Below are 72,089 nucleotides of genomic sequence, written 5' to 3'. Positions count from 1 at the left end.
CCTTGACGATATTATTAAGGTGTCCAGTACCTTTAATAGACAATCGAATATATTAGTTACGTTTGTCTACTTGCAGATACTGCGAAGCGTGTACGTGACAATAGGGCAATTCAACTCACTGTGATAAAAAATACATACGTTTTTTGTTTCTTTTTCGAACAATATTGTTCAGCTAACCGTGAGCAGTTTTTTATTTCACTGGCTCCCTTTTAGTTTTAGTGACTTTGTCTTCAAAAGCTCTCGGCAAATATTTGTGGAGCGTTAACAAATATTCTCCGCTCATACGTAAATCGGTCAAACATCCGTCGAATTGTTTAACTTTGTAAAAAAAAAAAAAAAAAAGGCAATCTTGGGTAAAATGTGTCTACTTCACTCAACTGACACTAAAGAAATCTGTGAAGTAAATCAGGTCCCAGTATTGTTATAAGTATCATGGTCTGACAGCCCGTCTCAAAGAAATCGGTCAATATTGCTGTCACCCACTTTCAGCGATCATGTTATTCCATAAGCTGGTTTTGAATACTTTGACTCTTATTAGGTTATTTGAAAAATTGCTTTTATACAATTTCTGTAAAGCTCTCGATATTTAGAGCACTCGGAAATTAAATGCAATATTGACAGTGAAATGAATAGTTGCTCGGTAAGTGTGTTCAAGAAGATTATATTAAAGCCATTGGACCCTTTCGGTAAACAGTATTGTCCAAGGCCCACACTTCGTGTATCACAACTTCTATATAAAATAACAAACCTGTGAAAATATTTTAGGCTCAAACGGTCATCGGAGTCGGGAGAAAATAACGAGAAAACCCACCCTTGTATCCGCGCGTTTCGCCGTGTCATGACATGTGTTTAAAATAAATCCGTAATTCTCGTTAACGAGAATTGATATTGTTTTACTGTTTTCTCAAAAAGTAAAGCATTTCATGGAATAATATTTCAAGAGAAGTATTTCACCACTACCTTCTGTAAACCCTGTAAGTTATTTGTAAATTTGTGCCACGTCTTACAGTAAACTTATGTTATATCAAGAACAAAATACAAACAAGATACACGATCTCGCACTTCATCATTGACATGCCAGATGATATACAATTTAAATTTCTAAAAAATATAACTGTTGACAAGGTCACCATCAAACATTGGGGTCTTTGTTAAACAAAACGGAGTGTTAATAACTTGTTGCTAGATGCCATGAAGTGGCAGAAACGGTGGAAACTGTCTGAAATCAGAGAAAAGACAAACAAAAAGTAACAATAAATTTATTTTGCTTAGAAGTGACCTATCCTGTTTGAATTTCTTTTTCCAAGATTCCCATCCATGTCTTAACTATTAGTGAACAGTTTTAAAAAGAGTTGTGCAAATTGAGTATATGTTCCTCCTATGTAAACATTCTTACGTTGAAATTGCCACCATAAGTTTGGTTACATTATTGATACTGACAAAAGTATAACAATATTTACGTAATAGGACGTCAAAATGTCACTAACTTATGCCTACACAATTACGTTGGTGCATCAAATGTTGGTCTAAAATGTCAATTTTCACACCACATTTTGTGCAGTGTACCCAATGTAATCGTCCTGTCGCGTCATAATAACACAGTATCACAATAAATATCGTGCTAATAAGATTCGTAAAGGACTTTAGAATCCGATTTCTAGTATTAAACAATATATTTCCAGTTTTTAATCACTCACTCCTGCTTTCCGCCCACTGCGATATTAATATTCGATAAAATATACAAACCATGTGATGTATAGGGCCTAGTGTCGAAATGGCGCTTTATAACAGTCATGCACGCACATTGACGAATCGAATTAAATTGCTTCCCAAGTTATACAGGAGAATAATTTCCAACCTGGAATATATTTAGACGCCTACAATTTCACAAGAGTTCCTTTAAAAATGAATAAAGCTATATATACGTCAGATTTTTAATCGAAATCTACAATAAGTTTACGGGACTAATACCATCTTCGCCCCCGTGGCATTTCAAGTCTAGGATCATGACCTCAGATAACATTCTCCATGATACCCAAACTATACTCTCTCCCGCAGCCATGATTTCAAATTAAGCTGGACCAACACAATTTTCTCAATTTTTATTAGATGCGCGTGAGGTGAGGTTTAGGGATAACAACCCACACAAAATAATGCCAAGACGCAACTCAACACAAGGGACACGATGTCGTGCACTTTCACTGTTGATATTGAGGTATGTAAACTCGCGTTCAATGCTACCAAATGGAAATTAGAACGGGGATACCATAGCTAGGGTTAACGCGAGTCTAATTCACACAGAAAGACAAGACAAGAGACGTCGTAAAGGGAAGACAACACAACTTGGAACATGATCCTTGAAAAGATGACATTTGATCTGAGGGAGTAGTGGCACTAAAACACATTATAGTCGAGTCAGTCTTTTTTATGTTAGCTTGTTCGTATTACGGAGATTCATCCGGTCCGGATATAGAGAGGGAGGACATTAGGTTATATCCTGACAAACGAAGACGCCGTTTTTGTTAATCGTAGCATCAGTCACTGTCGCCAACTGTGACTGACTTCCAGTTTCCCATTGGCAAGATTTGTATTTTTACTCGATCTAAACCGCACTTGGCGTATTCTGAACTAAAACAAGAGAAATTTTAAAGAAAAAGGAAAACAAATAGGGGAAAACCACCAATTTCTGAATCGATTCTGGATCGACTACATCCACCTCTTGAAATAAATTTCTACGTACAAATCTAGATTTTAATAACTATGATCAAAGGCCAAGACCACAAAGTGTTGAACAGAACTGTTAGTACATCCTTACCGCTAAGGTGATGATATAGCACATACAATTCACTGTGGCGATATTAACGACTCATCATTAAAGGCATACCTTTGGTTTTATGTGTCAACGGCTAGTACAAGTATTCTCACTTTTGTGCATAACAAACCTGTGAAAATTTTGACGCAATGATTATTGAAGTTGCAAGAGATTAAACAAAAACACCCTTGTTGCACATGTTTGTGAGCTTTCAGATGCCTAAAATGGTTTCAGGCCTGAAGTATTTTAATATTAATATTGAGTGAGAAATGACCTCTTTTAAACTAAAATGCTCCAGAGGGAGCCGTTTCTCACAATGTTTTACATTATCAACAGCTCTCTCCATTATGCTAACATTTATTTTGAGTAATTACCGAAGGTGTCCAGTGCCTTTAATATTGAATCGTAACTGACCACATCGAGCAGGTGGTTCTTTATAAAGGTGGTGAGGTGAGCAGATCGGCAGGAGTTATAAACCTACTACAACTTAATATCAAGACAAATCAAAGTACTTTATTTCATCCATAAATGCAGTAAAGACTCCTTTCGGGAATTACACGTTTACCACGTGTCTTCATCCTCGTGGAATACTGTATCAAAATCACGCACAGTCCTTCTTTATAGCATCTTGCATTTAAACTTGATTTGCACTCTGTATCCACGGCCGATTTAACATTGAACCGATCATTATTTCATGGTCAATTTCTTGCCAGTGGAACGTTATATTGAGCGCAGGTTGTGTTTACTCTGAGCTCTACAAATCGAGCGATTATTGTAACATCAGTTAGATAAAATCTGTGAGCACCATGTAAACAGTGATGTTCGCCTTTTATTTCGCTATCGAAGTAAATGAGAAACTCCGTTGCATGTAGAGTGTTTTTATGAATAGTAAATTCGATACCCACTTCGTACATTATTGGAGGTATGGTGGCCACTATAGGAGTGCACTGTTTGGTTTGATACAACAAACGTATATCCAAACCAAAATGTGTGTAGAAATGTGTCAACCCAAAATGGCTTATTCATTGTCATTCCGTGTTCACTTAAACGGAACCATTTCTTTAAATACATGTAGGTTACACATTACCAATTGTTTTAAAGTTTCGTAGCCGAGGAGACTCGAGTATTAAGGGCAAGGCAAAATCCATTCGAACGAAACAATTTACGGTATCAGCTCAATTGCTTCACACGTAATTCTATCTCCATGCACGTATCAAACAAACTCAAAATTTGTTTTCCAAAAATGAAGTGGTACTGTGCAATCGAATCAAACTGTGGTCGATAGCGGGCGCTTTCGACAAAGGCTTGATGTAATTCCGTCTACCGTTATTGAAGCTGTACGAACAATTTACTCGGAATGACATGAGTTTCCGAGATGGGCTGCCTCAGCTGCGGTTGATGTAAATCGTAAAACTTCTATGATTTCCTGAGAGAGATGTACATAAAAATGGGCTTGAGAGACAAACACACTTTACTTGTTTGCCTTAAGGGAAAAAGGGGATTCTTTTTTTTTGTAATTGTGGCTTGAAGGTAGACAGTGTGAGTCTTGGAATTACACTAGGGCTTTGTTTTAGAATTGGCTGCTGCTGGTGCATGTTTTTTTTTTAAGTAAGTTAAAATGAAAGATCTGTTTGTGTTGTTGTTGAAAAATATATAAAGTAACTTTCAAGACGTTGATTTTTTAAAATACACGCATCTTATCAGATAGATAGGGCTTTCAGGAGGTACTTTGGCGTAACCGAAAGGGGGGGGGGGGGGGCACACCCAGGATGCATTAAATTACCCCCCAAGTAATACTGATAAAGACCAAAGAAGTAAACAAATAAATCAACAAAACAAAATTGTCTAAATATAAGTAAGAAAGCAAGTAATACGAAATTATTATAAACACAAAATAATACAAATAAGTTGGGTGCGTTCAGATGCCTAATAAAAGGATTCAAGCCTGAAGTCTTTTAATTTTTTTTAACTGAGAATTTACCTCTTTCTCAAAAACAACGTTTCTTCAGAGATAGTCGATTATCACAAAGTTTTCTCATCAATATGTCCCCATTTATCGTTACCAAGTAAGTTATTATGCTATTCTTTTTTCAGTAATTACAAATAGTGCCTGGTGCCTTTAAATACACTGGACACTATTGGTGATTATCAAAGACCAGTCTTCTTACTTGGTGTATCTCAACATATGCATAAAATAACAAACCTGTGAAAATTTGAACTTGATTGTTCCCTGGAGTTGCGAGATAACTATGAAAGAAAAAACACCCTTGTCACACTAAGTTGTGTGCTTTCAGATGCTTGATTTCGAGACCTCAAAGTTCTAAACTTGAGGTCTCGAAATCAAATTCGTGGAAAATTACTTCTTTCTCGAAAACTACGTCACTTCAGAGGGAGCCGTTTCTCACAATGTTTTATACTGACAACCTCTCCCCATTGCTTGTTACAAAGTGAGGTTTTATGCTGATAATTATTTTGAGTAATTACAAATAGTGTCCGATGCCTTTAAGCAGTTTACATTATAATAAGAAGAGCTATCTAGCGCAAACCAACAGTTGCAGTAAAGACCAGTCTGAAAACTGTAAACTGTTTTGTTTTTGTGAGGAGGAAAAAGCAACGCAAAGGTCCATTATCGGAAATGACGCGCGCTGAGATTCAAAACAACACAGATCACTTTGTATAGTCCCATCGTATTCAGTGTCGAGTGTCGCTTTCTTCATAAACACGAAAAACATTGCGTCGTTTGAAGAACCGCGCAGTAAGAATGAACAATTCATCCGGGAAGAAGCTTGCTACACAATAAGGAATCTTAAGAGTTGTATCGAAAAAAGAAAAAAAAACCTTGTTGTGGACAGTCCCGTAAGAATACAAAAGAGACACTAACGTCAGCCGTGGTTGTCTCGCGATTTTGCCACGGGAGAAAATTGAAAGAGTAAACGGCGGACTTGGATATAGAGAAAAGGGGGAAACTAAAGGAGTCATGTCGGGTTTATTTGTTTTCTTCTTCTGCATTGAACGTTTTGTGATCGCTTGAGGGTGGGTTGTAGTTTATTGTGTCCCGTACGTAACCAGTCCTTTATAAATAAGAAAATATCAAACCGGAAATAATAGGCAACACTGTTTTGCCCACCATTTCCGTCTAGTTTTTGAATTCGTAAAAAAACATATTTTTATTTAGAGATGGACTAAACTTTGGCAATCCATCTGTGGGTGGAAGCCTTGCGGGTGAAAGATGAAAACGTCAAAACTTTCTGCAAAAGGGTTTACTACCGTTTTCCCCCAAAAAGGGAGAAGAAAATAGGGCGTTTAGTAAAAGTTACGAGCATTTCTTCAGAAAAATAAGTGCTATCTTTAAGGGTTTTCCCCTAGAAGTATAAAGAGAGAGAGAGATAGAGAGCGGAAGGGTGGAATATGGCAAACCCATGGGACGCTTTTACATCTTGCTTCTCACATCATTACGTTAATATTCCAAACACATTTTCCCTTGTTTTTAGGTGGGAGCTTTTAATGGATTAGTAAACCAAAAGACCGGAAATGTACGTCCCCAGAAGATTTCTTCCCTTTTTCCCCACCTGGGAGAAAAAAAAACCAGGGCTTCTTGAAACTGACTTAACTTTGTTTAGTGCTAAACGCTTTTCCACTCCGTGATTCTTGCACTTAGCGGACGCGACTAGGCAGGGGCGACCGCGTGAAGTAGCTTTTGACCCCGAGTGTCATCAGCGGAACGGGGGAAAACGGGGGCCTGGAGTATGTATTTGGCGGTCCGTGTTTGGCATTAGAGACAAGTTCCGTGTATTACCAACTACATTAGGAATCACTTAGCGGGACAGTGTGTTGTGGCCGGATGCATTTAAAGATATCCGTAGTGCGTGCTCTATGGCTGTGTTGTCCCCGGTTTTTATTTTAATTTTTTATACATCGAGGCATTTATCAAAACGTTTTATAATCAGTGAAAAATTGTAAGTGAGTTAATAAAAAAAACAGTTGTCGTGAAAATTACTCTTTTAGGGACAAGTAGCATCTCCCATAAGGGAAGATTGACAAAAATTAATTATTGTTCTGAAGCCATTAAGTTCTTGTTACGGGAATTCTTTTTCGAAAATGGACGACCTTAATGGATGTGTTTGGTGTCACTTTCACTTTAAAACTCCTTACATTTAACTTGATAGCCACTGGAGCCAATGCGGGCAAAGGACGCACATGCGCAACATAATTAGGTGGATTGTCGAAATTATATGATAATGAAAATCTAATTGACAATTCAATAAATAAAAGACTAAACAAAACAAGTAGCAGAGCCATTTTCACTTAAACGATGGAAAACAAAATAATTTCTTTGAACAATGTTCTTTTTAATACAATAAAAAAGGATAAAAATAACGAGACGGCAAAAAAAAAGGTTTTCTCTGCCGCAAGCATTTCATTTTTTGTAAAACAATACTCACATCCACCTATTGAAGCCCATGACATTTATGATAAATAAACATTCATAAAGTGCTTGACTTGAAAACTAGTTAGTATTCGAAGTTAGAATGTAAACAAGAATTTGAACTCTATAACGTAGAACTTTACAAACAACTTCACATTGTAGTAAAACGCAGGTTAGCGCCTTTGCAACTGGCTCCATTTGAAACAAAAATGAAAAACCGCAGTAGAACGTGAATCCTTTGCCTCTCTTAAACTCGTATTTTCCCGCATTTGCACACCCCGTCAAGGGGACATCTTGAAACTTTAACTAAAAGCACTCGCTCTTGAACGATTGCTATTTCAATGCAAAAAACAGCGGATAAAGGGGAAGGTTGATGCCCCGCCCCCAATGTGGCGAGTGAGCACCACGGCACTTGTTATAGTGACACAGTAACGGTACATTTAACAACACCGGAGCACCAGTGAGGCGTCGAGGAGACACTGCTAGCGTGAAATGTCGAAGTCAGGATTGCAAAATCATTCAGTTAAAATATTTGATATACCGTCTGAAAGCCACTATAAATACATCTTGTGAACTGCTTGAACATTAATTCATTTGTTCTTCTTGTGAATTTATGACTGAAAAGTCTCCTGCATTTCGACAAATCTACTCCGCGGTGGTAGAATAAGACCCCTACCAAAAGAAGCAATGTCTACACATCAAGTATAGATGTACACCTGGTGTAACTGCAAACCCCCAAAAATATACAGTCCAAAGTTTGTCTTAAATAAAATATTACGATTTTTTTTTATTTGTTCCACCTTAAGACTGTCCTCAAAGAAGAATTTTGAAAACAAATGAGGCAAAATCCCTCCGTACGATTCTATGATGTTGTTCACACTTTATTTTTTACTTCGAATTAAGTTGGTAATAACTATTCGACACGCAAGCTTTATTCGCATTGGCGGGACATCTAGGAATAGAGAATATTTCTTACAAATGATCAAGCAAAACAAAGCCAACAGCAATTGGTACTGGGTTTTAAAAAAAATCAGATGTTACAATGAAGTTTACGCTTCATTTGACACTTTTTTCGTTGTAAATGTGTTGAAGCAAAACTGTCTTGAGAATCTGGAATAACATGTCAAGCACATCACAATCTACCAAACTTTCAAAGATGATTAAATTTGACACTGCTCCAGCATTGCAAAGGTCGATGGTTTGAATCCCAACCGAGTAACCAAAATTAATACTCTTATCCCCGATGAAGTTTTATCATCTATTGATTGTCAATGATTAAAATAATTGGCCTTAACTTGTCTAATTTATTTCTAGTTCACCCATGCAGGAATACACGCCGAATTGAGCAAAATAAAATAAAAATGTATGTGACGCGGAGAAAAAAATATCATACTTTGGCGAAGTAGACGTGCATTTCATTGGAGAATTCGGGTCGAGTCTGTCTCTCTTAACTTGATAACGCAACATCTTTCCAACAACGCAGAAACTGCACCATGGTTTCAAATTAACAATCAATACAACAACAAAATAAAATGCAAAACACAGTATACACATAAATAATAAAAAAATTGAAGACTTACCTACCGTAAAGGCCCTTGTGGTGAATGTAATGTCGTCCTGAACAAAATATGCAAAACTCTCCGATTGGTTTAAAAACCCAATTCGCCTTGCCCCTATACAAAGAATATTCTGACCCGATGCTCCGAAGAAAGTAAAACCATAAAAAATGATATCTCACGTGTTGTCAGAGTGTATGTCTCCTAAGCCAAACTGATGCCGGGCACACTTTGATTCTACTTTATATACAATCACCATACCCAATAAGCACAAGCCGTACTAGTAGGAGCGCAACGGGGTAGGGATTCCTCAAAGAAATTATCGCAGTGTAATCACCCACGTTTTTAGAAGAAAAAAAGTATAGTATTATAAAAAAACTCATTCAACACGCGGAGATATTGCGCCCACTGCGCAAGTCACTGCGGTAGCTGTAGACGAATTAAAAACCGAGGGCGTTCCTTGAATGGACAATGGCGCCTAGATAATTTTGTTTCCCTCTCCATTCGGGGGTTTGCTCCTTCTTCCTTTTTTCCGCGAAAGTCCTGGATGTATGCCCCGATGATGAAGGGTCCGGCGCGCTGTAACCAACCTGTTGAGGTTGTGAAGTACAATTATCGATGGATAAGAAGAGAGAGAGAAAAAAAAAACGGCCAGGACACGTCACAATTTCGCGTCTCTCCATGAGTTCACACTCTTGAACTCTTTTAGCTATCGTATTTCAAAAACGGCTCATGTTATGTGCGCTTGCTGTGAAACGGAGAACGATGGTGCAGCTGCGAGGATGGCGAGCGGGGTCTTGTTCTTCTGTTGTGATGTTTGTGAAGCTTGATATGCTACTTAGGATGTAGATCCGTTTTCTTCTCCATTTGTACTACTGTCTTCTTCGTCAAAAGGTCCCCTCACTTCCTCGTTTCTGTCTACTTGTGCGTACACTTTTGTCTGCTTGTTATGGCACAAACATCTCAATTTAAGCATCTCTATAATTCCCCATGTAGTATGTTTGGTTCTATTTGACTCCTTATCTTGACCTACATTTTCAAATCTGTGTGTTTGGCTACGGCTTCCGTATCCACTTTTCTCATACATTTGCTGTAGTCGTGACTCATAATCACTGACATGGCTTCGTTTCAATGTTGTTATTTTTTTTCTTTCAACATCAGAGCATACTGATCAAAACGTCGAGTTGAAACCAACGGTTCTTTTCAGAACCACCCCATCTCATAGAGATAGTCATTAACATGGTGTTACCGTAAACCTTTCTATATCGTATTTCCACCATGCAAAGTTTAAAATCCTACTTTTCTTTTAACTTCCTTTCCCCCCAATGGTTTAAGGTAAATCTGTTCAATTTGCAACCAGCAGCAGAATTACAGGATTAGTTACATAACTACAAATCTGGAGTAAAACATTACATTAATAATTAAAAGGGCCTTAAACGCAGTGGACATTATTGGTAATTACTCAAAATAATAATCATCATAAAACCTTTCTTGATTACAAGTAATGGGGAGAGGTTGATAGTATAAAACATTGTGAGAAACAGCTCCCTCTGAAGTGACGTTAAGTTTTCGAGAAAGACGTAATTTTCCATGAATTTGATTTCGAGACCTTAAGTTTAGAATTTGAGGTCTCGAAATCAAGCATCAGAAAGCACACAACTTTGTGTGCCAAGGGTGTTTTTTCCTTTCATTATTTATGCATAATTTTGAGATACACCAACTGTGAACACTAATCTTGGACAATTACCAATAGAGCCACTGTCTTTAAATCTAACACAAAAACGGAGATAAACTGTTTACTCTAAATGGGAGTGAACAACTCAAGTCAAGTCATTATGTACTCTTTTCAAGAAATAAAGTTTACACAATATTACAAGGATAACACAGTTTTAATTCTCTCTGCTAATAAAGGCGCACTATTTCCTTGGCACCAAATCTCATCCTTAATATTAGCAGTCGCAATCGTGATCCCATCCAAAATGTCATGGTGGAAGTGTTTAACCCTCATCATGGTCTTTATTTGCAATTAGTACAAATCTGACACCTTTACTATAATGCATATGACGTCATTTGAGTATAGGGTCGCCCTCGGTATACAGAGCTGCACATTCAGAAGGTACAACATTTGTGTACACATTTTGAGTCAATTGGTTTTTGAAGTTGCAAGAGATTAATGACAGAAAAACACACCCTTCTTCTCATAACCACCGCTTGTCACGAAACGGAGATCTAACCATTATGGTTTTCACCTGCTGGCGATTGTCTATTTTTTGCTGAGGCCAAAGTCTCCTAACAAATTTGACATAAGCTCAAATTATGCGATTTTTTAAACTTGTTTCTGGGTCATGTTACGCACACTTCAAATCACACTGACCCAGAAGTGGGTCAGGCCCCTTGAATCGGGAAACCAGGTCATGACATGGGAAAAGAGTGCATTTAAATATATTTTTATTATACTACTATACTATTAAGACATTTTCTTCAAATTATGCGTCCGTTTTGACCATTTTCTTGAACGCATTATTTTTTTTTGACTTATAATCCCAGGGATTCTCATTTATTTTCTACTGTCTCTTGTCTCAATATTCGTACAAACAGTTCTTACATGACAAATACAATATACAATACCATTAACAACAAAAGCAAGTTAACCTTGGCCTAAGATCAAAGATGAGTCCCATTTCTGATAAAACTTGAAGTTTACTCCATTAGTAAAAAACATAAATTTGTCCATTGAATAGTACTTTTTCACCTCTCGTTTTAAAACTAAAAGTGATGGGCGTTTATTACACACTATTTTGATCACACTGACTCTGATCACACCCCTTGAATAAGGGAACCAGTTCATGGCATGGGAACAGGGTGCATTCAAATCTATTTTATTATACTACTATACTATTAGGATATTTTCTTCAAACTATGCGTCCGTTTTGACCATTTTCTTTGTCATTTTTACACACATTTTTGGATCACACTGACTCATAAATGGGTCCGGCCACTGGGACAAGGAAACCAGGTCATGACTCGGGAAATGAAGAGTGCATTCAAGTTTCCTACAATAACTACTCTACCGTAAAGTGAAAATGTATCATTATAGGGATGCACTGTTATTCCTTCAAACCCCTGTTCAATTTGTTAGTTTGGAACACAACAAACGCAAGATGATCGTACTACGATTAGATCTACAGTGTCTGCCGTATGCGTTCTGATTCGGGTACAGCCCCCTCCCCTTATCACTTGATCTGTCTCGTGTCAGTCTTGTCCTATATCTTTCTCTGTGCTATGGCTGTTTGTTTTTACGTGTTCAAAATACCTCCTCTGATGTCATTGAAAAGTCCAACTAAATTAAGCTTGTTATTGCAACTTGATTTATTTCTGAGGTGTAGAGTCAGATGTAAATAGGTTGATTGAACGATATACTAATATGCAAATGTTTTTGCCTCGAGTAACTTTGACGGAGTCTGAGAATATTTCTATGTGTATCATGCAGGTTAAGGCAAGAGGGTTGAAAGAGAGTTTGCTCACATGTCCCCTAGTTAAATCTAAAATGGCCAAGAGGAGCCAAACAACCAACCAACCAAACAAACAAACAAACAACCAACCAAACAAACAAACAAACAAACAAACAAACAAACAAACAAACAAACAAACAAGTTATACCTAATGTGTATTACCCATAAACGAGCAAAGTGTTTCTAGCTACAATCCCGGCCAAAATGCTTGGGCCACCCTTTCCTGATACAACAGTTCCCTGTGCACTTCCCATTCACATTCACATTCAAGATATTTGCACCCCCCGCCCCGCTCAATGTTGATTGTAATTCGGAAGACAGTTTAGACATTCATTATGTTTTCGAAGCGTTCTTTGCATGTTCAAAAATTTCAAAAAATCACTCAGACAATCCCGGCCAAAATGCTTGGGCCACCCTTTCCTGATACAACAGTTCCCTGATATGCACTTCCCATTCACATTCACATTCAAGATATTTGCACCCCCCGCCCCCGCTCAATGTTGATTGTAATTCGGAAGACAGTCGGCAAATGGAACCAACATTGAAAGGGGGCAGGGGGGCCCAACGAGATATGGCCGGGATTGTAGGTTGGCTGCAATGTGCACCTCATCTTGTACACCTCAGCAAAAGTCTCATTACATTCGACCAGGTCCCAGGGCAATGTATGTTAATGGGGTTTCAAATTCATACACTTTAAAAATCACCGGTTATGATTGACCCGACTCTTAACATCATACCAGGGGCCCTGATCCATTTATGGGTCAAAAGATAAATGGTTTTAAGACTAGAACTTTCACTCTGACTCTGTGTCATAATGACCTTGAAATAGGACCACTGAATATTGTTTAGAGTGTACCTACTACTTGCAAAATATAAAACTTGTGTTTTCCTTCCACAACTTATACTCTGAACTTCTTTGTTGTCTCTTTAACAGGTACATCTTTAAGCCACATGAGTACTACACAATGCTACATATAGTTCAATGGGGATTTCTTGCTTTCCGTGACTTATTTCAGGTAAGCTTCCTTCAATTTTATGTTTGAGTCACAATAAAAAAAAAACCAATTTTGAATGTTACAACGATATACTGAATGTTAAATCAGGACAAAAACAGCCAACCAAACAAAAAAACAAAAAAACTAACAAGGAAAAAGAAAAACGAACCCCAAAACCTTCGAAAAAGGTGTGGTCCTCTCAAACTGCATATTGTCGTAAACACAAACGACAAACCAGCAAATCAAATTATTGAAAGCATGAAATTCAAACGGGTTTGGTGTCAAAGAAACTGGGTGTCACACGTAATAATACTACGCACGTGTTACGAGAGTACTAGAACAAAACGTGTAAGCTGGAGCCAGGAGCAACAGCTCCCCGTCTCAAAAATAAATCTCAAACTAGCATCATGTCAACTTCTTTGGCAAAACCAGGCAAAATTAAAGATCGTATGATAAGAGATGGTGCCTTTCGATTAAGGACTTCTGGCTCTTATGATTTTACGCAAATCATAATAACCATTTAAACGAATTTGTTTAAAGTTCTTAAGATGTATGTTGTTCTATCCGTAGACAGACATATTAAGCGCTTATATCTATGTTTGATTTGTGTTGCCATAAAAGGCACAGATTACCCTTGTTTTTTTTAGCGGTTTGATTGATTGAATCATTATATCAATGTGTGGATGGTAATTTGATAAAACTAACTTGTTAAAATTTAATTTTGGTGAGAATATGCAAAGCCTTGACATGAGATGTTTCAATATCCTTGTTGGGTATGACTTCATGATCGTTAGATTGTTGTTTCCTAGTTTCGCACCCGACAGCAACTGTTCATCTCCCACATAGGGAGAGTAATAAGTGTAAATACAGCTTATTATAAACACCTTAGGACATATGTTGATATAGACAGACTATATGTACAGAGTCGATCTGACCGCACTCTGACATCAATGATTATTCAAAAAACAAACTCAACAGTGAAAAAAAATATATAAAAAAATACACAAGTATTCAGGACTGTTCCTTCCTTCGTGGAAAAAAAGAAGAACCAAAATAAATCTCACCCACAACTCACTTTCTGCAACATGACATTTTAGAAGCGCATTGTTATTAATACTTGTGTTATCATTAAATTAAATCAGGAAAGTAAGGGGTGTGAAATTGAGGATAACAATTCCGTCTCGCCTAGGAATTACCCACGCCAGTTGCCGGCGGTGCCGCGGCGGTCGTTGGAGTTTTGTGTCTTCGTCTTTTTAAAGGCACTGGATACGTTTGGTAATTGTCAAATGCCAGTTTTCTCACTTATATCCCAAACATACGCATAAAATAGCAAACCTATGAAAATTTGGGCTCAATTGGTCATCAAAGTTGCAAGAGAGTAATGCAAAAGCAAATACCATTGTTGTATCAATATGGTGCTCTCAGATGCTTAAATCTGAAGTCTTTTATTTATGAGTGAGCAATAACTTCTTTCTCAAAAACTTCTTCAGAGGGTGCCTTTTCTCACAATGTTTTATACTATCAACAACTCTCCATTGCTCGTTACAAAGTAAGGTTTTAAACTTGTTTTGAGTAATTACCAATAGTGTCCAGTGCCTTTAAGTTGTCTGGGCTCCGCCTCTGTCGTTATCGCTCTCTCATTGGGGGCTCTTGGTCGTAAATTGATTCCGTAGGTTTTCTTTTTTTATAAAGGCGGGACAGTCAGCCCGCAGTGTTATTTTACGTGGATTAAACACAAATAGAGACGCGTGTGACATACTGCGTGGGGAATAGCCTTCTCAGTGTTCCATTCAGTCGTCAAAATTTTAATTGAGCTATTGAGTAAAAAATTGACAACAACGTTTCTCTTAAAGAAAATTCCATTTCAAATTTTGAATGCGTGGATTCTTGATTTTGATCTTCTTTGTTGGTTAACAAATCAATCAAGGACTTATAGTCTCTGTCAGAACTTGGGTGTTTTTATCGTTAGTCTGCAAATATTTCTCTACAAATCCCAAAGGGGCGGATCCATTATATCCTTATACGATGCGTAGGGGTGTATTCATAGCTTTACGGATCAGATTCACACAAACGAAGCAATAAATATTGTTTCTAATAACAAAACTGAGAACGTTTATATCAACAATACTTAGCTATAAGCGTCTAAAAAACCTGTTTTTTGTTATTATTATGTGTTTTTTCACATTTACAAAGCGCATCTACAAAGCGCACGGGTGTACTCAAATATTTATGAATGAAGTTCAAAAAAGAAAGAAAAAAAAACTAAAGACGATTTCTATCGTTAAAGGCACTAGTAAAATACTTAGCTAGGCGTCTTATGAAATAATCTGAGTTGTTTACATCTGCAATGTGTAGGGTGTATTCAAATATTTATGAATCAAATTCACACATTCAAGCAATAAACTATATTTTGTTCAATAACAAAACTGGAAATTACTTGTTTAAACAAAGAAGTGGAAACAATAGCTATAGGAGTCTAAGTAGTCGACGTTTTTTGCATTTTTGTGTCTTCAAACCTTAGAAAACAAATCTTAAATACTACCCTGAAAACGATTCCTTTCATTATGGAAGTCTTAGATAAGCGCCTTAGACAGTCTGAGTTTTTAAATTTACAGTGCGTATGGTGTATTTAAATCTTTATCAATCAATATCACACATAAAAAGCATTAAAATATATATATATATATTTTATATTTGTAAACGATACCTATGAACAAGGAAGTAGTAAAACACTTTCTAGACGCCTTCAAAGTCTGAGTTTGTACATTTTGGGTGAGCAAACGGGCTTGCTTTTGTGTAATCCGTCGCGCAGCGCTATCGAATAACCGACTCTCAATTAAACTACTGATTTACTTCTGAGAAATGAAATCCCCCTCCGTAAACTTGCCAATATTATTGTGATTGTTGACGACCCCCACGGGGGTTCCCATCACGATAAACAAGTTATTCAAGCTACCACTGAAATCAGTGGGTTGTCCTTTTAACGAAAATATTACACCCTTTATTTACCGGATGTTTTCTACATCTACGTCATTAAAGTAATGCGTAGATGCTTTTATAACGCCATCACCGGTGGAAGTTCTACAGTCGTTATTGCTTTATGCTGTACGTCATTACAGTGTTATGATTATATTTTATCAGTAGTTTAATATCATAAGCGCCAGTCGATTAAATACAAGTGATGAATGTCTCTACGGGGATGGCCCAGTGTCTCAAGTTACTCTCACTGTCTTAATTAAACAAGAAATAATGGTTCTTCGGATTGTATTATTTTTCTTGATGTGAAATATAAGACGCGGATTTTGAACTTAAAGAAAATAACGTTTGAGTTTTATTTTGCATCTTTTCGAGGTCAATTTGTCCTCCTTTCCAGTTGCCTCTGGGTTCCTTTGTGTTTGGCGTATTGACTCGCCTTCCACCTCTGGTACCCGTTTCGAATACCACTGTGGACATATGTGGATTTGGTTTGTAGTCCCTATACTTGGACTGTGTGGGTTTCCCTGGAATAATTCTCTGCGGTTTTCCTCCCACATTAAAAACTAGTATTTCTTCAATGCCTTCTTTGTTCACGCTTGGCTCTAACAAATGCGTTGAGAATATTGTACAACAAAATGATACATCTAATTATTGGACTCGTTGCTCTAAAATACAAACCTTACTCCGTCAGGTTTGACTCGGATCGGGGTCACGTAGGGCCTGACCCAAAAACTGGGTCAACATTCTATATCAACATATGACAAAAAATGAGTAAAATTTACACAAAATCTGATTCAAAATCATAGTTATTGATCAGTTTCCGGGGTCAGCCTAACCCATTATGAGGTGCTACATAATTGGGTCTCAAAATTCACAGCTCTAAAACCTATCTTGCTGTAAAAAAATGTATATACTAAGCGTCTTGAGAACCTTATTGGTAGATACAAACGCTAAACAAGACTTCTATAGTTTAGTTGGGTCAGGCAACTGGAAGCTGAAATTGGGCCTAAGTCGTAGAAGATGGAGGGTTGAAGCATTCTTTTGGGGGCCGTCGGCGGGGGCGCCCTACCTTGTCTGCTCGAGGATTTGATGAACGCCTTCTTTGGCTGATTCAACATTGTTGTTAGGATTCCTATTCAAACCACTCCTTTAGTTGTTATAGTTCAAGGTGTTTCTCTCATTTGCTAAAGTGAACCAAGATGGCCTAGACGCACACCGGTCTTTACATCAATCAAACTTTAATTAGATCATCTTGCCGGGCAATTTCAAGAAGAGTCAAATCAAACACAAGCCTCATTCAGAGGAGGTAGAATGTTCCAAAGCTTGAAATGGTATACGCGGGGAACAAATCAACACTGAAATGTGAAGGACAACAAAATATTTACCGGAAGGAAAAGGCACAATCAACTATTTCAGCGAAATAGATGGGTGTGATTCAATGGGTATCCGTATTACGTAAAAGGCGAGGCATATATTTGATTTCCCAATGGAGCGCCATTTTGAATTTCCACCTCGCTTCGCAAACAAACAAAATGCGAGAATCCGCAATGATTTTTTTTCCCCGATAGCAACCTTTTTGTTGTTGTTGCGACACAGTCCACTCAACGGAGTGGGGACTCTTGGTTTATATTATTTTATTCGACACTGAATTTTACCGGGCGCATTTATTTTTGTGTGTTTGTGCAGTTCCCTGTTGCATGATACCTTGTATAAAGGTCAAACGAAGTAAGTTCTGCGGTGTTTCGTTTTAAAAACATGTTTTATTTGTTGACGATATTCATTGAGCAATGCAATGTAACTTGATTTAACTATGTAAACATTGGTTAATGAACTTGCGTTTGGATTCTTTTATCGAGTGAAACAATGATGCATAGTTCATTTTATAATGAAGCTAAAAAAACAAAATTCCTCAAACTGGTAATTTGAGGAGTATGATCACGAGGAAAATCTCCGATCTTGGTATATAAAAAAAAAGGCATTTAGCCCTAATGGAAATCGCTGTTCTCAGTTATTTTGTGATCAATCAATACTTGTTGTTAAAAGTCGTTTTAAAAGCACCAACACTAACGGACTCCTTACGATGGTTCTCGTCATTATAAGCCCGGGTCCGCAGTGACCCTTTCACCCGTAGATATCACGTTCGTTGCCCGCTGGGGAGAAACCACTCTCGGTCAAAATTGTCCAATAAACTTCGCTGCCACTCAGCCGGGCCGCCAATTAGTCGACCACTATACCTTCTTTTTGCCATAATGTAGTATTGCAATACTCGGTCATTAGAGCTCGAACCGAGTGGGCAGTTTGTCCGTAGCGTGTGCAGGCATGAGAGAGGGGACAGTTTACGTGTTGGGTACTTGCGAAGACTTATAAACGCGTATAATTACGTCACCTTATTCCGTTAATGAGAATAACTGACTCAATAGTACGCCTTGCATTGAGTGTTATTAGGGTACAAGAGTATAGTGACGTATTTCTGGTTTCAAAACTTCCAGTGTTTACAAAATATCAAATAAAGCATAATTTTTATTTGAAAAGTATCATGGTGTTCATGCACCCTTTCTGTTATTTTTACTGGTGTACTTTTTCTTAAACTTCTTATGGCATTTCCTACTGTCATGCGCCCTGGAACAGGCTGGTCATTGAGATAGTGCAGTTCAAACTCATTACATTAATAATAAATTACTTCCACCCATTTGTAGTTTGCTAAGCAGAAAAGTTTTGTTTGAGATACAATGTTGAGTAACAGTCCACTAAAAAAAACTTAGCATCTATGACAAATTAATGGTGGCTACTACTATAGAAGTGCACTACTTTTACTTCTTTTGTATACTTGGTAGGGTCCGTAAGACAGGACGTGAAGCCGAGGGACTACTTGTCCATGAGCGGTGCAGGGGTGCGTTTGTACACGGTGCAAGTAAAAAGACTCGCTGCTTATAGGTGAGCAGTCACCACTCCCCTGAAACCTAAACTGAAGGGGAGGTGATGATGTTGCCGGGGAGTGAGTTCCACCAGATGACGGTTCTTTAGGAAAATTAGTTCGAGAGTGACTGTATCCTACCTGGGATGATCTGATATTTATTTAGGTGGTTTGATCTGGTTTTACATGGGATGCTGGGTAACGGTATAGGTCTGAATTGACTGCAGTAGTTTGGTTCTGGATTTTGTGGAGGAGGGTGAGGCTGGCTGCCTGGCGTCGCCTTTCTAAGGTGTCCCAGTCCGAGGTGTTCATCAACGTGGCCGACACGCTTTCAGTGCGGTGGTACAGCTGTAGAACGAACCTGGCAGCACGTTGACTGGCTTCAGTTTTGGTTTGGGTGCCTACATCACATTTTACCCAAACCTACGTTCACAGTGCTGTGTCAAACTTATCTCATAATAGCTTATTGATATGTGCCTCGCTAGATTAAGCTCGATCTGACAAAACACTGCAGTGTGGTGCGGTCGAAATTGGACACTTTGTAATGCTATACTTTTATTGTAGAGAGAGAGGAGAGCAAAACTTAGGCCTATCCCTTTTCAACACCAATTATCGCTTGCAATGGAGCTGTATCGCCAGAGCTGTGACGCTATAGCAATTATTCTTAAGACTTGGTCAATTACAATAGAATAATAATTCACATGAACTAACGAGTATAAATGACAACTTTTGGAAATCCTGACATTTATAAAACTGTCCAAAGTCAAGGAGTAGACCTTTGAAGGCGCCAGCTTATTTTCCAATCATATTACTTTTTTATACCGCAAAAAACACTTAACGAAGTCGGTATAAGTGCACCCAAATAATGGACAAGAAACTTTATTTGGAAGGATGATATTATAAAAGCAATAGGGGGAAATGCAATCTTTATGCCTTTTTTTGTAAGGCCGAAATGAAAAGCAAACACAATCCAAAATGTCATCTTAAAGGAACACGTTGCCTTGGATCGGTCGAGTTGGTCGTTGAAAGTGTTTGAAACCGTTCGTTATTAAATGCATATGGTTAGATAGATAATTTGAAAGTAGAATAGAATGATCCACACAAACATCCCTCGAAATTGCACGGCTTTCTTCCTCGTCGCGAACAAACGTGGTCGGCCATTTTTGTGGAGTCACTCCATAAAATGGCCCACTTCGTGTTGGTTCACAAGGTAGGTATACGGAAAACCATACAATTTACAGGCATGTTTGTGTGGATCATTATACTCTACTTCTAAGTTATCTATCTTATACATGCATATCAAAACAAACGGGTTTCAAACGCTTTTTAAAGACCAACTCGCCCGATGCAAGGCAACGTGTTCCTTTAATGTAAAAATACAAAATCCAATAAATGTACGTATCACGAAAGGAACGCAATCAACTCACGGAAGTTGCCTTGTCAAATACACAAATGTAATGACAAAAAAAAAAAAAACACAAAAGGGGATTATAATTGAAGAGGTTAAAACCCATGTCTTCTTACCTTAGATGTATGAGAATATCCTAAATCTCTAGAGACCGAATTGCGCTTGCAAAATGGACATTCTGACAAGCCACTTAACATCCACTGCTGGAGCTATTATTTCCCCTATGTATCGCTCAGTCCCTACCAATCATTTCGATCGAAGTGGTGTCCACATTTTGACGTGACGAAAGTGCAGTGGTTCGCAAAGAACCCAGTCTCTCTTGTGAATAAATAACATTTGCGTAAAACCCTCTGCAAACAAAAGTTATTTAAAAACATATGATGTTTTTCATAGCTTGCTCTTAAAAGCTATGATAAATAATGGTATTTACTTTTTTTTTTTTACAATTTGTTTCTAAGCACAAATTATGTCAGCTTCTTTGAGAAAAGTAGGATTTGAAACTTTGCATGGTGGAAATACGATATAGAAAGGTTTGCGGTAACACCATGTAATGACTATCTCTAATGAGTTGGGGGTGGTTCTGAAAAGAACCGTTGGTTTCAACTCGACGTTTCGATCAGTATGCTCTGATCGTCTTCTGGAGAAAAAATGAAATTCTCCCTTATTTATTAGGATGTCGGTTTCAGAACAGTTTTCACTGAAACTAACACATTTTCCCAGGGCTCTGACCAGCGCGCAGCCTTCAAACTCAGTTGATAATTACTCGAACCCAACATTAGCTCGGCACGATTTGAGAAACCTTATAATTTCAACCAGTGTGCAGATAACAAGATATTTAAAGGGGTAGAAAGAAAGAGGAAAACGAAGTACGGGAAAAAGGACAAACAAAAACCATTATGTTTGGATCTGCCCAATAATTTATTTTCATCCGCGAGATTTGGTTGGATAAATTGTTGGGAATGTTGGCAACAATAATTTGAGTTTGTTGCCAAGCAGGCCTTTGTTCCGAATACCTCGTCGAGATCACACACCCGGGCTAGAGTTAGGGCAAGGGTATTAATAATAATAATAATAATAAGACTTGTAATGCGCACATATCCACCCTGCTGGGTGTTCAAGGCGTATTGATAATGATTAGGACATAATTTGTATGGTTGGTGGAACATAGCGGTGTCGGAACATACGGATGTCGGAACATAGGTTTGGAATCAAATTGATGGCCCTTTTCGAATCCACCACTTCGTCTCCGGATTCGGCTCAGTCTAGCTTGGCCCCAATGTTGTTTTGACATCAATGCACTTACTTGTGCGTAATGCGCTCGAGGCTTCAGACGAGGGAACGCGTTACGGAGCCTGCAGCTGAATCCAAAGTCAAAGCCGTGGTTTCGATAAGGACTTATGGAGAAATCAAATGTATATATTACCTCCTAAATCGAAAAGTCTTTTTGCTGCACATGACAACTTCTTGGAAGTAAAAACCCCTATCAACCAGTAGTCATGAATTCTAGACACATACACTTAAGAGATAAGCCCACTTGTGTATATTCATTAATGGCTCGCGTCCTAAATGTATAGCCAGAATGATCCTCCTTGGATCGCAGACGTACACAATGCAAGTATAATGTGACGATTCTGTGTTTGTTTTCAATGGTTTGAATACAGGATGAGAAAGGGGTTTCAATTATTTATCCTTGCCGTACGAATGTTTTTTTTTTCTATTAATATTCCCGAGTCAGTGTGTTGATCGGACAATGATTCCTCATTTTGCAGGCAAGCTGGGGACAAGGACATAATTTCATTATCCATTGATCAAAATGATTTTATTTTATTAATTTACACTAAAAGCAGTGGACACTATTGGTAATTACTCAAAATAATTGTTAGCATAAAACTTTTCCTGATTACGATTAATGGGGAGAGGTTGATAGTATAAAACATTGTGAGAAACGGCCCCCTCTGAAGTGACGTTGTATATTCGAGAAAAAAATAATTTCCCAAGATCTTGATTTCGAGACCTTAGATTTAGAATTTGAGGCCTTAAAATCAAGCATCTGAAAGCGCACAACTTTGTTTGACAAGGGTGTTTTTTTCTTTCATTGATATCTCGCAACTTCGACGACCGGCTTAGCTCAATTTTTCACAAGTTTGTTATTTTATGCATAATGTATTGAGATACACCAACTGTGAAAACTAGTTTTTGACAATCGGTTTTGCTGGGAGGACATGTTGTTAGTACCACTTAATTATAACAAATAATCATTTCAAAAGTCCAATTACGATTTTTTTTAGTCAAACTTGCTCCGATGACGTACGGAAGAGTTTTGCTTTTCATGTAGAAAACAAACTATACAAAAAAAAATCAACAACAAGTAGGCCTAAATAATTAAACTGAAACCACACAAAAATACTAACCATACCCTATAAAAAAACATAATAAAGAAAATAACAAACAACAACAACAAACAAGACGACAAACAAAATACCATACAATAAATATCAATCATCCTTAACTCTAGTACATGCATATTAATATCCATGAACTCCATGAAAACCCTCACCAATGTGATCCGTGCATGACCGCTGAAATTAATGTTGATTTGTCCAGTAGTGTTATGACTGCATTACATAAGTCAAACAATACTGTATGTTTGTCTGTTTGTCTGTTTGTCTGTTTGTCTGTTTGTCTGTTTGTCTGTTTGTCTGTTTGTCTGTTGTTTGTGTTTATTTCCATTCATACAACACATAGTTTAAATTCATAGTACAAGGCGATAAACTAAACAAGTTAGACTAAACAAAATTAAACGCTATGTAAAAATTGGGGGGGGGGGGTCATCCGAGAGAATGACAAGGCCTTCTGTAGTGAAGCACCCTAGACTACTGTAAATGACAAACAAGTAGATAATATCAGTTGAAAGAGTATACAATTCATTTCAGTTGCACAAAATCGCAGTCGATTGAGTTCTTCCAGTGACCACGTAGATTAAAGGATTGCTCATGTTCATTCGACTACATGCTGTAATCAACCATCCTTCCCAGTTCTTGTTTTTTTTTTTTATCAAACAATCCTTGCGACATTCAATTACAGTTTCCCCCACCCTCCCAAATTATGATCTATGTATGTGGATTTTGTGTAGAGATTACAAACTGCATGTGGCATTGAACCATTCGCTGTCCATTCGTTGTCCATTCATTAGTTGTTGCGTTGAATTGGATTAGCCCCCCACCCTCGGGGGAAAATACTAATTTGAGATAGCGGAGTTAAAATCACTCTCCCTTCCGGAAGAAGGAACCGAGGTTGCCCACGAGAAGATGTGCACGTACAGTTGTTAACCCCCATCGTTTGTATGACGTCATTATCGGCTTTATTGAAGTATGATGAACTCATCATGAAAGTGGTTGTATGTTTGCGCCAGGTTTTTTTCCTGTCCAGAAATCAAGTAATTGAATAACACCTCTTCTATGTGGAATGAATGACCTCTCTTCATTCTGCTTGGATTGAACCATAAGGAGATAGATTAGACAAACAACACCAAATAGTGTTGTTCTTTGCTTGCCACGCGGTGACGTCATCGAGTCATCAAAACATATTGACCGCAGGGGTTAGACTGGGTTTACAATTAAACTTGTTAAGGCTCAGAGCATGGACCACTTTGTCTTTTTCACACGTAGGCCAAGGTTTGGGTTCGAGTGCCCGTTGGGGAGATCGGTAGTGTTTTTGTGGTTTGGGGAGGGGTGGATGACGTGAAATGAAACCGCACACAGTTCCGAAAATGGTGAAATTTGTAGGGGGAACTAGGTCGTAAGAGAAGGGTCATAACAGAAAGTATTTTGTGTTCATTCTAAACGCTAAATCTCTCGGATTGTGTAGCAGAGACTTGGCATTTTATTTAGACCTAGAGTGCAGACTAGGCAAAACACATTTTCTGTGACGTCACTCTATTGATGAAAGTGTAGTTTTGTGATTTGTTATGAAAGTGATTTGTTTTACACAATACGCATTGCTGTAGATTCGTTACGAATCTACTCCCAACTGAACATTTGTTACGAATCTACTTTCAACTATACATTCGTTTAATATTCGTACCGAATCTACACTTAACTGTACAATCGTAACGAATCTACACTTAACTGTAGTACCCATCTCCAAATGAATCCGGACAAGCACTATCCACCTATAGATCGCAAGATCCAGGCATTTCTTAATTGTTTCAGACATTTCTCTTTTGTTCTTACACTTGTTACAAGGGAAAATAAACCCTTTTGCGTTGAGATCACTTTACGACTCTCGCATCCCTGGTCTGCATCCAATATAAAGGGACACGACAAAGTAACCGGGAGAGGTGGGGGGGGGGGGGGGGGTTGACAGTGCGTGACACTGATTTGAAATCCCTGGTTTGTTTTCAGTTCATTTGAATGAGGTTCCCTTCTGCTGTGGTGAAGGCATCGTAAGTTGACACCTTTAATAATTTTCAAAGACCAGTTTTCAGACTTGGTGTATCCAAGCACAGCAAAAATAACAGCCCTGTAAAAATTTGGACTCATTTGGTCATCGAAATTGCAAGAGATTTCATGTAAGGAACAAAGTCTTATTGCATATGTTGTATGCTTTCTGATGCCTAATAAAATACATCAGCTGAAGTATTTTATTATTTGAGTGAGAAATTACCTACTTTTCAAAAACTACGTTACTTCAGAGGAGGCCGTTTCTCACAATGTTTTACATCACAAACCGCTTTCCATTGGTCACTACATAGTAACCTTTAATGCTAAACATTATTTTGAGTAATTACCAGAAGTGTTCACTGCCTTCAATTGGTAGTTCTTTGGCAAATAACTAGGTCGGATTAACAGGGCAATATGGCAAATATTAACATGATAAAATAACTCGCTTTAATCAACATTCCCAGGAGAGTAAACATAACGCAAGCGAAGTAAATTCTTTGGCCAGTTTCATTTCAACAACTCTGCCTCACACAATACTTGCTCCAGTTAACTGTGAGTTTCTCAGGACAGAGTTGAACGTCACAGACTAAGTATTGAGAAACAAAATAGACTTCAAAAACCCTGATTCGCTAGGAGTTATAAATCAACCGCAGCAGTTTAACGTACTTTGAACAACTTTCTGTCTACTGACGCATGCTTGGCCGTTTTGTTTTTTACAGTTTGTAGTCCGCAGCTCCTCACTGTGTAATGGCACTACGCGACATGTTGCCCCTCCAATCGACGAGTTAATACTTTCCAATTAAACGCGGATAACTAGTGGGTGAAACCTCGTCTGTTGCTCTGGCTTTTCTCAAGACACAGATATTGAGAAGACCGGGATTATAGGTACTTCTTATATGACATGTGGCACTGGAGACGCCTTAAGCTAGTCCTTTCGTTGGCTGTATTTTGTCTGAAAGAGTAGCTCGACATGGAAAGGTTACGCTCTTCAGCGCTTCATGCTGTTTGAAAGTACTGGCGATTGGGAAAAATGAAAGAGTACAACTGTGTCACAAGACTTGTTGTATGGTTCATTGCTTTGTACATAAATTGACAATTTGGTTTTCCAACACATCTAAAAGAGGCCAGACTTGTGTTCCTCTTGACAGCAATAAAGTTTGTATGTATATTTTGATTACGCAAGAAAACCAAGATGTCATGGCGGAGCGGTTAAAATCACCGGACTGAAGCTCTGGTGTTTCGGATAAGCAGAGTGTGGGCTCGAGTCCCACTTGCGCTATTGAGCGAGAAACGTTACCACAATTTATGTCCTTGAGCAAGATACTTAACCACAGTTGAGTTGACGTTCGGATGGAACATTGAGCGTAAACGAACACATAACGCTTAAAGGGAAAGTACAGGTTTGGTTATTGTCAAATACCAGTCTTCTCACTTGGTGTATCTCAACAGAAACACAAAATAACAAGCCTGTGAAAATTTGAGCTAAACTTGTCATGGAAGTTGCAAGAAAATGATGAGAGAAAAAAACACCCTTGTTGGACGAATTAGTGTGCTTGGACGAATTAGTGTGCTTACAGATAGGAATAAAAGACTTCTGGCAAGAAGTCTTTTATAGTAAGAAATTACCTCTTTCTCAAAATCTATGCTACTTCAGAGGGAGCCGTTTCTCACAATAAGTTATACTAACAACAGCTCTCCAATGCTCGTCACCAATTCAGTTTTATAATTTAATATGTGTGTTGAGCAATTACCAAACGTGTACCTTCCCTTTAATGTGGAAGAGTATGGATTAACCCTGTTCCGGGCCAATTTCATAGAGCTGCTTAAGCGTAAAATGTGCTTAAGCACGAAAATTACCGCTTAATTAACACATTTACTGGCCAAAATGTCATGCCATTATACATTGCTTGTGACTGGTATTTAGCTGTTGTTTACTTAGCATAACAATTGAGTGGAGTCTTGGCCGGTAATCTGATATTATTAAGCAATGATTTGTTTGCTTATGCACATTTTTGTGCTTAAGCAGCTCTATGAAACTGGGTCCTGGTTCACACGACAAGCACTCTTGTGTATAGATTTCATCGGGCTTGCGAGCTACAGTGATTGAATTCATTTATGACGAATCCTTGATTTCACTACAAGATGATATTGATAATGATGTGGTAGTGTGAGTATGTGAGCATTCATTCACCAATGCTTAACATCCAAACAATTATTATTTTACCACATTTTGTGCACACATGGTGCTATTCATAAGCACTGTACATCAATATAATGCATTTGTGCTAATAACCCGTTTCTGTTAAGTCACATCGTCTGTTGCTTTTTAATAGCTGTAGGAAATTGGAAAAAAAATCTTCCCTGGAAAAACCCCAAATGTAATATTCAGAGATGGACGGCACAACTCGTTCAAAATGATTGTGCGATGATAAAGCACCAAATGGATCTTTGGATTCCGAACAACTGTAAGCTTAGTGGCCGCGCATTAATGAAAACGACTGAACACAATGACAACAGTTTTGTATGTGGTTACACCTCCATCTCAAGTTACCCATATCACATCGCGGGGTAATTGTCCGAACTAATATTAATTATTGAATTTTCAATTGCCTTTTCTATGTGTGTGCAGGCCAGTGGGTGTGGATTGCGAAGCTGCATGACCGTGGATAATGCATATACGGAAAGCCAGCCCATTACAGCTTGGGTAAGTTGACCAGTTAAATTACTATGAAGATTGGTGCACCCTCAAGGGAAATCAAGCCGTCGTTAAATTCAGCAATATTTTGTTGGGAGAGATTCATTTTGAAATAATTATTTTTGTCGTGCCATCCATGAATAACCAATTAAAAAAGTATTTGTGTGTATGTAACTACTAATCAGTCATGGATGCAAATTAGAGGCCGTTTTGATTTTTGAAGTGGGTACATTCAGTCAACCTTCTATGTTTGTGTATCTATATTCCAAACTATATAAATTGCATAATAATGGAAGGAACTCTCTCACTGTCACTAAATGCAGTTAAAGTACTGTGCACGTCTGTGGTTTAAAATTGTCTTGCTTTTCACCTTACGCTTTCTCAGATCGTGTATATATGGGAGCCTATTCCTGTTATAGGTACAACAATCGTTCTGGATATTCGGCGATATTAAACAAAAAACGCCACCACACCTTTTAAAATGACACTGTTTTTTTAGATATAAGTTTTATTGTGTGGGGCAAACATCATCATATAATTATGTTAATGATTCAAACATTCCAACGGTCCCCCAAATCAAAGGTATACTTTGTCTTTATAAAGGCAAAAATGTATGCAGACGATACCTTTCATAACACACCTTTTATTTATTAGATATTTAAATGTCACACCAGCTCTCTGTCGCGAGTAAGGTAGGCCTATTCGTCACTTTATGGACGAGACAGTGGGTGGCTATCTGTGGATTGTGGGGGGGGGGGGGGTCATGGATGGGACATGCCCCTTTTTGATATCCGTTCCCCTCCCCTTTTGAAAACTGGACTTTTGAGATTAAAAAGTACCAGTGAAATAAACAATTGTAAGAAAATAGGCTTTTAAGGCATGGGACACGTTAAGTAATTGTCAAAGACCAGTTTTCTCACTTGGTGTATCCCAACATTAAGCATCATATAATATAACAAACCTGTGAATTGTTTGCGTCGGCCAGAAATGCCCAATAAAAAAACAGTGCCTTCTGTGCATCCCTAAAAATGTTCCATGATAGTTTTGGCACTTGGGCAGTATGTATAATAGTCAATGCAGTACGGTTCGAAAATTTGGCTTGGACGGACATTGAGTCAATGACTTTCCTTTTAGCCATAAACGTCAATGAGTTAGCTTGGGTGAGTCGAGGCCCTTTCGAAAAAAATCCCACTTTCGTTAGTCTGCAGTTTTCTGCAGCATTTTTTGTTTAATAAGTATGAACCCAAGTACCTCAGTCAGGAAGCGAACGTGAAAAACCATGTCACCATGTAATAAACTCCTCCTAATCAGAATTACCTAAACCTCATTGCGCGGTGGTATTGAGTAGCGCCCTCTACTGAATCTTCAATAAAATCAGTGTATATTCTAGAGGGCGGTGTGACATTTTGTTGAGAAGTACAACTGGATCTGGATCTGGATAATATTCCCAAAGCTCTATTAAGGGCAAAACAAGAAGAGTCTGTGCGCACGGTGTGGTTTTTACTTGCTAAGATGGATCATACTGATCGAAAAGTCGAGTTGAAGCCAACGGTTTTTTTCAGAACCACCCCAACGCATTAACAGATAGTCATTCCATGGTGTTACCGCAAACCTTTTCATATTGCTAAGGTAGGTTGTAAGGGCTCCTTCAAAGGTTTGTTCCGTGATGGATATTGCTGTTTTGTGGTACTGTTTCAGTCGTGAACTTTTTAAGGGTATAGGTTGCTTTTGATAATACAGAGGGCCCTGTTTGCCTTAGACTTTTTAACAATACCCCATTGTGCAACTGTTGAATGTGTCACATGCCATATGCATACATTAAGGACTAGCGCCCTCTAGAGTTCAACCCCTCACTCATGTAACTTTCCATCAACATGGCAGCCAAGTGTTAACGTGATTAAAATAACCAAAGTTCATGACATAAACTGAGTCTCTCTCTCTCTCTCTCTCTCTCTCTCTCTCTCTCTCTCTCTCTCTCTCTCTCTCTCTCTCTCTCTCTCTCTCTCTCTCTCTCTCTCTCTCTCTCTCTCTCTCTCTCTCTCACTCTCTCACTCTCTCACTCTCTCACTCTCTCACTCTCTCACTCTCTCACTCTCTCACTCTCTCACTCTCTCACTCTCTCACTCTCTCACTCTCTCACTCTCTCACTCTCTCACTCTCTCACTCTCTCACTCTCTCACTCTCTCACTCTCTCACTCTCTCACTCTCTCACTCTCTCACTCTCTCACTCTCTCACTCTCTCACTCTCTCACTCTCTCACTCTCTCACTCTCTCACTCTCTCACTCTCTCACTCTCTCACTCTCTCACTCTCTCACTCTCTCACTCTCTCACTCTCTCACTCTCTCACTCTCTCACTCTCTCACTCTCTCACTCTCTCACTCTCTCACTCTCTCACTCTCTCTCTCTCTCTCTCTCTCTCTCTCTCTCTCTCTCTCTCTCTCTCTCTCTCTCTCTCTCTCTCTCTCTCTCACTCTCTCACTCTCTCACAGAGCAGCAGCAGCAGCAGCAAGTACCTTGTAATGCATTCTGCTTGCATAGCTGCCGGTCAAGCTAGCAATCAAATTTGGTCGCTAGCTAGACCAGCATGCATCTCAGTCCATGCCTAAAGCACGCATAAATACTTAAAGATAACTAACAAATGAAACATTCAACAACAACGGTAAACAACACTTGGCAGATTGTGAATGCATTGGGTTGATTTTAATTTTGTGAACATAATTTCCTTAAATGAATAAAACAGCCAATACAAGATAAATAACATAATAATATTATAAAACATTCCACAACAGCATACGTTAGCAAAACATTTGCCAGAAGTTGATTGACTGGGTTACTATCAACTACTCATTATAAATGCCGTGCTTAATAGTTAACAGGGAACGTTGGTCAATGGTATGTTACGCGGATTGTTCATTTGGTGGTTAAAACCACCAAATAAACAATCCGTATTATACAGTGCACAATACTTGTTAACAAAAATAGCAGTTTATTTTGAATAAAACAAAAACTACAATATCTAACAGCGTTTACAGTGGGGTGAGGCGACAGTTTGGGGTCTCCGTTTTGTATAGTCGCTTTAAACAATATGAGCGCACATCTTTTTTGATGACAGTGTTGTTTGACTTTTGCCCTTCCCTGTGCGGCCTGTTCTTGTTGTAATGGTATTGTCCGAAAAATTAAAACAAAATAGTTAAGGATATAAATAGGTGTACCGCGATGTTGCAGCATGGATCAGATAGCAAAGCAAACTCCAAAACATGACGTCAAATGTGTTGTAATTTTGACGCACGCCGTCAACGACAGAAGTGTTTCTAGTTTGGCTTTGAGGCTTGAGGATTGGGCCTAATAAAACTATGTTAAATCCATACACATTAGAAGAGTCATAGAGTATCAATTTGATGTATAAATAGCATTTCCGGCCCGCTAGAAAAAAAAACTGCTCAAGTGCCTGTTTCATAGAAAGTAATTACTATTTTTAGGTAATTAAAATGTTGTATCCTGCGTATCGGTTGTAACGGAATAGTTCGTTGGCAACCAAACCAACGGACTCTCATAATTGTTAATCGATCTAAGGTCACAAGTGTGCAAATATCCCAATCTCAATTTATTATAAACAAATACAAAAGCAGATTTTATCAGCATTCCCGTTCAAAAATATAATTGGTAAATAAAATGTTGTATTCTGCCTATCGATTGCAACAGAATATTTCGATGGCAACTAACAGTCTCCTGATTGTTGTCCAATAAGAGGTGAAAATAGTTCAATTACGTTTATTATAAACAAATACAAGAGCGGCTATTATCAGAATTCCCGTTAGAAAACATTCGCGCTTTACAAAAATACCTTTGTATTTAATAACAAGTAAACAACATAATTGGTAAATAAAATGTTGTATCTGCCTATCTGTTGTAACAAAATATTCCGATGGTTACCAAACCAACGGAGTCTATATAAAAACATACGTTGAACCACCGGTTTGCTATCCCGAATAACTTCAACCCAGGTCCGCAAAAGTGTTAAAAAAAACAATGTGCATAGCGCATAAACATACCCAGAAGTTCACCCGGATTCCGGGTTCACGGTTCAAAATAGCAAGTCATCTCTGGTTCAGGCTGGCCCGGAAACGGATTAGAAAGTTGAATTTCATTGACTCAATTCGTGCGTCTGTGTAACATACATTCCAGAAATGGTTCAGTCCTCTTGGGAATCGGAAAATTATGGTTAAAATAAAGTCGTGTGTTTTTGGTATTATGGTGGTCACAAAACTATAACACAATGACAATATTATCTCACACGGATATTGGCAATTTTCTCAAAATGGCTAACATAAGTATACCAACATACACAATGCAGACAACCATGAATGGCTCAAGTACTGTGTTTAACTCGACACTCATTATTGTAACCGTTTGACAATATATGTTCTTTAGCAAACATTATGTTGTGTGAAAAACACTAGTAATAATGTAACAAATGTTTGTTGTGTTAACAAAAATGTTGTTGTGTGAAACACCTACACAACACATATGACCCATACATCTTTACATCTTAAAATGCACTGGTCGTATCAGTTGACGTGCTCAACTCAAAACAAAACAAAATCGTTTTTATAAACATTAATTTATTACATGATTGCATTCATAAAGACAGAAGTAGTTAGACAGGTACATTCGTATGTGCGATCTCAGGAAGCGATCCCTATGAACTTGGCTTTCGGCACTTCAATCTCGATCTCCTGATGAACAGCTCTGCATGTAGTTCTGTTGCTTAGATAATACCATATGATCGTCGCCGACTCCCTCAGTGACAGGTGACCCTTCCGACTTGCTCTTAACCAACTTGCGATTCCGCTGCTTGAGATTAGCCTGTAGAAAAAGAAATTCAAGCAACTGATGATACGGAACATAGTTGATTCTTGTCCAATGTCATGGATCAAGTTGTAAATGTCAATAGAGGGCGGAATACAATATACGTGATATAAGTGTTAGAGTACATTGGGTGCGTTCGATTAGCTTCCCCGGGTCGACCCCGATGTGTGGCGTATTTTTTTTCCCATGACGAACGTGTGCAGATAATTACCCACGTTTGTCCTGAAAAAAAAACAAAAAACCACACACCGGGGTCGACCCAGGGAAGCTAAACGAACGCACTTCTTATCATTACAATAAGAGCAGGCGATGCACGCAGTTTCCCCAATGTGCATGATCGACTTGCAAAGGATTATAGATTGTATCAGAGTTAACACACCACCGGCAGCCATCTCGGCGCACTGTCTTTTAAGTGCACAACTATAAAACCCGGCTTTAGCTACAATTACTACAGCATGGCGTCCATAATAATTTGAATAGGTTTTAGCAATGAGTTATTTTATTACATTATTTTACTCAGTTTCCAAAGATGCATTGCAATATAAAGGACGACATGATATGCATAAGGCCCATAGGCGAAGTATTCAGTTCACTAACATGATTGGAAATAATAATAGCCTCATAGTGTTCACTGGTGGTTAGAAGACATCAGTGAGAAACACCTCGAATGCCGTTCAAACTACCATTATTTTCTCAGCGTTGCCGTGTAGTGGGAACTTTTTCGGCAATTTGTGTTGTTTGGTTTTCAACGACTGATGTATTTTATTCATTCATTTCAGTTTGTTGTGTATAGTCTCGTTGAACTTGAAATCCGACACTACTATGTGAGTTGCCTGTCCATGCTTTGAGGGTAAACTTTATATTGGTACTTGACAACATTGAACAATTTTGGTTTACCGGACATGTGCAGTTTGTCTTCATCTGTAGAAGGTCCCGGCGAAGTTGCTGCATTTCTTTCTGGGAGTCCGTAAACGCAATGTTTTGGCTCATGACGGTTCTGACGTCACTCTGTGTCGGTCGCACGTCATTGCGCATTTTGATCTAGACAATGGAAATATATTTGTTTGGTTTTCTTATTTCTTCTTTTGTCTTTCATTATTGGTTTATAGCAGTATTTTCTCGCGTGACCAATGAACTGACCTATAGGCGGTAAACACTAAAGAGTACCATATTGGACTATGTCCTGCTCATTTGTACACTCGTATACTCTGTAATCAATCGAGGCTCCCTGAAACAGTTTGTGTGATAAATTAGTATCAACAGACTTTTCACTCATTTTGTTCCAGGGTGATTATTCAAACTTGGAAAAGCATTTGGATTTGCATGGAAATGTTAAAGAACAGATTATATTTAACAATGTCTAACTTACTCGAAAACGAAATGGACACTCTCAGACTAGTGGTGGCGCACTATATTGTAAAGATTATGTCGTATTCGAAATTAGCGGCTGCGGCTGCGACTGTTAATAGTGCTGTTTCTAAGGATGTCCTATAATTGAACATAAATGACGCAGTGATCCAGCCGTAACCATAGCAGCTAAGTTGGTCACGACTCTATTGTCATACCTTAGGGATAAATATCACACCAAGTGTTAGTGTTGTTGATATCCAGACTAGACTTGCTGTAAAGGCGTAATTAGGGTTCTGCTCCGCTACAACGCTTGATATTGTTGCACCAAGGAAGGATAGCAACATGACATTGTAGACACAAAAACCTATAAAAGTAAAACAGAATGGGTGTTACTTTGGTTAAGTCAACACACAATTTTACCTTTTTTACACATTAAAAATAAAATAAGAATGGGTATTCCATGCATCATATCGAGCACCAACATGCTTAACTTCATACTTGTCACGCCCAAAATAAGAAGCTATGCACGCCTGCCGTTTGCATCAGTTGAACAGTTCACTCGTCCCTATTATAAAGAGCGCCATCGTGCGACTGCCTTAAGAATGACAAGTGCAGATTAAGCATGCAGATGCGTAAAAAGACCTGAACTCTTCAACGAGTTGATTGAAATGCTATAAGGGACTTACTAGGAATGACCAGAAAATGAACTTCCCTAGTGATTTGTGCGCTTAAATTACTAGGGGAACTAATTGCACCGTGCTTAGCACATACTTAGATCAGCTATAATCTCATAGCGGGAATGTTATAGTCCTCTAAGGGATGTAAGACATTGCATTGTGAGGTATCAATTTAAACTCCATGTGTGTGTGTCTATTGCTAAGTAGTTTTTGTTTTCTAAGAGAGAACTGTCTTCTTTAGCTTTATTTTCGGATATTGGGAGACTTCTCGGTTTTGAAAAGAACTGTGCTTTGTTACTACTTCCCCGTTGTCAGTGTGCTCATTATTGGATGACATTAGAGGGATCGAGAAAACATAAAACCATATACCTATATATTTGGAGTCATTGAGTGCAGGGATGGATACTTTTCTGGTCTCCCAGGCTAAGAAAGCTCCACCTACTAGAAGTAGACCATTGATGATGTAGAAGGCTCCGATGTAGTAATCCTGATGGGCTGACTGGCAAACCAAGTGCTTTTCAATGTACACTATATCCTCGTTGTTCATGTTTTGCTACAATGAACAAAACACGGTGGAAAATTAACAATGAAACATTTACATTTAGTCAATGTTTGCATATATCTTGCTAAAAACTGTCTTGAAGATTTATTTTTTCCTTTTAACACCTTTTCGACGCACTCGGTGACAATGAAAACGCTTTGGTAGCTGGCAGCGGTCTTAAAAAAAAGGTTGATACCATTATTTTGTATAATTTACCTGTATACGTATATAAGGTTCAATAGTTGTCAAGTTTTTGAAAACACGGTGAAAATCACAAACTGAGCATTAATTTCAAGGAATCGCATGCATTGTACAATAGTTTCGCAACCAAATTGTACTCATTTCTAAAAAACTACAGCACCTCAGCAAGTATTTAAACAGAAGTTTTCTTGCATCATAAAATGTATACCGTGTGTATGTTTAAAGTTAATCTGTGGACATTGTGTTTTGTTTCCTACAAAAAGTACACAAATCCTAATAACATACCACTTTATCTTTCTGGATTGCCATCACCGGGTCGAATACTTCCCATAGAACCAGTATAATAACATCAAGTAAGACAAGCGAAGCAACCCAGCTCACCAACCTGTAATCTTTGATTACCTAAACAAACAAAGATAAATATTAAGAAGAAATCACTGACATCCTTTTAGGGAGTATATTAAACGTTTATAGGAATTTTTACGGCAGTGATGGAAACCAACGTGCGTTCTCTCTGTTCTCGCGTCGGATGTACTTTGTATCCTGATGGAAGAAAAGTTACTTTGATGTCGGGTATTGGACATTCACATGGTCTACAGCGAATATCAATGTTGCTTTTGCGAGAATGGATATTTGACATTTCTACAGATTTATCATAGATTGTCTACCCTGTTTATTTATATTGGATATTGGATATTGGACACTTCTATAGGTACGACAGCGAAAGTTTACCCTGTATATTTATATTGGGTATTGGAAATGTTGCCTTTTAGATATTGGATATTGGACATTTATATAGGTTTGTACAGCGAATGTTTACCCTGTATATTTATATTGGATATTGGAAATGTTACCTATTAAATAATGGATATTTGACATTTCTATAGGTTTGTACAGTGAATGTTTATCCTGTATATTTATGTTGGATATTGTAAATGTTGCCTTTAAGATATTGGATATTTGACATCTATTGGATATTGTTAATGTTGCCTTTAAGATATTGGATTTTTTGACATTTCTTATTGGATATTGTAAATGTTGCCTTAAATATATTGGATATTGGAAATTTCTACGGGTTTTTAGAGTAAATGTCCACCCTGTACATTATCGGATATTGGAAATAGGTTTGTCAAGTGAATATCTAAAAAGCAACATCGATTTTCGCTGTACAAACATTATGTGAATATCAAATATCCAATATAAAAGTTACTATACTATCATAGCTTTTGGTGTCAGGCGTCGTCTGTTGGAAACCATGTAAACATTGCTTTTGCGATTTAATTAAAAAAAAGATGTCCGACTCCCATTTCTGTACCTCTCAGACGACGGGACTGGATCATAAAAAACAAACACATGAGGGACAATGCAAAACATATCTGCACGTTTTTCTAGCTTTTAAAACTTATTGCTGGACAAGTTAAAAACGATGTGGCTCATTGTGCCATATAACTATACACTTTGGGAAAATATACACAAAATGTAACAATTTCTTACAAGTTAAACAAATATTTTAACTTTTAAACATTATCTATTGTGACAGGTATGGGAGAATTATAGAATGAGATAATACATGAACAAAGACAACAAATGAAACTTCGTATTATACCATAAACCATAACAAAAGTAAGTACACAAGTTATTTTCCTTTTCCAAATATATTCCAGTCCAATCTCCTGAGCGTGCCGACTCAACTCCTTACCATTCTTGTGACTTTTTTGTTGGTGAATATTTTATGCACTCTCCACGTCTTGCTGAACATTGAACCGAAAGCCAAGGAGAAACCAACGGAAAGTAACCACGTCTTGGCCTGGAAAAGTAAATTTGGAACAAAAGGAGAAAGAACACAAATCAAAACCAGGGGTGGATTTCACAAAGAGGTAGGACTAGTCTTATCTCAAGTGTCCTAACTTAGGACTAGCCATACGTTTTGTATATCTCCTAGGACTAGTCCTAAGTTGTGAAATCGACCCCTGGCCCTTTAAAGTTGTCTCGACAGACCAATGAAACCATGAATAGTTTTAAAGACACTGGACACTATTGGTAGTTGTCAACGACTAGCCTTCACAGTTGGTGTTTCTCAACATTTATGCATAAAATAACGGGCCTGTGTAAATTTGAGCTCAATTGGTTGTCGAAGTTGCGAGATAATAATGAAAGAAAAAAACACCCTTGTCACACAAAATTGTGTGCTTTCAGATGCTTGATTTCGAGACCTCAAAATTGTCAATATGAGGTCCGGAAATCAAATGTGTGGAAAATTTACTTCTTTTACCTAGTGTCCACTGACCTAAGCAATAGCAACCCATTTTTTCACTTTGAGAATAGCGATATTTGTTATGTCCCACTGATTGCAGGCAGACAAAAAACGGTTCTCGACTAACAAAGTTATTACGATGAAGCTATGCGGTAACATTGATTTTAATGACTTGCATATAGCGACACCATTTACAACAGTCGCAGCCCATTTAGTAATTTTACTGCAATTGTTTGCAATACTGATGAAATAACTAAACCATTAATAATAACTTATTAACAACGATAGAAAAAAAAAAATGTTTAACCTTGCACATGAAGACGAAGGTATCTGCGTTGTCTATTCCCAGGAAGATGATTGACAAATAGGCGAATATTCCACCAATCAGAATCAAGTTGTTGATGTTAGGGCTGGACATCTTGATCACTCTTGATAATAAGAAAAGGTCCACTATAAACAAGAATCATGTGTAAACTAAAAGCTGGTTTGGTAACCGTTAGTTATACCTTTTTGAATGAAATAAAAAATTTTGCTAAATTATCAATAAATATTATTGACAACTGAAAAAGGGTTCATAATAATCACTCTTTGAGTATAAGCAATAATCTTGATTTGGAACCAACATTTTTACCTTCTTGCAATACACCATTGCACTGCGTTTTCAATAACAATGGTTCCAAGATAAAGAATAATGTTGAGATTTAAAGCCATTATACACTTTCGGTAAACAGTATTGTCCAAAGGCCCACACTTCGTGTAGCACAACTTATATTTAAAAATTACAAACCTGTGAAAGTGAGCTCAATCGGTCATCGGAGTCGGGAGAAAATAACGGGAAAACCCACCCTTGTTTCCGCACGTTTTGCCGTGTCATGACATGTGTTTGCTATAATTCGTAATTCTCGTTGTCGAGAATTGATAATTGTTTTAATGTTTTCTCAAAAAGTAAAGCATTTCATGGAATAATATTTCAAGAAAAGTCTGTTACCGTTACCTTCTGTAAACCCTGTAAGTTATTTGTAAATCTGTCAACTTTTATTTGGTTTCTGTTCCGAAAGTGTATGATGGCTTTAAAACATAATGTGGACTTACACATGTCCAACATAGTTTTGTACAGTTGTTAGGATCATGTTTTATTTTAAGTTCACATTTCTTCAGCTACTTGATGCGTAAAACGGCTCATCATACGTTTAATTTACCTTTCCTAGCAAGGTAGATGTGAGCATTACAAGTCGTGATCAGCATAAGTTTTTTGTTTAATATAATGATTAATATTTATTACATTCATACCGTCGTTTTCTGAAGATAATATTGAAGACAAGGAAGCAACATGCAAGTATATCCCCATGATGGATAGAGTGGATCCAGCTATGAATAGTGGAAGGTAGATTCTCAACCTTAACTCTTTGTAGATGACAGAGTCAACAGGGGGCGCCCCATCTGTACAAAATAAAAAAGGAACGTATTATTATACACTGTAAACAAAACAAAATTACATGATTTTGCTAAGGAGAATGGTCGAGAAAGTGAAGATTCGTGGATAGAATGTGCGAGCTGAACCATTTTGAGTTGCCAGTTTGTATTGTCTCGACGAATGTTGTGTCTGTTAATTAAGGCCGTCTTCTACAAAGCCTTCGGCTTTATCCGGCAGCATCATTATTGCTCTCTGTTCCCGTTTTATTTTACTTGGACCTTTCCTCTCTATCGTCTGTGCTTACTATCATGTTTGGTTTCGAGACGAGTAGTATGAACCAAATTTAAATTAGATAAATTTAATTGAAACAAAAGGTTGTCTAAAATCATCACTGGTTTACCAAACCTTTCCATATTATGGGCGGGAATCCTTCGAAAATGATGTTCTCATCTGAACCATTCAAGGGGTTCACGATCCCCACAGTTACGCCCCTTCCTTCTGCAATGACAAAAGTGGACAATGCAGATGGAGTGAACGTGTCTTCTAGTGACTTGTAAGTTGGCGTAGGACAATTCTCTCCAGAACCTTGGAGATGGCAAGTTTGATACCGGTCGGTAATTGTTCAGTTGCTCAGGATCAAGGCTTTTTTTCTTCAGCAAAGGTGTAACAATCGATGTGACACCTTAAATTCTTCCGGTGCCTTGGTAGCTGCCAGGGTTTGGAATATGCAATATACAGGGGCATTTTCTTGACAATCTAGGTAGGTAGGAACTGGATCTAGACGACATGTCTGATTAATTTGGTGATGAAGCGATGATCTGAATACTTTCGGTATTGAATTTCCAATAAATTTGTTTATACACATCGTTTTTAAATTAATATCATGTAACGCGTCATCAATGACGTCATTATACCTAAACGTACACCCACCTTGTATTTGACGGATGTTCAGGAGTCCAACTCTGTCTCCAGTCAATGTAAACTTTATCGGACCCTTTGAAAAAAATAATTTTTTAATGTTAAACACACAGTTCAAAATGTCATGCATAATGTCTAGAGCATTGTTACGAAGCATTTTTGAAAGTGAAAGGTGGTTATGAATTTCTAGCATTACTAGAGCTGAATCATGGAAGGTGTAGCTTCTTTGTTCAAGTGGTCGGAAGTCATTTTAGGTTAAAATATAACACTACCTAGTTTTGCACTGTCCGTGTCGTGCTATTACTATGTATATACCAGCTGTCGCATGAGGGCGCTATTACAGTTTTCAACAGACTTTGTTTGTGCTCGGGTCCACAATTTCGTAGGTAACAACTTTACAACGACACAGACAAAACGAAAAAGAAAAACTTTTTACCGACATGCCCTCAAATGTTAGGTTGCTGATTATGTCGAACAATATTTGTGAAGTGGCTTTATCATAATTGAAATCCTGTAGCGATTTAGGAGGATCTGAAACGAGAAAAAAATAACAAAAAATCGTTGAACGCAAATTCAATTCAAACATTGTTACGAGATACAATTGATGCTAACCGTAAGTTTACCAGCTAAAATACAATGCAGCAATTGTAAGCGGTGTCCTATTGCTGCTTAGCAGATTGTGTTAGTAATATTTTATAAGCCTATAAGCAGCTCCCAGAATTTTGGCCATTTATAGTGTGCAATCAAGTAAGGTGTAATTGAGTTATTTGACTTTGGAAGAAACTATACATAAATTATAGTTAACTCTCGGGTACAACCATTTTGTTAATCTTATTAGAGAGTGTTACAGCTCTTGTGAAAAGAGCCGTTGGGGTCTCGACGTCTCAAACAGTATACTCTGCTCGTCGCCAGGAGAATGTTAAATTGGTTTGTTTCACAGCCTTTCTCCTGAGACGAGCAGAGTATACTGTTCGAAACATCGAGACCACATCGGCTCTTCTCAGAGCCAACACTCCCACAAAAGAGATAACACATGGTTGTTCCCACACGTTTACTATTTATTTAAAGACCCTGGACACTATTGATAATTGTCAAAGACCAGTCTTCTCACCTGGTGTATCCCAACATATGCATGAAATAACAACCTGTGAAAATTTGATCTCAATTGGTCGTCGAAGTTGCGAGATAGTATAAAAAAATATAAAAAAAACACCCTTGTCAGAAGAAGCTGTGTGCTTTCAGATGCTTGATTTCGAGACCTCAAAATCTAAATTTGAGGTCTCGAAATCAAATTTGTGGAAAATTACTTCTTTCTCGGAAACTACGTTTCTTCAGAGGGAGCAGTTTCTCACAATGTTTTATATTGTCAACCCCTCCCAATTACTCGCTAATAATTATTTTGAGAAATTACCACGTCCACTGCATTTAAAGCTTCTTCCTATTTTATCCACACCATGCAAGAATATTAAATTTGACTTTTGTTACATACTACCTTCAATACTTAGTTGCCTCTGTGCCTTATCAAGAGCGAGAGCAGCTGTCCAGACAGAGTCATAACCCAGAGAAATCCTTGAGTAGCCGGTAAGTGACTCAAAGTTTTCTGTCTTAGTATAATCTCTGTATTTGTCAAGGAATCCGCTTGTGTTCTGTAAAACAAACCATCAACAACTGTTCTTAAAGCTTGCTTAAGAAAATGTAAGTAATTTGGTGGGTATGGAAGAGTATCGGCTTTGGGAAGACTTGTTGTGGTCTTGCATTCCTAGGAGGCGCCCAGTAAAACAAGAATGTTGGTAAAACAACATTAACACATATTAAACACTCAAAATTGGTTAAAAAGGAAAGACACCATGGTCTCCTTATTAAAATGGCAACTATTCACACATAAATAACAATAAAAAGGAAGCAGAATATTCACAATAATTATTTGTCTGCGGTAACACCATTAGGTCTGTCTTCTTGCCAGGGGGTATTTTTTTTTTAGAGAACTGTCTTGCAATTCCCGTTTTTGGAAGTAATAAGATATGAATCTCACCAATCCAGAAACCGTGCGTCCTCGGTAACTGTCCAAGGGTAGACTGTCAATGTTTATGTCAAAATGGTTAGATGCGACATCATCCATTTCTTGCTGTGTGCAGTTAATAGAGTCGTCTGGTTGCCGCCACCATCCTGCTCCTAACCAACCTAGATAAGTGGTGAAAGCAAGGAATTGAGAAAACACCACAGCAAACGATCAAACCCAACATTTATATATAAAAATAAACAAAAAGGAAAACAGAAAGTGAACGGCAGAATTGGGCTCTAAAGATGTTTCTGTGTCCCAGTTGCTTGACCCATTTCGTTGGGTCAGGCTGACCGAAACATTTGTAAAAATAAAATAAAAAAATAGATTTAACATTGATTATGCCGCAGTCTGATCCATTTCTGAGTAGTTTTGACACAGGTTCTGGGTCACACTGACCCAGAAGATGGTCAGGCCCAACCCTACTTGGAATCAGTTCTAGTTCTGACCCGGAATATTTTAGAGTGTGCTTTTTATACTACATCCATGTCCTTCTTACTTCAGAGACAGGAGATAAACAACAACCAACTCGTTGTATTATTTTAACATGAGTTGTCGCAACGCCCTCTTTCTCGCCATAGACCTTATCGCAAATACCAATGCGCAAGCGCAGACTGTTGAATGAGGTGCATTGTGGGATAGATATGAATCAAATTTGGATACCAGCTAGACCACAATGCACCTAATTCCAAGCGTTACGCGCGCGCCCCGGTATTTGCGAAAAGGTCTATGGTATGACTTTGCTCTTGATGTTGCCATTACGCCCTCATGCGGCCAAACAGTATGATTATTGCGCTTAATCTCTGTCACATTCGCTTTTTTTCTTCGAACTTGAACATTTACAACCGATTACGCAAAATGTGTCTTCTGATGTAGATGCAATACACTACAAACAACACCAAATAAAAGGGAAATATTTTGTGGAAATTGTGACTTTGATGACACATGGACTTTGGCACGTGAAAATATCTCATGAGAAAGCTATTTGGCTAAAGGACCATCACAGATTTGCCATTGGAAAAAGTACAGACGGAATAACAATCACTTTGAAACAATCAATAACAACTGTATTTCGATTTGGTGACGAACCTGGTACTATCCAGACGTATTTGTCTCCATACAGCTTCTGTCTGTATGCCTCGCAAAACACCGTCCTTGCCATGTCACCGTAAAACCCACCGATTATTATCCGTGCATCTAAATCCTGAGGAAGTAATAAAGTTGATTTTATACTTTTGTTAGTGTAACATTAATACGGAATGAAAATGTAAACAAACTCATGTACCGAATTTGTTTCACAGATTGTAAATACCAAATGAATATGTAAAAAATCGCATGGCCCTTATTTGTTTAAAAAAACAAATGAAAACGAAAACAATTCATGTACCGAACTTTTTTGTATAGATTGTAAAAAAGTACCAAATGGAAATGTCAACATTTAATGGGCCGTTTTTTTTCTTTAGAGATTGCAAACAAAGCATATTGTTTACCTTTGAACCCTTTTTTTAATCCTTCTTAAATTTTCCTAATGCACAATGTTATCCCTAACTTATCCAACAAAACCTTGTTTATGCTTACAACAAGAATCAGTTAACCTTTTTGAAACTTTCTCTCACATGTATAATGTAACTGTGTAAATCTTGACGTATCAACGAAACCTTCTAAGCTGCCGATATTATTATTTATTTATTATGCGTACTGTCCACGGTAAATGCACTAAAACCCTTTTTACAAACAATGTGTTTATGTGTGCACCGGTCTGTGTTAAAGCCATTTGACACTTTCGGTACAGCAAAAAAAAAAATCACAGATTTACAAATAACTTACAGGGTTTACAGAAGGTAAATGGTGAAAGACTTCTCTTGAAATATAATTCCATAAAATGCTTTACTTTTTGAGAAACATTAAACAATATCAATTCTCGATATCGAGAATAACAGATTTATTTTAAACACATACATGTCATGACATGGCGAAGCAAGCGGAAACAAGGGTGGGTTTCCCGTTATTTTCTCCCGACTCCGATGACCGATTGAGCCTAAATTTTCACAGGTTTGTTATTTTATATATATAAGTTGTGATACACGAAGTGCGGGCTTTGGACATTACTGTTTACCGAAAGTGTCCAATAGCTTCAAGCAATGTTAGTGCTACACATTGGTGTAAAGCTAAACACACATTAATTATAATAATTATCCCCTATGAAAACATTTTCTATTATACCTTTTACAATGTAAACATGTAGGCCTATATTTACCTTGATCTTTCTAACTTGTGTGGCCGGGTTATCAAGAAAGCTCTCCGTAGCTAGGATTTCAATAAAGTTTTTCCGAGCATTCTTGTGGAAATCGGTCACTGCCTACACGTACATACGGAGCGACAAATAGCAAAACATAATAATGCAAAGAAAGAAAAAGAAAAAACACCCTTGTTGCATGTCTTTGTGTGCAGTCAGATGCATAACAAAAGGCTTCAACCGAAGTCTTCTGTTATTACTACTTTCTGAAAAACTACGTTACTCCAGAGGGAGCTGTTTCTCACAAATGTTTTATACTACCAACAGCTCCACATTGCTCGTTTCCAAGTATGTTTTGTATGCTAATAATTATTTTTTACTAGTTATCAATAGTGTCCAGTGCCTATATTCACGTCCATAGGTTATTACATTAAACAATCGATGTATGGGTAAAACATTTTTTATATTCTTTATCCACGATGCAAAATGGACATAAACAAATCTATAGTGTGTCTTAAAATTGTGTGTGTGCTGTTACTTCTGAGTACATACCAATAGTGTGGAGTGCCTTTAAGTTTACTAACCTCTGCGAAGAGCGGTACTGACTGGTGTAGTATGGCCACTTTCCTCCAATTGAACTCCCGAAACATACTGAATTTAACGGGGTTGTACACTGATTCACCAGATAGAAGACGGAAAAACCGCGGGAATATATCTCGCTTGGCCAGTTTGGGAGAGCTGGAGCCGTACGATATCTTAACAAAGAACAAAATCCAATCCAATTCAATTAAATTCAATCAACATTTGTTTCCATATTGGTGAACAAAGAGGATAGTATACAAGTTAAGTACAACTATTTCAGTAAAAGACGGTCAATAACAGGCCAAGAAAATAATTTATTAAATGAAATTAAAACAATATATTGTAGTGGATATGGAGCAAACTAATAATATTGGGAAACGTTCACAGACATGAGTTTTAAAGAGTACACCCTGTTGTATGACATATTATTATCTGATCCGAGCAGGGTAATTCACCAGACCCAAGCCCCAGTGCTTTCAGCAGTAGAGTGTGGGTTCGATACCCTATCATGACACATGTTCCCTTGAGCAATTGATGCACTTAACAATAATTGCTTCGTAAAGAAGTTGGTAAGGTAATGCATTGTGTTTTACCATTGAGGTGAGGATCCCACTGGAGGATACACATGCCTTCGTTCTTGTACGGGCTATTATACGTTATCTTTTAAACATATATTTTTAGTACACCCTCGGCAGAGATCCAATTAAACATAGTTTTCTGTTTAATTCAGAAACGCAAACAGCAAAATTTTCTGTTTAATTCATAGATGCAAACAGCAAAACGCACTTCTTTTGGTACAGAAAGTACAATTCGTCCGTTCATTAACATCTTGTTGCTGGATTTAGAGTTAATTTTAATTAACTCTAAAAGTTAACACGCCTACAGCATTGAAGTGTTGTATTGTGCTTGACATTCTCTGTTGCAGGAGTAGCCACAATTATACCATCCCTGCCAAAGCTTGTTTGTCACAATTCACAAGTGCATTCACCGTTTATCCCTTGGTGACTATTGTATTATCGTGTATTTTTGCTATATTTGAGTGACGCCAAGTTGTTGTCAGCAGAAGAGTGTGGGTTCGATACCCTACCATGTCACATGACACATTGTTCCCTTGAGCAATTGATGCACTTAAAAACCATCCTCGGGAAAAAAAGTGAAATGAAAGTGCATTCTGTTTTTGACTTGTGGCATTGCATGGTGGGGTGCATTCTGCTTTACCGTTAGAATCTTATTGTGGCGATACCCATGCCTACGTTGTTATACGGGCTATAACATAACTGATTGTCAGCAGACGAGTGTGGGTTCGATTCCTTACAATGACACATTGTCCCCTTGAGCAATTGATGCACTTAACCAGCTTCGAGGAAAACAAAAGTGAAAGTAAAGTATATTCTGTATATGATTTGAGGCCTTGCATGGGATACCCATGCCTACGTTGTTATACGGGCTATGCCAATTTAGTGGTTGTCAGCATACGAGTGTGGGTTCGATACCCTACAATGACACATTGTCCCCTTGAGCAATTGATGCACTTAACTAGCTTCGGGGAAAACAAAAGTGAAAGTAAAGTATATTCTGTATATGATTTGAGGCCTTGCATGGGATACCCATGCCTACGTTGTTATACGGGCTATGACAATTTAGTGGTTGTCAGCAGACGAGTGTGGGTTCGATACCCTACCCTGACACATTGTCCCCTTGAGCAATTGATGCACTTAACCAGCTTCGGGGAAAAAAAAAGTGAAAGTAAAGTATATTCTGTATCTGATTTGAGGCCTTGCATGGAGATACCCATGCTTACGTTGTTATACGGGCTATGACAATTTAGTGACTGTACGTCAGCAGACGAGTGTGGGTTCTATGTCACATGTCTATTTATTCCGTTGTTTGCTCAGACTATGGCATTGTGCCTTCAATTCATCAATTTCTTTGGGATATTTGATTGCATGTCGATGTAACAGTAGTGAAACCTGTATTTGGAATAAAATTTGTATCCAACTTGATCTCCCATTGTTTGACCAAGTTCTTTTAAATGGTCTTTTAGGGTAGATCAAGTTTTGGGCCATGACATGAATCACTACTTACTGTGATTGAAGATTTATAAAATATAATAAACATTTGGAATGTTAAGCTTAAGTACTCGTCGAGTTTTCAAAAAAAGAAAAAAGGGAAAATCACAGAGCAATGATTGCAGTAGTCGCGAAAATGCGTTGTATGCTATAATAATTGCCGTTTCCCGAGACGAAAGTTATTTTTGTGACATATTTTTACTCACTTCTCAATTATAGATTGTCATGATATTTTGTCATCCCTTTTGCTTGGTCTGGGTCTTGGAATCTTCTTCTAAACTATTATGTGCGGTATGTACATTGTTTAGAAACTGCTTGGTAACTGTAACAAAATAATTATTAACATAACAACTTACTTGGTTCCGTGGTTTTATGTTTGTTTGTCCATATATTCACTAATAAATTACTTTTTACCCAACCTCACCACCCTTGATGTTGTCCTTTGTGTTTCCATATTCTTGCTTGTGGTCAAGCCAGCCCCTTCCCTTCACCCCCCCCCCTTTTTTGTCCCCCTATTCATTGTTTACCCCTGCTTTTTTATGTATGCTTTCTAACCCCATTCATGTATTTCCACTTCACTGCTTATGTTTCACTTAGTTACCTGTTCATGTTTGTTGTGTTGTCATTTAGCCTTCGAGAAAGACTCTGCTAGGGTCGAAACGTCAGGCCATTAACTATTTTTTGCATTTGTCCATATATGGCACAAAAGCGTTCTGCTTCACCTTACTCCTAAATGTTGTCATTCTGCCGATTATTATTGAATATAATGGTGCACCAAATATATTTATTATCTCATGTTACTGTGTTACTAGGGTGATTTCAACTTAATGTGCTTTTTGTAATGAATTGCAGCATTGAAATAAATGTTACTGAATTGAATTGAATTGAATTGAGCAATGGAGAGCTTTTGATAGTATCACACATTGTGAGAAATTGTTCCATCTGAAGTAACGTATTTTGTACAAAAGAGATTACTTCTCACTCAAACATTTGAGGACTGCAGGCCCGATGCCTCTCTACTATCAATAGCTCAAGTTAGCATTCACATTTTTATAACAAGGGTATTTTATCTTTCATTTTTTTGTGTAACTTCGATGACCAACTGAGTCAAAACTTTCACAGATCTGTTAGTGTATGCATATGTTGGCAAATTTACCAAAGGTGTCCAGTGCCTTTAACGAATACCACAAAATGGATGCCTATTAAATACTGACCTGGATGAGATTCCAGTAGTGTGACGCCTGCGCAGTAGGCTCAGTAGCTACCGAGCATCCACCTCCAATTATCATTAGTTTAGTAGTGGTGGTGTTGTATAACTCCCTGTACATGACGTCAGTAGCTATGCCACCATCGCACTGAAAAGAAGAAAATAATACTAACATAACAATAATAAAACACATAGTATTTAGCACCAAATCCATTGCAAAATTGGTGCTCTTCAAGAAAATAAAAAATATATAAAATACTTAACCACGAAAATTAAAATCATGAACAAGTCAAACATTTAATCCACAAAGTGATCGTTAAAACATTAAAGGAAAAGGTGTACACATTGTTTGTACAGCAATCAACCACAACAGTAAGGACGAAGCAATGGTAAAGTGTCTTGCTTAAAAACACAAGTGTTGCGGCTGGGGATTCGAACCCACACTCTGCTGATCAGAAACACCAGAGTTTGAATTCGGTACTCTCAACCGCTCGGCCACGACACGACACTAGCCGTGGCTAGATAGGGATAATCATAAGAACTTGGTTTGAAACAATTGAATGCAAGTTGTGGTATAATTTGGAATGGCAAGATGCTATAAAAACTTCTATAACATACATCAAATTGAAACTGAATTAAGCCCTTGCCACTCCACGTATACATCAACAAATGCGACATAACAGCAGCTTTTGCAAAGCAGGTCACATTATGTGATAGGGAAACAAAAACAAAAACAGTTTCTTTTAGCCACATGTTTATAAAAATACTATTAGCAAAACACTGGTCAAGTCTTTTGGGGATTTTGGGGCCCATACAAAAATATTGACTAATCTCAAAGAAATCCAATCGGCGTTGACTAACTTAAACAACAATGTGTGTCGAACATGTTTCATCAGACATAACCTGGCGAAATTCGGACACAACGGGGCGGACACATTGGTTTTATAGGACATAATGGGGCGGACACAATGGTTTGTAGGACACAATGGGGCGGACACAATGGTTTGTAGGACACAATAGGTCGGACACAATAGGTCGGACACAATGGTTTGTAGGGCACAATAGGTCGGACACAATGGTTTGTAGGACATAATGGGTCGGACACAATGGTTCTACGGACACAATGGGTCGGACACAATGGTTCTACGGACACAATGGGTCGGACACAATGGTCTGTAGGAGACAATGGGGCGGACACAATGGTTTGTAGGACATAATGGGTCGGACACAATGGTTCTACGGACACAATGGGTCGGACACAATGGTTTGTAGGACACAATGGGTCGGACACAATGGTTCTACGGACACAATGGGTCGGACACAATGGTTTGTGGGACACAATGGGTCGGACACAATGGTTCTACGGACACAATGGGGCGGACACAATGGTTCAAAAATGATGTCGGACTTAATCGTCACCGTCGGACACAATCGTGCGTAACATACGCCTACTCAATAATTAATGTACATTTTATTCCGCAGGGGCACTGCATCGGTCTTGGGGTATTAAAAGTGGGGGGGGGGGGACACAGATAGAAAACAGGGCCATTGCTTCAGAGCACATCGCAAACGGAATAGATGTACAGCGTTCTTTCGATAGTTTAAAACATGTATTTGATGACTATGGTTGCTTTTTATTGACCAAAACAATTTGTATTAGTGTTTTTATCCCCCAACTTGGGATACCTTTCTGGAAGATAGTTTTTTAGAATCTTATACAAAGTTTTAAAACTGTGCCTTATTATGTGGACCTTTTTTGTTCCAATGTCCAAGCATCGTACGTAATTCTCACACAGGAATATAACGTTTGTGAAGTATTGAAGTTGCTGACTATGGCAGTTGCTTTAACTTGAAAAATCACACTATTTCTGGTGCGTGATTTGAATGACACTTCCGGATAGTTCGCAAAGTTCTGCAATCATTCCTTTCTCGTGGCGTACTTTCATCGTCACTGGGACGATACGTTCGGGAGGAAACTATGACTGCGTGCACTTTCTGTCGCATGGGAGCTTTTAATCTCCGGTAAAGATCTGTATTTCCTCTGTATAATCCGTGCGGCTGCGGGATTCTGGTTAGTGCAGGTTTTGAATCCAGTGGGAAATGCGTCGTTACAAAATAATGCTAGGCCTTATTGTGAAACGAAAACTTAAAAGAACAAAGGAAACACCACTTTATAATAATCACACTAATAATGATTATATTTAGAAAGTGTCAAATTGCCAAATACGGAAGTAAGACGGAAAACAAGACCGTGCAAAGATGCTGTCGACCAGCTACAGACTATAGGGGGAATGGTGGGACTTGAGAGACCGTTTGAAGGCTGGGACACTGTCGCAGTTCCTGGTTAGGATAGGTGTGCTATTCCATAATGGGGGAGCAGCAGTGAAGAATGCCCTGTCACCTGGTCAAAGGATTCTGATTTGATTTTGAATTGTTTACTGGTTGTAGACTTGAATGCAGCAAGTCCATTATTTTCACAATGTCTTATACTATCAACGGCTCTCCATTGAATGTTCGTTACCAAGTCAATGTTTTCATTGCAAACACGTGCAGCTTTGCTGTGTTCCTTGACTGTCCTCCTGACGATAAACGAGTAGTCAAATAAATTATATTCGTGAGGAATGCCCTGTCACCTGGTTAAAGGATTCTGATTTGATTTTGAATTTTTTAATGGTTGTAGACTTGAATGCAGCAAGTCCATTATTTTCGCAATGTCTTATACTATCAACGGCTCTCCATTGAATGCTCGTTACCAAGTCAATGTTTTCATTACGAACACGCGCAGCCCGCTTTGCGGTGTTCCTTGACTGTCCTCCTGACGACGAACGAGTAGTCAAATAAATTATATTCGTCATGCCCAGTGAAGCACGATAAGCAAAATAACACAACATCAAAAGTGGATTTGACGCATCTGGTCGGAACAGTTGGCATCATCTTAGCTCGAACTCGTGTCTGATTTTATCTGAACGTCAACGTTTGTTGCTATGTAATAATTTATGTGTAACAGGGTAGGGGGTAGTGTCATGTTATACGATACGTTTCAAAGTGACAGGATGCAATTGAAGGGACGAGTTGAAGGATCTATTGCCATTATCAAATGGTTGGATCTTGTTTGCGCGGCTGAAACGAAACGCCTTCGGGAAGTTGGGGATTTCATTTGGGGTAAATGGAACGCAACAGATTGGAAGTCGAAGCAATAGAAGTAGAGGTGTTGGGTGGACGGCAAATGCCTGATAGTGTTTTGACTGAGAGTATATGGTTAGAAGTCGTTAATTACTGAGGTTTGAGCGAGCTCACGCGCCGTGGATTTTGCGTTGTGCACGGCGTGAAGTTGGGCTGTGATAAGGGAGATCGCGAAGTTGTCCGGCCGACTCATAGTCATAGCTGACAGCTATACCCTTTCCAATCAAACCTTTTGAGGGTGAAAATAAAGTGATTTGCAGCTTCGCAATGATATTTTTATTGAAAATATTGGCAGGAAAATCATTACAATGAGGGCAATGTAAAACCACACGTTCAGGCACAAACACATGACATAGTGTAAACATTCTCATGGATTTTGGTGGAACTGTAATTACTTAATAATACTGCTATGTTCAGCCATCGGTGAGGTCTCATGGTGACAGTCTCCGGAATATTCTTCGGTGATTTCGAGAATTAAGTCCTTTTTGAGCCAAACATTGCAACAGCAGTCATGTCTTTTTAACTCGCATTTATATTAAATGCAGTGCGCCGTGTTTGTTTACATCCAACACCCACTATAGGCCTCCCCTATACCCACAGAGCAGCTCAGCCCTACCACCCATCCCCAGGAATTAAAGCCTCCCCTATACCCACAGTGCAGCTCAGCCCTACCACCCATCCCAAGGAATTAGAGCCTCACCTATACCCACATAGAAGACAAGCCGGACCACCCATCCCAGGAATTTAGAGCCTCCCATATACCCACAGTGCAGCTCAGCCCTACCACCCATCCCCAGGAATTAGAGCCTCCCCTATACCCAAAGAGCTGCTCAGCCCTACCACCCATCCCCAGGAATTAGAGCCTCCCCTATACCCACAGTGCAGCTTAGCCCTAACACCCATCCCCAGGAATTAGAGCCTCCCCTATACCCACAGTGCAGCTCAGCCCTACCACCCATCCCCAGGAATTAGAGCCTCCCCTATACCCACAGTGCAGCTCAGCCCTACCACCCATCCCCATGAATTAGAGCCTCCCCTATACCCAGAGTGCAGCTTAGCCCTAACACCCATCCCCCGGAATTAGAGCCTCCCCTATACTCAGAGTGCAGCTCAGCCCTACCACCCATCCCCAGGAATTAGAGCCTCCCCAATACCCACAGTGCAGCTCAGCCCTACCACCCATCCCCAGGAATTAGACCCTCCCCTATACCCACAGTGCAGCTCAGCTCTACCACCCATCCCCAGGAATTAGAGCCTCCCCCATACCCACAGTGCAGCTCAGCCCTACCACCCATCTCCAGGAATTAGAGCCTCCGCAATACCCACAGTGCAGCTCAGCCCTACCACCCATCCCCATTTTAACTCTCCGGATTGTCCTGTAAGGTTCTTGTTTTTTCAGTTTGTTTGGATTGCTGTATATTTTCCCGTTGTAAATTGATATATTTTTATAATTATTTTGTTATGCGCTTGTGTACATTTTATGGAATGGGCGCAATATTAATGAATAAATTATTATTATTATTATTATTATTATTATTATTATTATTATTATTATAAGAGCCTCCTCTATATCCACAGTGCAGCTCAGCCCTACCAACCATCCCCAGGAATTAGAGCCTCCCCTATACCCACAGTACAGCTCAGCCCTACCACCCATCCCCAGGAATTAAGGCCTCCCCTATACCCACAGTGCAGCTCAGCCCTACCACCCATCCCCAGGAATTAGAGCCTCCCCTATACCCACAGTGCAGCTCAGCCCTACCACCCATCCCCAGGATATAGAGCCTCCCCTATACCCACAGTGCAGCTCAGCCCTACCACCCATCCCCAGGAATTACAGCCTCCCCAATACCCACAGTGCAGCTCAGCCCTACCACCCATCCCCAGGAATTAGAGCCTCCCCTATACCCACAGTGCAGCTCAGCCCTACCACCCATCCCCAGGAATTAGAGCCTCCCCTATACCCACATCCCAAGGAATTAAAGCCTCCCCTATACCCACAGTGCAGCTTAGCCCTACCACCCATCCCCCGGAATTAGAGCCTCCCCTATACTCAGAGTGCAGCTCAGCCCTACCACCCATCCCCAGGAATTAGACCCTCCCCTATACCCACAGTGCAGCTCAGCTCTACCACCCATCCCCAGGAATTAGAGCCTCCCCCATACCCACAGTGCAGCTCAGCCCTACCACCCATCTCCAGGAATTAGAGCCTCCGCAATACCCACAGTGCAGCTCAGCCCTACCACCCATCCCCATTTTAACTCTTCGGATTGTCCTGTAAGGTTCTTTTTTTTTTTCTTTTTTTCTTTCGATTGGAGTTATTCTACTCCGTTTATTCTACAAACGACAACATACATCACTTAATCCACATTAATAAAGAAGCATACTAAATACTGCTATTAAATAGCAAAAACGAACATTAAATAAATATTCTAGTATATACACCGAAACAAATATATAAAAAACACTTTAGCGTGACATTTTCACGAAATAAGGAAAACAAGGGAATTTATTAAATTAAATTAAAAACAAAACAAAACAATCTCAAAAGGAAATCCCCAAAATGATAGCCATTAGGTAAAGCGAAAATTAAAACTTAAAGATAAGTCTGTCATCTTGAAAAAAACACAGAAATTTGTAAAGTTGATTAAATCTAGATGTTTTTAGTCGGTCACTTTCCATTACCAAGAAGTTTTTCAGCGCTTGTTTAAAACTTTGAACAATATTAGCTTTGGTGTACGTTTTGTCTTCATTAAAAACAAGATCACATCTACATCTCCAAATTACCCTAATCATCATTGCAACAATAATCATCGACACAAACGACAGATTGGTGCTACAAATTATAGAACAATCAGTTAAACAAAAGAAACTACAACCAACTTGTTTTCTAATTAAATGTTGAACGTATAACCAGGGTTCAATCGCTGTTTTGCAGTATAAAAACAAGTGCTCAATAGTTTCAGTAGCAGATTTACAGAGAGGACACTCAACTTTATCAGTTATTCCCATATGAACAAGTTTGTCCCGGGTTGGAAGTATCCTGTGACAAAGTCTAAAAATCACATCTTTATCTTTAACATCCAAAACATTGTTTTGGTGAATTTTTCCCCAAACACCAGTCCAGTTAAAATCGTCCGAGAGGTTTAAAATCTGAGCCCACTTTTCTTGGGCCTTTGGCCGGACAAATTCTCTTGCCTTGAGGGCTTTGTACAAAATTTTGTTGGAAAGTTTAGAAAATGACACACAATCCTCTTCCTCTTGATCTAGTGTTATATTCAGCCATCTACTAGGATGATTACTTGGCCCACACCGTGTTTCTTTGAACAAACCCGGATTGATATTCCGTTTAAGGCGCTTAACTATACGACCAGCACTCATATGATTAATTTTACATTTCCTGGCCAACTCTATAAATGTAATCAATCTATTATTTCTAACAACATGGTGAAACTTACTCATATCATTTGCCAAAAGGACATGACTTAAAAGATCTTTGTCTGGATCACCAGTGATTACAGTATTGTTAAAAAGCGGTATATTCATAACCTCCAACTTAGATGAGAACTCTGGTCTAATAGTGGCTCCAGCTTTTCTATAGGATATGAAGAGGTCCTCATAAAACGGGGTGGTCTTTAAAGATCTCGTTTTGGTTTTTTCAAACACATACCACCCCAAATTTTGAAGCTCGCCTGTTTTTTCGATCCAGTAATTGAAAAATTGTTTCCATTTGCCATCACTTTGAATATAATTTCCCAACCACATCAGTTTCAGACAGCGTAACCGGACTCTAACATCTAACAGGCCAGTTCCACCCATATTGCGGGGCCCAGTGATAGTGAGGCGCTTGATTTTGTCGGGTTTGTCAGACCAGTAAAAACTAAATATTGCCTGCTCGATTTTCTTGACCATCTCTTCGGGGCAAGAGATAACGCTACCAAGGTAGTTGAGGCTACTGCCAACCATAACATTCACTATGACTGATTTCCCCGACAAAGTCAGGTCGCGCTGTCTATAACGATTTAAAACACACTTAATTTTGTTGACTCTGGGTTCCCAGTTATCTGCCGGTGTGACATTGTTGCCAACATAAATACCCAGGATTTTAAGTTTGTCATTATTCCAGATAAAATCACATGGTCTGTCTGTTCTATTTTTCCACTTACCAATCCATAAACCCATTGTTTTAGAGGTGTTCACCTTGGACCCGCTTCCGTTACAGTACTTACATAAAACTTCTTTAATAACAGGAAAATCATCATCTTTGGAAATAAAAACTGTGGTGTCATCAGCATGTTGAATAAGTTTAAGACGCTCTGTTCCACCTGGAAGCTGAATACCACTCAGACTACTATTACTTCTTATCAGAGTCCCTAATCCCTCAGCACAAATAGCATATAACAATGGAGACAGTGGGCACCCCTGTCTAATTCCCCTACTTATTTGGAAAGGTATGCCAATGAAATTATTTACAATGACGCAACTCTCAGGATCACTATACAAAAGCTTAATCCATTGAATGAATTTTGGGGGAATCCCCAGTTTCTTAAGCATGTCAAACATATAAGTCCAATCAATTCTATCGAAAGCCTTTTCTTGGTCAATAGTTAAAACAGCTGCTTCTTTATCATTCCAATTAATAAAATCAATGCCATCTCGCAAGAGCATGAGGTTATGATGGATTTTCCTCTCAGGAACACCACATGTTTGCTCATCACCAATCAAAAAAGGCATAGCTTTTTTCAGCCTGTTGGTTAGAACTTTGGCTAATATCTTATAATCAACATTTAAAAGGGAGATAGGCCTCCAATTTTTAAGATCAAACCTGCTTCCCCTCATCTTATAAATTAATCTAATCAGACCAGTATTCATAGAATTACTAAGTTTACCGCTGACATAACAAACTTTTAAAACTTCAAGAAAAACATCTTTTATGAAAGGCCACATAGCTTGATAACACTCAACAGTAAGGCCATCAAGGCCAGGAGATTTATTTTTGTTCATTTGTAAGAGTGCTACTTTAACTTCATCCTCAAACATGTCATTTTCAAGATCCTCACAAATGTCATCAGGAATATCTTTACTCTCAACTTTAGAAATGATGTAATTCAAATCGGACTCAGAAACTTTATCAGATGTGTACAAATCAGTATAAAAGGAATTCACCAAACATAGCAAAGAACTTGGCTCATCCACAAACTTACCATCAGGAGTGACAAGTTTGTCAATTTTGGCGTTGTCAGTTTTTTGTTTTTCTATATCAAGAAAAAATTTGGATGGTTTTTCTCCTTCGTCCTTAGTGATGTTTCTAACCCTAATTTTGGCTCTCTGCCATTCCCCAATTTCATAATTTTTAAGTTGAGCTTCAAGATCCCTAATGGCATCAATGTCAGATTTACCTGGACCATTGATAAGAGTGTCATATTGTTTCTGTAAATGTGTTTGTTTCTGCCTTTCTTCGTAGGCTTTCTCCTTACCATACTCTTGAATAATTTCTTTAGTCCTGAATTTACCAATTTCCCACCAGTCAAGTAAATTGTTGTAGCTAGTCTTTTGGCTTCTCCAAAAATTCCAGAAAAAACTGATTCGTAAAATGCAATCCTCATCTTTAAGAAGGCTATTATTGCAAATCCATCTTCCATTACCATGGCTAGCATTGGAATCATACAGTTTAATATTTAATACATAGTGATCAGATAAACCGTGCATGTACACAGATATGTCAGTGATATTACGTATGAAGTTAGACGAGACGAGAAAATAGTCGATTCTGCTAGACTTTTTAGTAGCTTTGTGAAAATGTGTGTAGCCTGGTTTGTCTGGTTGTAGAGTCCGCCAGACGTCTAAAATATCCTTTTTATTTAAAACATTTTTCATAATAGTTTTACTATGATCAATGACTTTACCGTTGTCTAAATTGCAATTAAAATCTCCACCGATAATAACATTGCTAACACCAATGCGATCACATAAACCATCAAAATAAACTGCTCTAGCGTATGAATTATTGGGAGCATAAGCGGAAGCTATTGTAATTAATTGACCATTCCATTTAATATCCCCTTTAATCCATCTACCTTCATTGTCTCTATCAATATCCATGACTTCAAGATCCAATTTGTGAGAAGTGAGTATTGCTACCCCCCGTGATTGGCGATTCCCGTGATTAAAATACATTTTACCTTCCCACTGAGTGCTCCATAATAATTCATCTGCTTCTTCGCTATGAGTTTCTTGTAAAAGAATGACACTATATTTATGACGTAGAAAAAATTCAAAAATAACTTCACGTTTATGATCACTTCTCAGACCGTTAACATTCAATGATGCAATTGACAAAAATGACATACAGAGAATAGGTATAGTAACAACCACCATTTTAGTCGAGTTAGTTGATGGTTGGCCTACCTCGTCCTCTACCCCTTCGGCTTTGAGTTTTTCTAGTCTCTTGTTGACTTGAGTCCTCGTTTTGTGTCTCTGACTTATCACCTCTCTTCCGTGATTCACGTTTTTTCCTGGATCGTTGTACCCCATTACGAGCATAGTCGTGATCAATATGTTCTTGGCCGTTTTCTCCCTCGAAATCAGATTCGTCATTCACAAGCTCCATTGAGTCAGCACTTGAGTTTGCTCGATCTTCCTTTTGTTGCTTGCTTCCGGGTTCCTCTTCACCATCACTTGATTTTCGTTTCCTTGATTCCATAGTTTTCTTGAGCGTTTGCTTTTTGGTTTTAGTTCCGGAGAATCCAGCTTTGCAAGCCTCATCCCAAAATGAGACAGGTGTCGTTGTCTTTCTCTTCTCGCTTGATTGTCCTTTGGGATCCTTTTTGTTTTTAGGTTGTGAGGTGACTTCAGCAAAGGACTTTTTCTTTATGGCTGACTCCTTTGGTTGCGCTTCAGGTTCATGGTGTGATTTGTCGTTACTTGATTCGTCGATCGGCTCCGTATCTTTGGTTGCTGTCGACTTGTTAGGGTTGTCGTGGTCATCGGCATTTTCTTCACGTTCTTCGTTGTCATCGCTGTCATCATCATATTGAGTAGGTGGTTTATCAGTGATATCTTCATTTTGGCTTTCATTTTCATGATCAAAATCATCATCATGATCAGTATCACTGTCATATCTCTGGTTGGTTTTCCTGTCCGTATGTACAAAGACAATAGGGGTTTGGGTCGCTTCCTGTTCTTCGTTGTCATCGTGCCATGATGCTCTATGTTGGTCGCTGTTGCAAATCCCCATTTTAACTCTTCGGATTGTCCTTTAAGGTTCTTGTATTTTCAGTTTGTTTGGATTGCTGTATATTTTCCCGTTGTAAGTTGATATATTTTTATAATTATTTTGTTATGCGCTTGTGTACATTTAATGGAATGGGCGCAATATTAATGAATACATTATTATTATTATTATTATTATTATTATTACTATTACTATTACTATTACTATTACTATTACTATTACTATTACTATTACTATTACTATTACTATTACTATTACTATTACTATTACTATTACTATTACTATTACTATTACTATTACTATTACTATTACTATTACTATTACTATTACTATTACTATTACTATTACTATTACTATTACTATTACTATTACTATTACTATTACTATTACTATTACTATTACTATTACTATTACTATTACTATTACTATTACTATTACTATTACTATTACTATTACTATTACTATTACTATTACTATTACTATTACTATTACTATTACTATTACTATTACTATTACTATTACTATTACTATTACTATTACTATTACTATTACTATTACTATTACTATTACTATTACTATTACTATTACTATTACTATTACTATTACTATTACTATTACTATTACTATTACTATTACTATTACTATTACTATTACTATTACTATTACTATTACTATTACTATTACTATTACTATTACTATTACTATTACTATTACTATTACTATTACTATTACTATTACTATTACTATTACTATTACTATTACTATTACTATTACTATTACTATTACTATTACTATTACTATTACTATTACTATTACTATTACTATTACTATTACTATTACTATTACTATTACTATTACTATTACTATTACTATTACTATTACTATTATTATTATTATTATTATTATTATTATTATTATTATTATTATTATTATTATTATAAGAGCCTCCTCTATACCCACAGTGCAGCTCAGCCCTACCAACCATCCCCAGGAATTAGAGCCTCCCCTATACCCACAGTGCAGCTCAGCCCTACCACCCATCCCCAGGAATTAAGGCCTCCCCTATACCCACAGTGCAGCTCAGCCCTACCACCCATTCCCAGGAATTAGAGCCTCCCCTATACCCACAGTGCAGCTCAGCCCTACCACCCATCCCCAGGAATTAGACCCTCCCCTATACCCACAGTGCAGCTCAGCCCTACCACCCATCCCAGGAACTAGAGCCTCCCCTATACCCACAGTGCAGCACAGCCCTACCACCCATCCCCAGGAATTAGAGCCTCCCCTATACCCACAGTGCAGCTCAGCCCTACCACCCATCCCCAGGATATAGAGCCTCCCCTATACCCACAGTGCAGCTCAGCCCTACCACCCATCCCCAGGAATTACAGCCTCCCCAATACCCACAGTGCAGCTCAGCCCTACCACCCATCCCCAGGAATTAGAGCCTCCCCTATACCCACAGTGCAGCTCAGCCCTACCACCCATCCCCAGGAATTAGAGCCTCCCCTATACCCACAGTGCAGCTCAGCCCTACCACCCATCCCCATGAATTAGAGCCTCCCCTATACCCACAGTGCAGCTTAGCCCTAACACCCATCCCAAGGAATTAAAGCCTCCCCTATACCCAGAGTGCAGCTTAGCCCTACCACCCATCCCCCGGAATTAGAGCCTCCCCTATACTCAGAGTGCAGCTCAGCCCTACCACCCATCCCCAGGAATTTGAGCCTCCCCAATACCCACAGTGCAGCTCAGCCCTACCACCCATCCCCAGGAATTAGACCCTCCCCTATACCCACAGTGCAGCTCAGCTCTACCACCCATCCCCAGGAATTAGAGCCTCCCCCATACCCACAGTGCAGCTCAGCCCTACCACCCATCTCCAGGAATTAGAGCCTCCGCAATACCCACAGTGCAGCTCAGCCCTACCACCCATCCCCATTTTAACTCTTCGGATTGTCCTGTAAGGTTCTTGTTTTTTCAGTTTGTTTGGATTGCTGTATATTTTCCCGTTGTAAATTGATATATTTTTATAATTATTTTGTTATGCGCTTGTGTACATTTTATGGAATGGGCGCAATATTAATGAATAAATTGTTATTATTATTATTATTATTATTATTATTATTATTATTATTATTATTATTATTATTATTATTATTATTATTATTATTATTATTATAAGAGCCTCCTCTATACCCACAGTGCAGGTCAGCCCTACCAACCATCCCCAGGAATTAGAGCCTCCCCTATACCCACAGTGCAGCTCAGCCCTACCACCCATCCCCAGGAATTAAGGCCTCCCCTATACCCACAGTGCAGCTCAGCCCTACCACCCATCCCCAGGAATTAGAGCATCCCCTATACCCACAGTGCAGCTCAGCCCTACCACCCATCCCCAGGATATAGAGCCTCCCCTATACCCACAGTGCAGCTCAGCCCTACCACCCATCCCCAGGAATTACAGCCTCCCCAATACCCACAGTGCAGCTCAGCCCTACCACCCATCCCCAGGAATTAGAGCCTCCCCTATACCCACAGTGCAGCTCAGCACTACCACCCATCCCCAGGAATTAGAGACTCCCCTATACCCACAGTGCAGCTCAGCCCTACCCCCCATCCCCATGAATTAGAGCCTCCCCTATACCCACAGTGCAGCTTAGCCCTAACACCCATCCCAAGGAATTAAAGCCTCCCCTATACCCAGAGTGCAGCTTAGCCCTACCACCCATCCCCCGGAATTAGAGCCTCCCCTATACTCAGAGTGCAGCTCAGCCCTACCACCCATCCCCAGGAATTAGAGCCTCCCCAATACCCACAGTGCAGCTCAGCCCTACCACCCATCCCCAGGAATTAGACCCTCCCCTATACCCACAGTGCAGCTCAGCTCTACCACCCATCCCCAGGAATTAGAGCCTCCCCCATACCCACAGTGCAGCTCAGCCCTACCACCCATCTCCAGGAATTAGAGCCTCCGCAATACCCACAGTGCAGCTCAGCCCTACCACCCATCCCCATTTTAACCCTTCGGATTGTCCTGTAAGGTTCTTGTTTTTTCAGTTTGTTTGGATTGCTGTATATTTTCCCGTTGTAAATTGATATATTTTTATAATTATTTTGTTATGCGCTTGTGTACATTTTATGGAATTGGCGCAATATTAATGAATAAATTATTATTATTATTATTATTATTATTATTATTATTATTATTATTATTATTATTATTATTATTATTATTATTATTATTATTATTATTATTATGATTATGATTATTATAAGAGCCTCCTCTATACCCACAGTGCAGCTCAGCCCTACCAACCATCCCCAAGAATTAGAGCCTCCCCTATACCCACAGTGCAGCTCAGCCCTACCACCCATCCCCAGGAATTAAGGCCTCCCCTATACCCACAGTGCAGCTCAGCCCTACCACCCATCCCCAGGAATTAGAGCCTCCCCTATACCCACAGTGCAGCTCAGCCCTACCACCCATCCCCAGGATATAGAGCCTCCCCTATACTCACAGTGCAGCTCAGCCCTACCACCCATCCCCAGGAACTACAGCCTCCCCAATACCCACAGTGCAGCTCAGCCCTACCACCCATCCCCAGGAATTAGAGCCTCCCCTATACCCACAGTGCAGCTCAGCCCTACCACCCATCCCCAGGAATTAGAGCCTCCCCTATACCCACAGTGCAGCTCAGCCCTACCACCCATCCCCATGAATTAGAGCCTCCCCTATACCCACAGTGCAGCTTAGCCCTAACACCCATCCCAAGGAATTAAAGCCTCCCCTATACCCAGAGTGCAGCTTAGCCCTACCACCCATCCCCCGGAATTAGAGCCTCCCCTATACTCAGAGTGCAGCTCAGCCCTACCACCCATCCCCAGGAATTAGAGCCTCCCCAATACCCACAGTGCAGCTCAGCCCTACCACCCATCCCCAGGAATTAGACCCTCCCCTATACCCACAGTGCAGCTCAGCTCTACCACCCATCCCCAGGAATTAGAGCCTCCCCCATACCCACAGTGCAGCTCAGCCCTACCACCCATCCCCAGGAATTAGAGCCTCCCCAATACCCACAGTGCAGCTCAGCGCTACCAACCATCCTCAGGAATTAGAGCCCCCCCCCCCCCCCCCCCCCTATACCCACAGTTATATGAGGGCGCTGCACCGCGGCGACCACCTTTTTGTACAGCTCTCGTTCAATGTTGTGATATTCGTCTTTTTTTTTACTGTTTCCGTCCTAGTTTATCGTCTTAATTTGTCTTACTAGTCTACATTATGGCACCAAGATGTGTGATGGTGTGGTTTTTCGTCGTTTTGATATCTCTGTTGAGCAGTATTGGACACATTTGTGCTACACTATCCGACGGAAACATTGCATGTGGGTGGCCATTACATGAACGCATTGTGTATGGACGCAACGAACTGTTAAATCTTCGCGGATCTTCGGCAGGCATTGTCTTGCCCAGCAAAGACATTCCCGAGGACTTACGAAAACCCAAACGGGGTAGGAAAGGTGGAATCCGAACCCGTCTTCGGCGTCGAAGATTCAACCCAGCACTGCCATCAATTATTACAGGTAATGCACGATCCCTTTGCAATAAACTTGATGAACTATCTGCAAACACTAAATATCTAAATGAATACAGAGATTGCAGCATGATGTGTTTCAGCGAAACATGGTTTAAAGACAGTAACATTGATACAAATATTGATGGCTTCATCTGTAAACGTATGGATAGGTCCCCTGAATCCGGAAAGTTATCGGGCGGAGGTGTGTGTATTTACATTAATCAAAGATGGTGCACCAACATTTGTGTCAAACAAAGCCATTGTTCACCCGATGTTGAGTATATTACTGTGGGACTTAGACCATTCTACCTTCCGAGAGAGTTTCCACAGATATTTGTCACCGTTGTATGTATACAGCCAAAAGCAGACAGTGCTACTGCATCTTCTATCCTTGCTCAACATGTTCAAGAACTGGAAAAGAAATCCCCAGATGCTGTCAAACTCATTATGGGTGACTTTAACGAATGTGATTTAAAGCATGTGATGCCTCACTACCACCAGTATGTCAATATTCCTACTAGGGGACATGGTACCCTGGACAAATGTTATGGGAACATACCCGATGCTTATAAACCATACAGTAGAGCACCGCTCGGAAAGTCGGATCATGACATGATATATCTTCTCCCAAAATATAAACAAAAACTGAAGCAAAACAAACCTGCTATAAAAAAGATCAGGAGCTTTAATCAAGACAACACGGAAACTCTACGCAGCTGTTTTGATTGCACAGACTGGGATGTTTTGTTTTCTTCCAACTCAATTGAAGAATCTACTGATGTAATCACCGAGTTCATCAAGTTTTGTGAGGACTGTATTGTACCAGAAAACGTTATCAAGACTTTTCCAAACAACAAACCATGGATGACAAAAGACATAAAAGAACTCATCAACATGAAACATATGGCGCACATAAATAACAATCTTCAAGACAAACGCAAACTACAAAAGAAATCAACCATCTCGTCAAACAATGCAAGAAAAATTATGCCCGGAAAATCGAACATAAATTCGGAAAAGGCGACCACAAGAGTGCTTGGGAGGGATTGAAAGTCATCACAGGATTTGGCGTCCGCAATAAATCGGAGATACCACAAGGTGATCTGAATTTATTTGTTAACGGCCTCAACCAATTTTATGGCCGGTTTGATCGCAATAACAGTACACATGGAGATGAAAACCACACCAAGCTGTGCATGGAGTTGGGCTCACAGGGAAAAGCATCTGAGAGAATCGTCCTTACTACCGGTCAAGTTGAAAAGTCCCTCAAATCGATTAGGACAAACCAATCTGCAGGACCAGATGGGATCCGCGGTAAGATTTTAAAGAGTGTCACAAAGAGCTTGCAGGAGTCTTTCAACGATTATTCCAATGGTCTTTAGACACTTATACAATCCCCAGTCTATGGAAATCCTCAACAGTCATTCCAATTCCCAAGATACTGAAGCCAGCTGTTCTCAATGACTATAGACCGGTTGCCCTCACACCTATTGTGATGAAATGCTTTGAACGGGTCATCGAAGGTATTCTGCTCAACGAAACAAGAAATGCAGCGGACCCTTTTCAGTTTGCTTATCGTGCGCATCGTGGTGTGGATGATGCAATTATGACATTATTGCATAACATTTACGGGCACATTGACAATTGTAAAAGCTATGTACGTACATTATTTATTGACTTTTCCTCTGCCTTTAACACAATAAGGCCACAGTCTCTTTTGTATAAATTACTGCATTTGAAAGTTAACCCACATCTTGCCCTCTGGATTAATGATTTTTTACTGCAGCGACCACCAAAGGTCAGATTTTCAGGTGTTAGCTCTGATGTCGCACACTTAAGCACTGGAGTTCCACAGGGGTGTGTGTTATCACCTCTTTTGTTTTCATTGTTCACAAGTGACTTTAATGTCCAAAGTAGTTCCTGTATTGTGATTAAATATGCAGATGACACAGCCTTGACTGGATTAATTTCTGGCAATGATGAATCAGAGTATAGGATAGGAGTTAATCAGTTTGTTGATTGGTGTGAAAGTAATAACTTAGTTCTTAACGTAAATAAAACAAAAGAAATGGTTTTTAACTTAAAAAAAAACATTCAACCTGTACAACCTGTTAAAATAAATGACATGTCTGTTGAAGTGGTAAAGGAGTACAAGTATCTGGGAACTGTAATTGATGATCAGCTGAACTGGAACTCTAACACCACGAAAATCTATAAGAAGGCTAATCAACGGTTGTACTTTGTCAGGAAGCTGAAGTATTTTAATGTTAACACCCGGATTCTTAATCTATTTTATCAGAATACTATTTTATCCTTGTTGACTTTTTGTGCAATCACTTGGTTTAATTCACTTTCAGTTTTTAATAGGCAAAAACTAGTTCGCATTACCAAACAAGCCAGTAGGATTATTGGTTCAGATAATGACGGTCTTCAGGAATTAGTTAAGAATAGACTTATGAGTAAGTTCCACTGTATTTTGTCTGACAACACACATCCCCTTTACCCACTGATTGTTCACAACAAATCTGGTAGGATCCGTCAACTAAGCCTTAAGACTAACAGGTTCAAGAACTCATTTTTACCTATTGCTATCCATAATTTTAACTGTGATTTTATTAGATAACTGCAATGCATCCAGCCCTATGTACTGTCTTAATTGTTTATTATTGTTTTATTTGATTTTCTGGCATCTCCTGTGCAATTTGGCCTCTTTTAATTTGGGGAGGGGTCCACTACCCAATCATGCTTTAGCGTTTAACAGTTTGTTTGTTTGTTTGTTTGTTTGTTTGTTTGTTTGTTTGTTTGTTTGTTTGTTTGTTTGTTTGTTTGTTTGTTTGTTTGTTTGTTTGTTTGTTTGTTTGTTTGTTTGTTTGTTTGTTTGTTTGTTTTTTATAAACGTTCATTTTTTTAACTTACATTAAGGTTATTGTTTATGTAGTATTGTGGTAATTCTTGTGCAATTTTACATTTTAATATTTTATATGTTGCTGTACAATAGGATTGTAAATTTCATGTATTTTTATATACTTGACGAATAAACCATTCAATTCAATTCAATTCAATTCAATTCAGTGCAGCTCAGCCCTACCACCCATCCCCAGGAATTAAGGCCTCCCCTATACCCACAGTGCAGCTCAGCCCTACCACCCATCCCCAGGAATTAGAGCCTCCCCTATACCCACAGTGCAGCTCAGCCCTACCACCCATCCCCAGGAATTAGAGCCTCCCCTATACCCAAAGAGCTGCTCAGCCCTACCACCCATCCCCAGGAATTAGAGCCTCCCCAGGAATTAGAGCCTCCCCTATACCCACAGTGCAGCTCAGCCCTACCACCCATCCCCAGGAATTAGAGCCTCCCCTATACCCACAGTGCAGCTTAGCCCTACCACCCATCCCCAGGAATTAGAGCCTCCGCTATACCCAAAGAGCTGCTCAGCCCTACCACCCATCCCCAGGAATTACAGCCTCCCCTATACCCACAGTGCAGCTCAGCCCTACCACCCATCCCCAGGAATTACAGCCTCCCCAATACCCACAGTGCAGCTCAGCCCTACCACCCATCCCCAGGAATTAGAGCCTTCCCTAAACCCACAGTGCAGTTCAGCTTTACCACCCATCCCCAGGAATTAGAGCCTCCCCTATACCCACAGAGCAGCTCAGCCCTACCAACCATCCCTAGGAATTAGAGCCTCCCCTATACCCACAGTGTGCAGCTCAGCCCTACCACCCATCCCCAGGAATTAGAGCCTCCCCTATACCCACAGTGCAGCTCAGCCCTACCAACCATCCCCAGGAATAAGAGCCTCCCCTATACCCACAGTGCAGCTCAGCCCTACCACCCATCCCCAGGAATTAGAGCCTCCCCTATACCCACAGTGCAGCTCAGCCCAACCACCCATCCCCAGGAATTAGAGCCTCCCCTATACCCACAGTGCAGCTCAGCCCTACCACCCATCCCCAGGAAGTAGAGCCTCCCCTATACCCACAATGCAGCTTAGCCCTACCACCCATCCCCAGGAATTAGAGCCTCCTCTATACCCAAAGAGCTGCTCAGCCCTACCACCCATCCCCAGGAATTAGGGCCTCCCCTATACCCACAGTGCAGCTTAGCCCTAACACCCATCCCCAGGAATTAGAGCCTCCCCTATACCCACAGTGCAGCTCAGCCCTACCACCCATCCCCAGGAATTAGAGCCTCCCCTATACCCACAGTGCAGCTCAGCCCTACCAACCATCCCCAGGAATTAAAGCCTCCCCTATACCCACAGTGCAGCTCAGCCCTACCACCCATCCCCAGGAATTAAGGCCTCCCCTATACCAACAGTGCAGCTCAGCCCTACCACCCATCCCCAGGAATTAGAGCCTCCCCTATACCCACAGTGCAGCTCAGCCCTACCACCCATCCCCAGGAATTAGAGCCTCCCCTATACCCACAGTGCAGCTCAGCCCTACCAACCATCCCCAGGAATTAGAGCCTCCCCTATACCCACAGTGCAGCTCAGCCCTACCACCCATCCCCAGGAATTAAGGCCTCTCCTATACCCACAGTGCAGCTCAGCCCTACCACCCATCCCCAGGAATTAGAGCCTCCCCTATACCCACAGTGCAGCTCAGCCCTACCACCCATCCCCAGGAATTAGACCCTCCCCTATACCCAAAGAGCTGCTCAGCCCTACCACCCATCCCCAGGAATTAAGGCCTCCCCTATACCCACAGTGCAGCTCAGCCCTACCACCCATCCCCAGGAATTAGAGCCTCCTCTATACCCACAGTGCAGCTCAGCCCTACCACCCATCCCCAGGAATTAGAGCCTCCCCTATATATACCCAAAGAGCTGCTCAGCCCTACCACCCATCTTCAGGAATTAGAGCCTCCCTTATACCCACAGTGCAGCTCAGCCCTACCACCCATCCCCAGGAATTAGAGCCTCCCCTATACCCACAGTGCAGCTCAGCCCTACCACCCATCCCCAGGAATTAGAGCCTCCCCTATACCCACAGTGCAGCTCAGCCCTACCACCCATCCCCAGGAATTAGAGCCTCCCCAATACCCGCAGTGCAGCTCAGCCCTACCACCCATCCCCAGGAATTAGAGCCTCCCCTATACCCACAGTGCAGCTCAGCCCTACCACCCATCCCCAGGAATTAGAGCCTCCCCTATACCCACAGTGCAGCTCAGCCCTACCACCCATCCCCAGGAATTAGAGCCTCACCTATACCCACAGTGCAGCTCAGCCCTACCACCCATCCCCAGGAATTACAGCCTCCCCAATACCCACAGTGCAGCTCAGCGCTACCACCCATCCCCAGGAATTAGAGCCTCCCCTATACCCACAGTGCAGCTCAGCCCTACCACACATCCCCGGGAATTAGAGCCTCCCCTATACCCACAGTGCAGCTCAGCCCTACCACCCATCCCCAGAGTTAGAGCCTCCCCTATACCCACAGTGCAGCTTAGCCCTACCACCCATCCCCAGGAATTAGAGCCTCCTTTATACCCAAAGAGCTGCTCAGCCCTACCACCCATCCCCAGGAATTAGAGCCTCCCCTATACCCACAGTGCAGCTTAGCCCTAACACCCATCCCCAGGAATTAGAGCATCCCCTTTACCCACAGTGCAGCTCAGCCCTACCACCCATCCCCAGGAATTAGAGCCTCCCCTATACCCACAGTGCAGCTTAGCCCTAACACCCATCCCCAGGAATTAGAGCCTCCCCTATACCCACAGTGCAGCTCAGCCCTACCACCCATCCCCAGGAATTAGAGCCTCCCCTATACCCACAGTGCAGCTCAGCCCTACCACCCATCCCCAGGAATTAGAGCCTCCCCTATACTCAAAGAGCTGCTCAGCCCTACCACCCATCCCCAGGAATTAGAGCCTCCCCTATACCCAGAGTGCAGCTTAGCCCTAACACCCATCCCAAGGAATTAAAGCCTCCCCTATACCCAGAGTGCAGCTTAGCCCTACCACCCATCCCCCGGAATTAGAGCCTCCCCTATACCCAGAGTGCAGCTCAGCCCTACCACCCACCCCCAGGAATTAGAGCCTCCCCAATACCCACAGTGTAGCTCAGCCCTACCACCCATCCCCAGGAATTAGACCCTCCCCTATACCCACAGTGCAGCTCAGCCCTACCACCCATCCCCAGGAATTAGAGCCTCCCCCATACCCACAGTGCAGCTCAGCCCTACCACCCATCTCCAGGAATTAGAGCCTCCGCAATACCCACAGTGCAGCTCAGCCCTACCACCCATCCCCATTTTTTGTTTTTTTTTTCTTTCGATTGGAGTTATTCTACTCCGTTTATTCTACAAACGACAACATACATCACTTAATCCACATTAATAAGGAAGCATACTAAATACTGCTATTAAATAGCAAAAACGAACATTAAATAAATATTCTAGTATATACACCGAAACAAATATATAAAAAACACTTTAGCGTGACATTTTCACGAAATAAGGAAAACAAGGGAATTAATTAAATTAAATTAAAAAACAAAACAAAACAAAACAATCTCAAAAGGAAATCCCCAAAATGATAGCCATTAGGTAAAGCGAAAATTAAAACTTAAAGATAAGTCTGTCATCTTGAAAAAAACACAGAAATTTGTAAAGTTGATTAAATCTAGATGTTTTTAGTCGGTCACTTTCCATTACCAAGAAGTTTTTCAGCGCTTGTTTAAAACTTTGAACAATATTAGCTTTGGTGTACGTTTTGTCTTCATTAAAAACAAGATCGCATCTACATCTCCAAATTACCCTAATCATCATTGCAACAATACCCACAGTGCAGCTCAGCCCTACCACCCATCCCCATTTTAACTCTTCGGATTGTCCTGTAAGGTTCTTGTATTTTCGGTTTGTTTGGATTGCTGTATATTTTCCCGTTGTAAATTGATATATTTTTATAATTATTTTGTTATGCGCTTGTGTACATTTTATGGAATGGGCGCAATATTAATGAATAAATTATTATTATTATTATTATTATTATTATTATTATTATTATTATAAGAGCCTCCTCTATACCCACAGTGCAGCTCAGCCCTACCAACCATCCCCAGGAATTAGAGCCTCCCCTATACCCACAGTGCAGCTCAGCCCTACCACCCATCCCCAGGAATTAAGGCCTCACCTATACCAACAGTGCAGCTCAGCCCTACCACCCATCCCCAGGAATTAGAGCCTCCCCTATACCCACAGTGCAGCTCAGCCCTACCACCCATCCCCAGGAATTAGAGCCTCTCCTATACCCAAAGAGCTGCTCAGCCCTACCACCCATCCCCAGGAATTAGAGCCTCCCCTATACCCACAGTGCAGCTCAGCCCTTTCACCCATCCCAAGGAGTTAGAGCCTCCCCTATACCCACAGTGCAGCTCAGCCCTACCACCCATCCCCAGGAATTAGAGCCTCCCCTATACCCACAGTGCAGCTCAGCCCTATCACCCAGCCCCAGGAATTAGAGCCTCCCCTATACCCAAAGAGCTGCTCAGCCCTAGCACCCATCCCCAGGAATTAGAGCCTCCCCTATACCCACAGTGCAGCTCAGCCCTACCACCCATCCCCGGGAATTAGAGCCTCCCCTATACCCACAGTGCAGCTCAGCCCTACCACCCATCCCCAGGAATTAGAGCCTCCCCTATACCCAAAGTGCAGCTCAGCCCTACCACCCATCCCCAGGAATTAGAGCCTCCCCTATACCCACAGTGCAGCTCAGCCCTACCACCCATCCCCAGGAATTAGAGCCTCCCCTATACCCACAGTGCAGCTTAGCCCTACCACCCATCCCCAGGAATTAGAGCCTCCCCTATACCCAAAGAGCTGCTCAGCCCTACCACCCATCCCCAGGAATTAGAGCCTCCCCTATACCCACAGTGCAGCTTAGCCCTAACACCCATCCCCAGGAATTAGAGCCTCCCCTATACCCACAGTGCAGCTCAGCCCTACCACCCATCCCCAGGAATTAGAGCCTTCCCTATACCCAGAGTGCAGCTCAGCCCTACCACCCATCCCCGGAAATTAGAGCCTCTCCTATACGTTTACCCACAGTGCAGCTCAGCCCTACCAACCATCCCCAGGAATTAGAGCCTCCCCTATACCCACAGTGCAGCTCAGCCCTACCAACCATCCCCAGGAATTAGAGCCTCCCCTATACCCACAGTGCAGCTCAGCCCTACCACCCATCTCCAGGAATTAGAGCCTCCCCTATACCAACAGTACAGTTCGGGCCTACCAACCATCCCCAGAAATTAGAGCCTCTCCTATACGTTTACCCACAGTGCAGCTCAGCCCTACCAACCATCCCCAGGAATAAGAGCCTCCCCAATACACACAGTGCAGCTCAGCCCTACCACCCGTCCCCAGGATTAAGAGCCTCCTCTTTACCCACAGTGCAGCTCGGGCCTACCACCCATCCCCAGGAATTAGAGCCTCTCCTATACCCACAGTGCAGCTCAGCCCTACCACCCGTTTCCAGGAATTAGAGCCTCCCCTTTACCCACAGTGCAGCTCGGGCCTACCACCCATCCCACGAAATTAGAGCCTCCCCTATACCCACAGTGCAGCTCAGCCCTACCACCCATCCCCAGGAATTAGAGCCTCCCCTATACCCACAGTGCAGCTCAGCCCTACCACCCGTCCCCAGGAATTAGAGCCTCCCCTTTACCCACAGTGCAGCTCAGCCCTACCACCCGTCCCCAGGAATCAGAGCCTCCCCCATACCCACAGTGCAGCTCAGCCCTACCACCCATTCCCAGGAATTTGAGCCTCCCCTATACCCACAGTGCAGCTCAGCCCTACCACGCATCCCCCGGAATTTGAGCCTCTCATATACAATACAATACAATTCAATAATCTTTATTTGATCCCCTAAAAGGTAATTCAAATGCTCGCATACAGTAAAAACATTGACACATTCAAAACACGACAAAACAGACAATGGCTATATACAAGAAAAAAAACGCTAAAAAGCGATAAG

General features: G+C 40.0%; 1 pseudogene; it reads right to left on the bottom strand.

Annotated features, from left to right (window-relative positions):
• Window positions 1-30,459: 30,459 nt before the first annotated feature.
• On the bottom strand, window positions 30,460-58,534 carry LOC117305826 (annotated as a pseudogene).
• Window positions 58,535-72,089: the final 13,555 nt, after the last annotated feature.

Source organism: Asterias rubens, unplaced genomic scaffold (assembly GCF_902459465.1).
Source record: "Asterias rubens unplaced genomic scaffold, eAstRub1.3, whole genome shotgun sequence".
NCBI classification, from domain to species: domain Eukaryota; kingdom Metazoa; phylum Echinodermata; class Asteroidea; order Forcipulatida; family Asteriidae; genus Asterias; species Asterias rubens.
The sequence above is the reverse complement of the archived record's forward strand: the minus strand, read 5'-3'. Positions and strand labels throughout refer to the sequence as shown.